Source organism: Suillus fuscotomentosus (genome assembly GCF_016647785.1).
Source record: "Suillus fuscotomentosus strain FC203 chromosome Unknown F5891scaffold_71, whole genome shotgun sequence".
Classification (NCBI taxonomy): domain Eukaryota; kingdom Fungi; phylum Basidiomycota; class Agaricomycetes; order Boletales; family Suillaceae; genus Suillus; species Suillus fuscotomentosus.
Window position 1 is genome coordinate 61,197 of NW_024539583.1, and position 67,758 is coordinate 128,954.

At 47.6% G+C, this 67,758-nt stretch overlaps 16 protein-coding genes across 16 annotated transcripts; 11 read left to right on the top strand and 5 right to left on the bottom strand.

The window, feature by feature from the left end:
* Positions 1 to 628: 628 nt before the first annotated feature.
* On the top strand, positions 629 to 1,726 carry F5891DRAFT_1254089 (uncharacterized protein; the record flags this gene model as incomplete). The annotated part of the gene is made up of 3 exons (XM_041369942.1): positions 629 to 1,236; positions 1,285 to 1,550; positions 1,604 to 1,726. Exons 1-3 carry the CDS (start codon positions 1,059 to 1,061, stop codon positions 1,724 to 1,726), a joined length of 567 nt encoding a protein of 188 aa, XP_041220636.1. The 5' UTR covers positions 629 to 1,058.
* A 1,435-nt stretch (positions 1,727 to 3,161) lies between these two features.
* Positions 3,162 to 7,049, bottom strand: F5891DRAFT_1194566 (uncharacterized protein; the record flags this gene model as incomplete). Its single annotated transcript, XM_041367951.1, has 6 exons — positions 3,162 to 3,401; positions 3,454 to 3,585; positions 3,635 to 4,994; positions 5,053 to 5,152; positions 5,208 to 5,953; positions 6,004 to 7,049. The coding sequence occupies 6 exons, from the start codon at positions 7,047 to 7,049 to the stop codon at positions 3,162 to 3,164; spliced, it is 3,624 nt and encodes a 1,207-aa protein (XP_041220637.1).
* Positions 7,050 to 9,539: 2,490 nt separating this feature from the next.
* On the top strand, positions 9,540 to 10,220 carry F5891DRAFT_1060070 (uncharacterized protein). The gene is made up of 2 exons (XM_041362856.1): positions 9,540 to 9,706; positions 9,757 to 10,220. The coding sequence occupies exons 1-2, from the start codon at positions 9,620 to 9,622 to the stop codon at positions 9,988 to 9,990; spliced, it is 321 nt and encodes a 106-aa protein (XP_041220638.1). The 5' UTR covers positions 9,540 to 9,619; the 3' UTR covers positions 9,991 to 10,220.
* A 109-nt stretch (positions 10,221 to 10,329) lies between these two features.
* On the top strand, positions 10,330 to 14,451 carry F5891DRAFT_1194567 (P-loop containing nucleoside triphosphate hydrolase protein; the record flags this gene model as incomplete). Its single annotated transcript, XM_041367952.1, has 21 exons — positions 10,330 to 10,515; positions 10,556 to 10,591; positions 10,640 to 10,690; positions 10,768 to 10,961; positions 11,012 to 11,091; positions 11,141 to 11,206; positions 11,265 to 11,272; positions 11,367 to 11,402; positions 11,459 to 11,631; positions 11,685 to 11,820; positions 12,589 to 12,608; positions 12,660 to 12,930; positions 12,981 to 13,138; positions 13,191 to 13,323; positions 13,391 to 13,481; positions 13,549 to 13,667; positions 13,723 to 13,848; positions 13,902 to 13,926; positions 13,982 to 14,072; positions 14,126 to 14,183; positions 14,263 to 14,451. 21 exons carry the CDS (start codon positions 10,330 to 10,332, stop codon positions 14,449 to 14,451), a joined length of 2,247 nt encoding a protein of 748 aa, XP_041220639.1.
* A 570-nt stretch (positions 14,452 to 15,021) lies between these two features.
* F5891DRAFT_1060078 (uncharacterized protein) lies at positions 15,022 to 15,796 on the bottom strand. The gene is made up of 2 exons (XM_041362857.1): positions 15,293 to 15,796; positions 15,022 to 15,266 (listed from the first exon to the last, which is right to left on the bottom strand). Exons 1-2 carry the CDS (start codon positions 15,584 to 15,586, stop codon positions 15,198 to 15,200), a joined length of 363 nt encoding a protein of 120 aa, XP_041220640.1. The 5' UTR covers positions 15,587 to 15,796; the 3' UTR covers positions 15,022 to 15,197.
* Positions 15,797 to 17,376: 1,580 nt separating this feature from the next.
* On the bottom strand, positions 17,377 to 20,067 carry F5891DRAFT_1194569 (uncharacterized protein; the record flags this gene model as incomplete). The annotated part of the gene is made up of 11 exons (XM_041367953.1): positions 17,377 to 17,469; positions 17,546 to 17,684; positions 17,756 to 17,763; positions 17,831 to 17,947; positions 17,995 to 18,133; positions 18,182 to 18,206; positions 18,232 to 18,358; positions 18,406 to 18,514; positions 18,563 to 18,691; positions 18,741 to 18,895; positions 19,921 to 20,067. 11 exons carry the CDS (start codon positions 20,065 to 20,067, stop codon positions 17,377 to 17,379), a joined length of 1,188 nt encoding a protein of 395 aa, XP_041220641.1.
* Positions 20,068 to 30,877: 10,810 nt separating this feature from the next.
* On the top strand, positions 30,878 to 31,722 carry F5891DRAFT_960641 (uncharacterized protein; the record flags this gene model as incomplete). The annotated part of the gene is made up of 2 exons (XM_041375754.1): positions 30,878 to 31,394; positions 31,451 to 31,722. The coding sequence occupies 2 exons, from the start codon at positions 30,878 to 30,880 to the stop codon at positions 31,720 to 31,722; spliced, it is 789 nt and encodes a 262-aa protein (XP_041220642.1).
* Positions 31,723 to 31,897: 175 nt separating this feature from the next.
* Positions 31,898 to 32,713, top strand: F5891DRAFT_1194574 (uncharacterized protein; the record flags this gene model as incomplete). The annotated part of the gene is made up of 3 exons (XM_041367954.1): positions 31,898 to 32,113; positions 32,229 to 32,465; positions 32,513 to 32,713. 3 exons carry the CDS (start codon positions 31,898 to 31,900, stop codon positions 32,711 to 32,713), a joined length of 654 nt encoding a protein of 217 aa, XP_041220643.1.
* Positions 32,714 to 41,595: 8,882 nt separating this feature from the next.
* Positions 41,596 to 42,612, top strand: F5891DRAFT_984522 (uncharacterized protein; the record flags this gene model as incomplete). The annotated part of the gene is made up of 3 exons (XM_041377453.1): positions 41,596 to 41,916; positions 42,036 to 42,074; positions 42,130 to 42,612. The coding sequence occupies 3 exons, from the start codon at positions 41,596 to 41,598 to the stop codon at positions 42,610 to 42,612; spliced, it is 843 nt and encodes a 280-aa protein (XP_041220644.1).
* Positions 42,613 to 44,864: 2,252 nt separating this feature from the next.
* On the bottom strand, positions 44,865 to 45,562 carry F5891DRAFT_984523 (uncharacterized protein; the record flags this gene model as incomplete). Its single annotated transcript, XM_041377454.1, has 3 exons — positions 44,865 to 44,873; positions 44,917 to 45,149; positions 45,265 to 45,562. 3 exons carry the CDS (start codon positions 45,560 to 45,562, stop codon positions 44,865 to 44,867), a joined length of 540 nt encoding a protein of 179 aa, XP_041220645.1.
* Positions 45,563 to 45,610: 48 nt separating this feature from the next.
* On the top strand, positions 45,611 to 48,949 carry F5891DRAFT_1194579 (uncharacterized protein; the record flags this gene model as incomplete). Its single annotated transcript, XM_041367955.1, has 3 exons — positions 45,611 to 45,635; positions 46,396 to 46,754; positions 47,177 to 48,949. 3 exons carry the CDS (start codon positions 45,611 to 45,613, stop codon positions 48,947 to 48,949), a joined length of 2,157 nt encoding a protein of 718 aa, XP_041220646.1.
* Positions 48,950 to 49,974: 1,025 nt separating this feature from the next.
* F5891DRAFT_1194580 (uncharacterized protein) lies at positions 49,975 to 51,033 on the top strand (the record flags this gene model as incomplete). The annotated part of the gene is made up of 2 exons (XM_041367956.1): positions 49,975 to 50,739; positions 50,890 to 51,033. 2 exons carry the CDS (start codon positions 49,975 to 49,977, stop codon positions 51,031 to 51,033), a joined length of 909 nt encoding a protein of 302 aa, XP_041220647.1.
* A 3,381-nt stretch (positions 51,034 to 54,414) lies between these two features.
* Positions 54,415 to 55,536, bottom strand: F5891DRAFT_1194582 (uncharacterized protein; the record flags this gene model as incomplete). The annotated part of the gene is made up of 6 exons (XM_041367957.1): positions 54,415 to 54,483; positions 54,537 to 54,614; positions 54,657 to 54,895; positions 54,943 to 54,948; positions 55,337 to 55,412; positions 55,471 to 55,536. 6 exons carry the CDS (start codon positions 55,534 to 55,536, stop codon positions 54,415 to 54,417), a joined length of 534 nt encoding a protein of 177 aa, XP_041220648.1.
* A 1,114-nt stretch (positions 55,537 to 56,650) lies between these two features.
* F5891DRAFT_1254099 (uncharacterized protein) lies at positions 56,651 to 57,253 on the top strand (the record flags this gene model as incomplete). The annotated part of the gene is made up of 1 exon (XM_041369943.1): positions 56,651 to 57,253. One exon carries the CDS (start codon positions 56,651 to 56,653, stop codon positions 57,251 to 57,253), a length of 603 nt encoding a protein of 200 aa, XP_041220649.1.
* A 2,325-nt stretch (positions 57,254 to 59,578) lies between these two features.
* On the top strand, positions 59,579 to 60,839 carry F5891DRAFT_1281313 (uncharacterized protein). Its single transcript, XM_041370464.1, has 3 exons — positions 59,579 to 60,022; positions 60,076 to 60,510; positions 60,562 to 60,839. Exons 1-3 carry the CDS (start codon positions 59,606 to 59,608, stop codon positions 60,568 to 60,570), a joined length of 861 nt encoding a protein of 286 aa, XP_041220650.1. The 5' UTR covers positions 59,579 to 59,605; the 3' UTR covers positions 60,571 to 60,839.
* Positions 60,840 to 61,526: 687 nt separating this feature from the next.
* On the top strand, positions 61,527 to 63,795 carry F5891DRAFT_1194585 (uncharacterized protein; the record flags this gene model as incomplete). The annotated part of the gene is made up of 9 exons (XM_041367958.1): positions 61,527 to 61,559; positions 61,613 to 61,781; positions 61,826 to 61,860; positions 61,913 to 61,972; positions 62,025 to 62,062; positions 62,145 to 62,383; positions 62,436 to 63,077; positions 63,131 to 63,357; positions 63,412 to 63,795. 9 exons carry the CDS (start codon positions 61,527 to 61,529, stop codon positions 63,793 to 63,795), a joined length of 1,827 nt encoding a protein of 608 aa, XP_041220651.1.
* Positions 63,796 to 67,758: the final 3,963 nt, after the last annotated feature.

The following is a 67,758-nucleotide window of genomic DNA, read 5'->3' on the forward strand; positions in this document are numbered from 1 at the left end:
TTGGAACCTGGTCAATTGTCCTTGTGCGGATGCCAACATCTTTCGTTTAACATCATGATGGCAAGAGCCTCAGGCTGAGTGAGATTAAATATTTATTACTACCACACATACATGTGTGAACGTCTTTATCCAGGAACTCCTCTTACAACCCAGGACGTCTCTCTCGCCAACCCTGGTTTCTGATAGAGCCTATGGACGTCAGCACGTGCATATAAGTTTTATCCACGAAGTAGGAAAGTCGTTTTTTAGTGCATTTTCCTAATTAATCTATTTGATTATCTCAGCTATGTAGAACTGTCGCTCACCCGGTTATTTCTCGTCGTTGACTCCTTGTAACTTGTTCTGTGAGGACTGATAGCCGAGAGCAATCTGTCAGTTGTCCAGTTAAAAACTTATTAATCAAGCTCTTGATGTATGGACCGGTGACCTAAAGGTTCATTCGTTGAGTCTACCACAGTTTGCAATCGCTACAGCACGTTTCCTACCAGGTACCCGATGTTCCCGACGTGGTAGATATGTTAGTAACTGGAAGTTGACGGACGACGCGGGCCAAAGGCTTGGTACTAACATCTGGTTCCCGTACGTTCGGTTCTGTGTCTTGCTGCATTTGAATTAACGCCTCTCATAGTGTCACTGGCGCTGAGCTTCATCAGTCAGCCGATGTTGCTGACGATCATTCCATCATCCTCGATGGTCATGCCAAAGTTATTTTTGGACAATAGGTCTGTCGGTTCCCACTTTTTCACCAAGCCAACTGCACCATCGACGCATGCGCGTGCAGTTACCGCAGCTCCTTCATTCTTGTTTAGTATCATGCCACGCATAGCTTCTGTTCACCGCACCTGCTTCCACACCGACTAATACCCTCTGCCGGTATCAAGCACGGAAACCAGCAAGCTGGCACCATTCTCTTTCGCAAAATACAGTGTGCTACCTTCCTCTACACCAATACCTACAATGGCACCAGCTAACCCACCGTAGATATCACCCTGAAGCCGCAAGTTACCATCTCTGCACATACAATGAGGCAGATGGCTCGACCGTAGCTAGCGCGACTGATGTGCACTTTTGCCAAGGCACAATGGGAGGCCATGCCTCGGACGATCGCATCGCCATCTTCCTGCGTGCCAGTGCAGAGCTCGTTAGCGGCAAGTACTGTCACAAATTGGTGGCAGTTACTACGCTTGGTCAAGGGAAGTGCTTGGCAGGCTGAGATTGATGCTGTCGCTGAGGTGTGTAATGTGGGATCATCTTGGTGACAGTTGATTAATGAAACTTTCGTAGCTCTTCGACTTCTTCCAGTTGATCTCTGGGTCACCTTCAGAATTTGTCACATAGGCGATATCGCACCCCAGCTTTGCAGCATCCCACTTCACAGGCAGCAGCTTCATATTCCAAAAGCTATGGAAAGACATTGCCGCAAACCTAGACAAGTACAAAGCTATCCGAGAATCATCGGCGATACAGGAGGGAGGAACTTCCACGTCGTCCACAAACTCGCAGATATCCGAAATGCAGTTTTGCGGGCATTCGAGGCTTTGAGTATCAAGGTTCGCATATTATGAGTGATACGCAAGATTGATGGACATGTGCAGGACAACAGTGTTCCGCGTTGTCGCAGCTATACGTTTCCTCTTCGATCTGGTCATTTGGATTCAAAGACCCGCTCCTGTCTGAGGTTGCGAAGATCGAAGTCGGGCCATCATCTGACTTCAGCAACCCATAACGTGCGTTTCGTTTTTATGCTTCGGGCTGCATACTGGTTACTGACTAATGTTGCAGAGGTCGTCCAGCCTATGACACAATAATGGACCTCCTCCAGAAAGCCAAGGATGCGGGAGGGGAGGTTCTTATTGGAGACACCAGTAAGGCGAATAGCATAACCACCTGCGACTTTTCTCATGATCCAATAGGCGATGACTCGAAGGAGTCTCCATACAGCCTGCCATATGCTAATAAAAGATCCTGACTCGAGTACGATGAAAGAATATTAGATCCGGTCATCACTGGGTTCATGTAAGTTGCAAGGTCTCTGCGACATGCATTGACTGATGGCTTCCTTTCCAGCTTTACCGCAGACCGCAAAGCTCTTCCGACTGCCACAAACTAGCTAATGCTGTTGACAATGTCTATCACAGCGAGAAATGCACTGGTGCGGTGGTGGATCAACAATCTTTCGGAGGAGTACGAGCAAGTGGGATCAACGACAAAGCTGGGAATATCAGCATCTTCTACCGGTTTGTTCCGGCGAGAAGCATAAAGGATTTTATGGGGCTGGAGCTGGAGGACTTCCAATACCCGTCGAACTTGATAATTGGCATTATGATAACAATGCTAGGAATCGACGTTGTATCCATTAAAGAATCGTGTTGTTGCAGGACGAATTCTAAAGCATCCTGAGGAACAAGAACACCAGAGCAGCAAACATCTTGCCTCGTTGCGCCGTCATTGCTCTAAGCTAGTAAGCTCAGTTGTGGCGCGCACTAGATTTTTGGAACCTGGTTGTGCCATGCTCTTGACGTTTTTCAGCCGGCCATTTCAATTGAACAACTTCAGATTCGGGCTTATGCCAAGTGTCGAATTGATATAGAACAAAACTGTACATTCAGTATTGCTACAATCTGAACACCGGCAAGTACGGCTAGAAGTATTGATTTGAAAAGGGACATTCAAGGGAGGGCCAAGAACTCACGCACCTTGGCATTTCGACCAATACTCTCCATGAGCTATGCGCGATTTAAATGATTGGGCTGAGCATTGAGTACTTCCCTTGGCATTGAAGCCAGTGTGTGTATTGGATCTCTTATACAAGCACGTAGTGCCGCTTCTACAGCTTCTTTCTTTGTTCATTCTCCTAATTAAATAGAATCCAGATAGCGCAAACATTTCAAAAATGTGCGCATTTTCAATTTATTCACGTATGTCGTCCTCAACGATGTTAAGTTCAGCATGATCATGATGGTCAGCGGCTAAATCGGCATCATGTGTGGCAGAGAACATTGGTGGCTTTGAACATCAATATTTGGCTCATTCGCTGAATGGACGTTCAAGTTGTCCTTGTGTGGATGCCAACATCTTTTGTTTAATACCAGAATGGCACGAGCCTCAGGCTGAGTGAGACTAAATAATCATCACCACACATGTATAGTATGTGAACGTCTTTATCCAGGAACTCCTCTTACAACCCAGGACATCTCTCTCGACAACTCTGGTTTCTGATAGAGCCTATGGACGTCAGTGCATAGTTTCATCCACGAAGTAGGAAAGTCGTCTTTTAGTGCAGCAAGGTGTCTTTGGGCTTGTGTTGCTACTTCGTCGAAGTGAATGATGGTGCTGATGTCCATCTGTCTTGGGGAATGAAACTGGGCTCCGCATTCTACTTCTTCCACAGCTTTGACAATCTTAAGTTATTTAGGAGCATTCTTAAACAATAGTAACGATAAAGCTGCTCACCTGTACCACAGCGGTTGATACATCGGCAATCAAGTATCCTCCTCCAGAAGGACGATCAAGAATATTGGGTCTGGAACTACCAAACAACACTGCATGCATCACCCGTCGAAGCACCTCATCTCCGATAACCCCCTAGTGAACACATTAAGGAGGATGAACTTCAAACCCATAATTCGCTTACGTCTTTGAGAGTTAAGTAAGGTGCAGTCTCCAGAAGGCCAGCTATCTGGTGTGGCAAGCGACAGTGGTGTAAGTTGTACGTCTCTCTGACAAGAATCCTTGCTTCTTTGAGACCCAGATTCTCGTTCCTCAAGTCAGTCAGAAACGCTGAGTTTTGTAAGCGCTCAGCCCATTGATGATCCAGACTGCCTAACCCATAGAAGGCATGCAATGCCTGGCTGGAGGCCATGCATTTGCGAGCCTGTTCAAGTGTCATTCCAAAAGCGAAGGGAACATGATCAGACCGCCCATAATGAATGTTGCCCGTCGTCCTTGTGTGTTGGGCTTGGCGATCCACCATGGAGTCATCTGAGGGTCCGACATGGGAAAGAGCTGGGAAGAGTTGATTGTACATGGCGGATATCACGCTTCGCAGAAGTCCGCATGATAATAGAACTGGGAGAGAGGATGTATGAATCTGCAGCAACTTATTAACGTCGCTTCCATTCCAAACTCGGGGAAATTCAAGGCGAGTAGTAGGAAAGGTATGAGCAAAGATATGAGTCTTGTGATCGTTGTTGACATAATGAAGAAGGCCTGTGATGTGAACGACGCTAGGCCGTACGATTGCAAGGTAGAAAAGAATAAGTGGGGCGAGACTGGGAGGAAAGGCCCACAGCCACTCTTGCAAAACCTGGTTGGTTTGTCTAGCCGCCGGGTGACCTATAACAAGCTCGGAGCCTAGAAGATAGAGATTACGAGGGATGTCAGTCTTGCTATCTGACTGGAATTGAAAGGTCCGAAGTTGCCAGTGTAGGGGAGGTATCCCACACGTTAGGAGAAAGGCGACCAGGATTCGACCAAGAATTCGCTCGTCAAAGGCCAGCCACTTTCTGGCAGCCTCCTCAGTAATCACAGAGGGAGAAATCATGATGTGATGGTTGAGTTCTTTTGGGTCTGACAGATGTTTTAACATGGCATCCAACAATGGTTGTATAAGAATGCGGTTGGAAGGCTGAAGGAAAATGGCATCGGGACTAGTAAGGTCATCGACTAACTGACTGGAGATGCCACGAAACTGTTGAAGAAGATCTTTGCAACCATGTGGCAAGCACTGGACTATCTGATCCGATATATTTGCTATCGTGGTCTTGGCCAATGACCCAACGTCTGAAAACAGGATACTCCGGGAGATGTCGTCGCCGTCTCGCATGGTAATGGTAGTCCCGTCTTCAGTGAAGAAAAAACCGTAGTTTCGTCTCTCTTTGAATGACGTTGGCCTCGAATGGAACCAGGCAGTCTTGATTTGGTTGTAAGGTGTGGCAAACGAGGGATGGCTGGCAAGCAAGGGTTGAACGTAGTGCGAATTCTCTGCCAAAATACTATAGGTTATGAAGCTAAGTGTAATCCTAGTTGTGAAAGCAGTATACAACAGCTTACCTTAAGACCGACAAGGACCCAGGATTGCGATCTACCTGAGCTACAAAGTTTGGTGGACGTCGCTGAGCTGCCAGAGAAGACTGCGGGTTATAATATTTGTCTGAATATGTCACTCGTATTAGTGCACCGTATGTCATCCTTCATCCATGCCTCACCTAGGTTCTCTGCAGTGTCGCCGTTCAGATAGTAAGAATGAAAAGTTTCCTTTTTTTCAAAGTCCCATCCTGCTTCAGCTTCATGCTGTAGCTTATGCTCTCCCTCCTCTGCATCTATACCGTCGTCATGACCATCTAAGAACTCTTCCTCTACTTCTCGGAATTGTGCCACCATACTATCATCAGCACCTTCTCCTTCATCTGGGGCAGCGGCTGGCTCCTCCATAGGTTGAGGCGCCTCACCTGCATCTGGTACAGGATCCAGGGTGAAATTATCTAAACGAAATGGAATAAAACTTTGGTAACCATGGTCCTCAAGCCGAGCAGAATGGATGATGGTGGTATAGAAGTTATGCTGCAGCACAGCACACGTCCTGGCGGTGGTGGTAGCAAGTAGAAACCCGCCATTGTCAGCCAGTGAGCCGATACATAGGGTGTAGTCTGTTGGACATGCCATCGTTTCTAGGTTCGTAAATTTCTGCTTGACGAGGGTCACAAGCAGTTGGTGCAGAAGTTGGAGAAGCGCAGCAGGACGGAGAACCTTGGTTTGAATGAGGTAATGGTAAAGCATGTTGGTGGCGTACTCCTGGGCCAGACTCCGTCTGATGTAAAAAGCGCCGAATGGCGCCAAAGCACCGGTGCGCTCAGCATGGATCCATCTGATGAGCATGCAGACGCAGCGAGACAGAGGTCTGGAGTAGGTGTAGTAAGAAACTCGGCTCAATGATCTGAAGTGCGCCTTGGTGCTGAGTAATAGACTATGAGCTATGCACAGACAAAGATGGAGAGTACTCACTTCATTGTTACTGCTTGACGAAACTGCGGGTCATTTTTGGAAGATATATAGGTTTGGACGTCCACAATATATGACCTGTAGAGCTTCCGAATGATAATAAGACCGAGCTCAAGCTGCTTTTCTATTCCCTCCAAGGATAGTGCCTCTTTCTTTGTTTTAAGCCTAACCAGCCCACGAAGAACGCCTGGTTGCAGGCCCAGGCTAGCAATAAATTTCTGCCACCCAAGGTCTGTCAAGTATTGACTGTGGACAGAAACCGTATATTGGATGCGAGAGGACCTCACTGAAATAACATCTTGTGCCAAGGATGCAGGAATGTAGTCTTTGATAAAAGGCCAGACTACTGAGAACAGCCGGTCTTCACTATGAACAGTTTTGCGAAAGGGGCGGTAGATCCATCTCATTTCAGGGACCTTAGCCAGATAAATCTTGGCATTTTCGGGATGGGCTTCAGCGATGTGTTTTCTAGTGCCTGCCTGCTGACCCTTGATAGAAGATTTCCCTGCAGGTACAGCATACCAATGACGACAGCCTAGGTGTGGACAATGAGATGACCACTCCGGTTGAAGACCCTGGATGGACTCGGACAAATCACTCGGGGGGCTGGGACAGGGTGTCGTTGCCGTGAGATAGTGGCTGTTGAGTAGGTGGGTAACTAGAACCGATTTAATTGTTGAAGGTGTCCGATTTCTTAACTTCTGTCTGTGGTGGAGGTGCTCCATGTGAACTGACAGGTGAGCAGTAGGCACAAGACTAGATGTAATGTCACAGACAAAACCATACTGCCCAAACGACATTCCCACTGCAGCTAATAAGGGACAGGTGGTGGTAGGGAGTGAGAAGAATGTACTTGACTCAGAGTGCACCGGAGTATGCAATCGTTCGCAGCACACAGCGGACTGCCCACTGGACAACCAGATTTCAAGTGGACCATCGAAGTCCTCCGAGTCTGAGTCAGAGCTAGAATTGGTGTGTGCCTCCAGATGAGCCCGCTTAGAGGCCCTAGTATCACGACGGTAGGTATCTTGCCGCCGTTTGCGCGTCATACTAGTGGATTCCTAAATAAATTCACCTGTAAAAAGTTGAAAAATGTGCGACGACTTACTATTTGATACTGTAAGACAGCAAATTTTGAAAGTTTCGGCAGGGTCAAGGTTCGATGAATTAATCTATTAGTCAAGTATGCGCACTGATATTATAGCATCCAACTTGAAAATGTCCATCAGAAAACCGACTTCGATAAGTCCTTTAGGGTGCGTTACGTTGATTGCGGGGCCTTTACGTTGTAATGTTGCTTTTAGCGACGAAAATAAAGGACATGCTCTGCATATGTTATCAGGTAATGGACATGTGAAAGCAGTCAGCAGACTTGCAAATATTGTTGCAATGCTCTACATTACATTGCTTTACACGCGCTCTGTCCACCTTTGGACGGTTGTCCATTGATTTATGAAATTCTGACAACAGATGTCTGACATCGTCTGTACACTAGTACGCTAGCCGTCGTCACTTCATTTCCTTCTCGAAAAAGCGCTTAAATGTCTCTACAACCTCATACTCTTGACGGCGCAGCGTACAGCTGTCCTGAATCCGTGCGTAAGTCGAGCACTACTTTCTTTAATGTCAAGTCTTGACTTCTGTTGAACGTTGTTGCAACCTGCGAGGCAGTTCTTGAGCGATATATATATGGACATAATTATATCGGCTTCGCTGCAAAGTTCGTCGGAGGGCGGGAAGCAAGCTTATCAGAGGGACAGTAGTAGGCCAAGGAAATGTGAGAGATATTTCGAGGTCACCAAGTCCGAGTCGAGCCGCAGTTGTCTCCCCGCCTTTTTCGTCACAACCTTCATGCGAAGTACAACCGTTGAACCTGCTCTTGGCCTCAAGATATATTTTATTTTTACATCAATTTTATCGTCCGCTGGGGTAGAAGAACCTATGTTGGACATATGAGCCCTATTCGCAGGGGGCTTTGCAAGGACCAATTTTGGAATCCTCAGAGCTTTTCCCAATCCGTGGAAAACCACTGCAAGCGCCATTTTTCCTGCTGGTTGGTTTTAATTCCTTTGACTCATCCGTAGCCCCATGCCATTTGTTTTAACACCTGCGCGAAGGCACTCACGTGATGACGTGTTTGTCACTTCGACGTGCCTGTCTCCCAAGACACCTGGGGAGAGATGTCTAAGTGGCTGGTTAGCCAAAAATCTTGATATATCATCCAGTGTATCATCCATGTATAGCAGATATATCCGGTGTACCATTACCCATAGGAGGCTGTGCCCAGCGAACACCCGTAGTAAAGCAACCTGCCCACCCACCCCGTCATATAACTACCGCTAGATCTAAGGTACAACCCCTCCATCTCAGGTAATCACATTTCCTTTTCTTCATCGCTTCAGTATCGGGAAAGTGTAACTACAGTAGATATAAAATTTAGCTATGAATACATATGTATTGCAAAAAATCGCTATACAGATATGACGGTGCCATGAGGTGCCAGTCAGAAGGACGAACAAGTTCAGAAATCTGTACTGCGTTGGCGAGGTTATAGAAAGATAGTGAGGTGCTGAAGGGTGTAGTATGAGGCGGTGGTAGATGCGGTTGCGTTCACTGAGGAGGGACGTTCAGCAGACGATAGCCTGCGTTTAACGGACCCGCACAACCAGTAGCGAAGGAGGGACGTTCAGCAGACGATGGTCTGCGTTTAACGAACCCGCATAACCAGTAGCGAAGGAGGGACGTTCAGCAGACGATGGTCTGCGTTTAACGAACCCGCACAACCAGTAGCGAAGGAGGGACGTTCAGCAGACGATAGCCTGCGTTTAACGAACCCTCACAACCAGTAGCAAGGAGGGACTTTAGGCAGGGTTATGAGCGCTGTGTCAGAAGTATGGGAAGCATTATTGTCACGCTTATCAAAGTAAAATCAGGTGCCTGCAAACGCATGCGTACGAACTTGTTTCCTAATTAATCGATTTGATTATCTCAGCCGCTAGAACTCGCTCAAGCCTCACCGGTTATTTCTCGTCGTTCATATTCCTGACTCTGAGTTCTCTCCAATTAATTGCAAGCTTGTCCTCGCATTATAATCGGTGTTCTTTAAACGTATGTTAGATTCATTAAACTTTGATCTCGCCTGTTGCAGTATGGCTCGTCTTTATTGGTGAAACTCCCGTGCTGCGCTCCCCGAGTGCTTGCCGAGCATACCTGTCCTCCCGAACTTGTTCCTCATGATATGCGTATGTTGTTAGTGCTCCGCGTTGTTTGGAAAGGGTGAATACTTAATGATTTTCGACAGGTTGCTAGTATTTCAAAGCACCGGTCGCTCCTTACGTGCCATTGCACAATACAATATAGTGTCACAGCTTGTCACAAGCGGTTGTGTACTTACAATGGACGTAGTTTGACCGCTCCAAGACTTGAGCACGGACCGACCCCAGCCCGACTTTATTCATATCAGTCAATACTGCCATCGATGGTCATCGTCGCACCTTGTGGCGCCTTGTCAAGTTGTCAGGACGTTGAAGGGTGGTGCATCGTCGTATCAAAGCTTTGTGAACTTGATTTCACTCTTTGATTTGAGAAAGGCGTCATTTTAACATCTCTTCTGGCTTTAATGCTACTGTCGGCAACATGCAGAATTTGGGCCTTGAGATATCCTCCCCCTCGCGATATTTCGCGGAAAAGTCGATGGGCGAAACTGGTGCGTTGCGATAGCTTTATGTGTCTACCTCGAACCAACTTGGCGGGCAGGTTTTGTTGAGACCGGCCATTGTTGCGTCCTGCTTCAACTTCTTCATCGTCTTGTCACTCAAGAGAGCAGCATCGGTCGTGCGGCCTTACATCCTTGAACCACTCGCGCTGCTTGTGTCTTGGATACTCACCCGACTGAACCATCGTCGGACGCGATCATCATCAACCATCCTCCTACTGTTTTGGCCTTGTTACACCGTCGACCTCGCGATATGGACCAAATCGTTCGTGTAGGGCGAAGTCTCGAAGGGACTTTTCGTAGTTCTCTCAAATGGGCTGTCGAACTTTTCTCTCTCCCGGCACACGCGCTGGAGTGCGTCTCCCCTGATGATTCGGTCAAGGATAATACGGAGAGCCCAATGGTCACGGCAAATGTATACAGCATCTGGTGATTTGCTTGGTTGACACCGTTGATGCAGAAAGGTTCGAAAGAGTTCATCACGACTTGCCTGCTTTGCTTCCCCATGGCGAGTCAGAATATTGGAAACGATCTAGAGAGCGCTCTAGAGGAGCAGTGAGTGTAATTTTGATAAAAATGGTTTTCTTTGTCCGACCGAGTTGCAGTTCGTCCTTATGGCTCGCATTGTTCCTACTTATGGCGGCCCGTACGCAGGTGCTGCATTCTTGAAAATCTTACAGGATATTCTTGCATTACTGCAACATCAACTTCTCCAACGGTGCAGCCAACCTCCTCGTTGGTCCGAGCACGCTCGAGGGATACGTTGTTGCCATCATCATATTTGTGGCATCTATGCTATGGTGAGTAATAATCGTTCAACAATCGTTGACTGCGTCACAGTTTAGTCAAGTCACGTCGAACGTCGTCGAGGCCCTCGTTTCCGTCAAACGTCTATAAGGCTTCCTGCACGCTGAGGAGCTGCAGCAGAATGCCCTCGTGAAGGTGCAGAAAAGCAGTCTGGACGTCGGTGACGAGGTTGGCAATTCTCTAACTACTTATGATTGTTTTCACATTTGTGACAGGTGCTTTCAATCAAAAATGGCGAATTTTAGTGGAACAGACAAGATACATCAGCTGCTCTGGAAGATATAAACTTGACGGTACACAAGGGGGAACTCGTGGGTGTACTTGGTAGTGTGGGCAGCGGGAAGAGTAGCTTGTTGTCAGCGATTATCGGGGACGTGCGAAAGACAGAGGGTGAGGTGGCTTTGTTCGGCAATGTAGCTTACGCTGCTCAGACTCCTTGGTGCGTCGCATATGCAGGATTTTCTAGCACGTTCACTCACAAGCGAATAGGATTCTTTCTGCGTTGGTTCAAGGTGATATACTTTTTTCACATGAGTACGATGAGGCGCTTTATAACCTTGTTATCGAAGGTGTGTACACGATTAACTGTGTTAGGTTTGGACTGACCCTTCTCTGCAGCTTGTGCTTTGAAGCCCAACTTAGATTTTCTCCTACAGGGTGATCTGACGGAGGTCGGTGAAAAGGGTGTGTTTCTGATTATCCTTTTGGCGACCCAATAATGCTTATGGCGTCCGTTCTATAGCCATTACTGTAAGTACTTCGGGATAGTAACGTATCAGCCAAAGGTAATTGATCTCTCAGCTCAGCGGTGCATCCTGCAGGGTTCTCCTTGGTGATGTTTTAGCTGCCATCTATTCCCACGTTGCCCGACACGTCTTTGGTGAGTAAGAGCATCCGGTCTCAGACTTCTTTCTTTTTAATGATACTATGTAACAGATCATGGGTCCTCAAGGCTTACTCGCAACCAAAGCGCGCGTTCTTGTCACTAACAGCATCTCGTATCTCAAGTATTTCGATCAACTTGTTTACCTGCGCCGCGGTATGATCTTGGAGAGTGGCTCGTACAGTGAGTTGATGTCGAATCCGGATAGTGAAGTGCGCAAGCTTGTGTGCGTCTATTTCCATTCACGATGTTCGACGCGGTCTAATTGAGTTATGACAGTCACGGCCATGCCACGAGCGGTTCCAATTCTGGAACCACCACACCCGGACGGTCCAGCGGCATGACTACTCCCACTACAAGCGAGGGCCACATGCAAGCCACCCTTGTTGGAGAACTCGAATCTGTATCAGAGAAGGTATCGCGTAGAGAAAGTTTCAAAAAAGCCGTCCTCGCTACGCGCCTTCCGATGGCATCGCTAAAGAGCACAGTGAACAGGGCCGCGTCAAGATGGAAGTGTCCTCGCGGTACCTCCAAGCAGCATCGAAAAAAGGGTTCCTGTTCTTTGTAATCGCTACGGTTCTGCAGCAGGTGGTATCTGTCATATCGACCGTAATACTCAGGCTGGGGCTAGCATGACCGCGAGATGGGTACCAACCCGGGATTGGCCGACAAGTATTTCCTGGGATACGGTCTGTCTAATTTGATGGCAATTTCCTTAGGCGCATCTGCTGCGCTTCTGATTTGGGTTTTCTGCTTGCTTCGGAGCTCAAAGCACCCCCATGATTCGGTTAGTGTTACGTTCCAAGTATGGACGGAATGTGTTTCATTTGTTTTTCAGATGCTGCATTCAGTCACGCGTGCGCCCCTCAACTTTTTTGAAACAACGCCGACAGGAAGATGCGTCAAATTAGTAAACCGTGAAATGATTTCTGAGTTCGAACAATCTCTTGTTGCAGTATCGTTGAACTTGTTTTCTCGTGATACATACGTTTTCGATCAAATCCTGGCGCGATTCATCCAAAATATGATACGCACAAGCGGGGTCTGCGCTTCTATTTTATTGGTTATCGGGTTCAGCTTCCCGCCCTTCTTGATCGACGTCCTCTGGCACGGTTCTACTACAAGATCACCGTGTATGAATGGCTTTGTTCTTCTTCCAGAATCATCCTAACGTCATCAATAGGTACCATCTCGTGACGTCACGTGAACTCAAGCATCTAGATGCGGCGTCCCGCTCACCCCATCTTTGTGTAGTTCTCGGAATCCTGGACTTTTCGCTATCCGGGCTTATGACCAACAAGCCGGTTTCATTGCGAACAATGCGGCGAGCATTGTTCGCAACCAGTTGTGCTACCTTCCTAGTACTTCCATCAACCGATGGCTTGCAGTAAGATTGGAGTTTGTTGGAGCAGTGATTATCCTCGTCACGGCTGTTTTGGCCGTCTCTGCCGTGGTGACCAGCGACGTTTATGCTGGGTTGATCAGTATAGTTCTGTCATACGCTTTGAACGCAACAGGTTCACTGGTGAGTGGCTTTCTCTTCGTCCCGAGGCATTGGTAACCGAGCGGCCGCAGAACTGGTTCGTCCGCTCCGCAAGTGAAGTAGAACAGAATGTCGTTAGCGTCGAGCGTATCTTCCATTACGCGAAAGACCTTGAGCCAGAAGCTCCTTATGAGATCCCTGAGAATAAGCCCACCTCTGGGTGGCCTACAGCTGGGGAAGTTGAATTCCGGTGAGTCCATGTCGCTGTACGCACGAAATTGTATTGAAATTGTCCGATATAGGGAATATTCAGCACGGTATCGGCCCGGGCTTGATCTAGTCCTCAAGGATATTTCCATGACCGTAGTCAGTTATTTCGCCGGGTTTCTCGCATATGTATGCCAACTCGAGATGCTCCAGAAACCGAAAGAGAACGTTGGAATATGTGGCCGGACTGGGGCAGGGTATGACATTCTGCTGGACTGTGACGATGCTTTTACAGCTTCTTCTTACCCTCTTCCGGATCATTGAGCCTGCATCTGGAGCTATTTTCATTGACGACGCAGACATTACCAAACTTGGCCTGCATGACTGTGCATCCTTTTTGAGTTGTCCATTTGGGAACTTGGACACCCCTTGATCTTGATCAAATCAACATAGTGCGGTCCGCGATATCCATCGTTCCTCAAAACCCAGATTCATTCGAGGGCACGTTGCGAGAGAACGTTGACCCTGTTGGCGAGCACCGGGATGTTGATATACGGACTGCTCTGGAGCACGTCCGTCTTTGAAATACGTTTGCGCTTCTGATGCTTACTAACGACACTTCTACAGGCCCATCTGAAGGCATACGTCGAATCACCTCCTGGGGCACTAGATGCTCCAGTCCAGGAGGCCGGATCGTCGCTTTCAGCAGGTCAGAGACAGCTCTTGCGTTTTGCGAGGGCGCTCTTGCGCAAGGTACGAGCGTCTCTTTTGGTTGATTATGAATTTTCATCACCGACGCTCCCTAGACTAAAATGCTCGTCCTCGATGAAGGTCTGTATGAGCGGTATCTTGTTCTTCTGCAAGGTTAATGTGCATGATTCTCTAGCAACATCTGCAGTCGATCTAGATACCGACCGAGCGATTCAAGAAACTATTCGAGGTCCAATCTTCCGCGATGTGACCATTCTAACCATCGCGTATGTGACACGTCCGACATCATCGACGATTAGTGCCAATAATGATCGTATAGGCATCGCTTGAACACGATCATGGAGTCTGATGGGATTCTGGTTCTAGATGCTGGAAGGGTAAGCACGCTCCAACGACGTTCATCCACAATTTATCTTCGATTGGCGAATTTTGATTGCAGAATTTGATAATTCAAAGAAGCGGCTGGAGAACAAGAGTTCTATTTTCCGTTCTATGGCGATGGAGGCTGGTCTAGTTCACGTCCAGCTTGATGATGCAGGAGAGAACGCGCGGGTGTGGAATATACCTATCATGCACAACATTTCTTGGGTTTGTTCAGAAATACAACATCATAGCCATGTAGACATTGCCACGTTCTTGCTCTGAATCTTATCTTTCGCTTGTCAGCTATTCAATCGTGATACTCGATAATGCAGTCGGGGTGCCCCGATACTCGCCTTGCGATTAGTACCGCAGAAGCATTGGATGAAACTAGGGCGTCTTTGCTACTACCCAATGCCTCGGAAGAAATGGAAGAGGTTGAAGGTGAAAAAGTTATTTCAGACGAATTTCCGTTCTCAATTGAAATTACTACCAGTAGGACTCCTCTCCAATAAATCACCCTGCCGAAAAATCTCAGGATCGTGTACTCAACAATTCAAGACTTGGGTTCGTACCAGTCCAAGATAATGTTACATGAAGAGATGTGCCAACACGTCTTCGAGGATCGAGCTCATGTCTCTGTTCCACGGGGAGTGACGGAATTTCTGAGAGCGCGGCATCAACTAGCCCATCGCCTTCAGCGAGTATCCCCATTCCAGCTGGAGTGTTGATCGCCATCAAATTTCCTGGGGTGGAGGTGATGCTAAAGCGATAAATTAGTCACGTGGAAATCATCGACGTTGCATTCTGACCAATCAAGTAACAAGCCGTCCGCAGACTCACGGAACTCGGGCATCCTAATCGCCCACATTGTCTGCGTCAGTAGAATAGTGACCTGTCCTCGAAGGACACGATCGTCAGGGGCGCTTTCCAAAGCAGCTTGGAGCGTCACCATAGTGGCCTGAAGATCCCCCATCTTGAATGGCGCTAACTCTGGCCCGTATTGAGATCGCAAGCGTAGAAACTGTGATTCATGCCCCTGCATCTTCAGGAAGTAGACCTAGAACGTTTTCGAAAGATGTCAGCAATCCTTCGTAGCCCTGCAGTCTAGACAAAGCCGTGCGACATTGGTGCGTGCGATGACGAATTGGCATTCGACTATGGGGTCCTCTTTCTCTTCGTACGCTGCTTCTAGGAGAGTAATTGCACAATTTATGTATTCTACATCCTGTTCAAGCTTTCCAAGGCATTCGCAAATCAGACCGAAGGTATGGAGGCCCCAGCCATCAGCTGAGAAGAGCTGGGAATGGCGTCTGAGGATGAAGAAGGCAGGTAAAAGGATATCTGTAGTGGGTGCACGGACTGTATTTGAATCATTTACAGTGACAAGAACGCGCGAGGCAAATTGCAGGTCTGCCATAGGCTTGAACCGCACGTTATACAGATATAGGGCAGCTGGCTTGTATTTACCACGTCTGCTGTCATGCTGACTGCATGCTCAAGTAATGTGCCTCGCTTCATGGCGGTTTGCTATTGCAGTCAATGTCTGGCCGATCCAAGCCAAAGTAGGATTCGGATCAAGAGGTTGCGCCTTTGTAAATGCTTGGGTGGCCCACCTAGTCAATGTCGTTATGATACAAGTATAGAAGACTGATCTTGGTTCACGCCACCATCAGTGAACCGGTGAAGAGATGAGATTGAGATATAAGGCAATATATTGTCGAACTTCGCAACAATCTGTGTAATTCTGCTGACTGCGTTCACATGGGAATGTATGGTAATGTCAAGGAAAGATCAAATTTGCTTCTTACGATTCTTCAATTGGATGGATCAAAGAAAAAATTCATGAGCACAAATTCATGAAGTTAAATATGGATCCAGCCTGAGAGGGATCATGAAGGAGGTTGCAATGTGGGGGAGTGAAAGACACTTCAGTGATGACACTTGTAGTGCCGATGTGTATCATTTGGGCTTCGTGAATATATTTTTGCTAGCTGAGGATGACTATCACATGCATGTTGTTTGCTCTAGGATAAAAAGTACGAGTCTGTGTTGCAAGAAAAAGCTGACACCAGAGTTGCATATATAACATTTTTATCTATCAACTGTCACACAGAACAATTCATTACATGGAGCGCAAAAACTGTTCCAATATATGTCAGATTGCATATGACATCTCAATGGACATCATTACTAGTCTGCCACTAACTTGGCGGTAGCGACAATGCTCACAAATATTTCGAAACTTGGTATGGCACCGTAAGTATACACTGTAGCGAGCTAAATGACAATGTCTCCCAATCTTTGGCATCTACATCAAATTATTCCGAAAATAACTAAGAGTAGCATTTCCCACACTGGTACTTAAATTGGCATCCGAGGTTGAGAATATGACCATCCACCATGCTGATGCCTACTTTTGCTCGATTGCTAAGGGACCACCATGACCTGTTCACTTACAAATTTTGGTCATACACATGGAAATTTATCGAAGAAGTTTATTAGGTAACCGAGGAGCAGCGCTGGAAGACTCGTTTGACATAACAAGTCATCGAAAAAATAAACAAAATTTCCAGAACCATCGTTGCCTGTTCCCTTACAATTTCTGATCACGCAGATAGAAAATTATTGAGGAGATCTATTGGGGGATCGAGGAGCAGTGCTGGATGGTTCGTTTGACATAACAGGTTGTCAAAAAATTAAACAAAGTTTCCAGGACCATTTGTCGCATGTTCACTCCCAAATTTTGAACACACAGATAGAAAATCATCAAGGAGATCTATTGGGGGAGGAGCAGTGCCGGGAGGCTCGTTTCACATACCAAGTCATCAAAAAATAAGTAAAGTTTCCAGGACCATCGTTATCTGTTCACTTCCGAATTTTAATCATGCAAACAGAAAATTATCGGAGAAGTCTATAACAGAATTGAGGAGCACGACCGGAAAGTTTTTGAAAACCATCAGTTGTCCCACAAATAATTGGATCTTCCCAAGTCATCTAACAGTTGTGCTTCGTCACATAAATTCAATAAGTGATAGATCACCACACATTAATACACTGTATATCAGAAAAGATGCATATTATATTCATCCTAGGTGCAGGGGACATTAACATTAACTAGTATATATCTAAGTGCAGCGGAGTAAAGAGAATAGTGATCGATGAAAAGATATAGCAGCGTGGAGTCAAGTAAGCAATCATGTCAAGTAACTAGTTGGTGAAGTATGCGGCATCCTCCATCTGCTGTCTCTGAGCAGCGAGAACATTGACAGACATTTGGATAGTAACATCCGCTGTCAAATCCTGTCAATGGTTTGTTCCGAAAACTCTGCTACACAGGAAATTAGCAATCCGCATGAGTCACTGGTAGATGACTTACTAACTGTGTCCACCACTCAAGAAGTTCCTTGACCCTGAGTCGCGCAGCTGGGCCCGGTGAGTCCTCAAAGAAGTCGACAACATTGTTCCAGAAGGTGTTATAGTCAAAATCTCCATCTACAGCGCGCCAAGAGGTGATGCTGGAAAGTGTGAATCAGATCTGCCAAATTGAATTTCAGTTTTTCAGTCGAGACAAAGTATTCAGACTTACTTGGCAAGCTGCATATGCGATCGCGCGAGGAGTTACCTTCCTCATACCTATTATGGAGGCGACACAAGTCTTCACTTTGGATTGATCCAATCTTCTCCAGGCGCGTCTATCGTTCTCAATAATATCAGCAGCATCACCATCACCATCTACTTCATTGGCAGAGGAGGGAGAGGTAAAAATAGCTTTGAATCCCTGTAATGCAATGAACCATGACTCTATCAGAAATTCAGGCCACTCACCATAACTAACAGCTTTGACTTAAATAGACCGCGCTCCAGATTTGTGGCATCCACTTTATAATTTTCATACATAAACGACGGCCAAGAATTTTCAGAAACGATGAAGGCAGTTGTGCGATCACAAATCCCAGCCCTGACACTGGACGACACCTCAGTCAACATCTGAGGACCAAGGACTGTCACTTACACTGGGTCCTCCCAGCGCCATTCCACTGGGCAAAGTAATTTACCGCAAACCTTGACCATGCTTATCGTTTGGCCTGATGAGCAAAGACGGATGACATTCAGTATTGACCCAGGAGCCCACAAGCTCCTTGAGAGTTGCTGTATCGTCACCACGAGCTGAGTCTGTGCCTCGCCTGAGCTACATCGGAAATGAGACAGAAATTTGACAGAAATGACGGGGCAGACCTTTCTAAGCATGTCCTCTGACTCTTCGAGGTCAAGACTTGCCAGCCTATCATGAAACCATGGCAGCACCTTGACAAGTTCGATATAGCCATGTTGAAGGCGATCCTGTCTATTCATCTGTTTAAACAAGCATGACAATATAAACTTAAATACTTACTCAAGAGTGCTAGAGTCGTCTCCATTCTCACAACACCAATCATTTTTGGCAACAATATCCTCTATAGGAATGAAAAGAACAACCAATCGACAAATTGCTCGTCCCTGCGAGACATAATAAGTGGTTTTCCTATAATGAGGTATGAAAACCGCTGTCAAGAGGTCAACAACGTGCACACCTTTGCTTGGTTGCTTTGTCCTGCTTCAAGATTTCGACCTCCTCCATGAGTGCAGCAATTCTTCGTTTTGCCCTAGCTTGAGGAGACGTATTGACAGAGAGTGATATGTGAGGAGCGGGAGGGCCACCCTCCTGGTCGTTCTCAGGTGTTGACATCTTGAAGATAAGGTAGAAAGAACTGCGGAGAATATGAGGAGGCGTGAAAGGGATGTGGACCCAAGGTGAAAGATCCGGCGAGATCATCTTATATACTCTCCATCTACGGCAGAATTAATTAGTCTCCAATAAGAAACAATGAATCTGCCATACTTGGTAACCTTTGGTAGCCTAAAATCAGGAAATTGTCTCGAACCTATTTTGGTGATCCACTTACAACCAAAAGTTCTAGTCCAAACATTTCTCCTTTGGGTTAGTTTAAGGAATGGTGAAAATTAGAAGATGTACTAAGTCGTGAAGTGTGGAAGCTTTGGTACTCGTAACTTAGGCGAGCCCGTGAGGCTGCGGCTGTCACAGGCTGCCAGTGAATCAAGCGATCGAACATCGAGTCACTGCTTCAAATCTCTTCACCGGTTCACTGATGTACTAGTAGTAGCTGCAGTAGTCAGACTTGGAGAAGTTCAGACTTGTTGATGAGTCCGAGTCAGCACCTTTTGAACAACCGGTGTCACGGTGTCATGGACTCATGGTTGTCCTGTTGTCATGGACTCACGGTTGTCCCGTATTGCTTGCTTGGTACCTCTCGGTACCACGCTCACTAGTACTAGCGGCATCAAACAATGGAAAGCGTCACTATGGTGCACTGCCCTGAGTCAGTCAGAGACTCACTGGCTGTGCAAGGCGCTCAATGGCAGGCTTGAGTGATTGGGACATGTATTACTTGACTAGTAGTAGGGCTGCCACGTGCGATCAACTCGGATGAAGTACATTATAGCTCACCTGCAATGATCATAGTGATGGAGCCAGCGGCCGCAACCTCAGACTATATAGAAACAAGTTGGGTGGTTGTCACTGTGTACGATCACGATGAAAGATCAGTGTTATGGTGTCGTTTCGGTCCGTCTCAGGCCGAGTGAGTTGTACATACTACATTGACTCGGACTCGGACATATAGGATGATACGATACATATCAAATACACTCTCAGGCTGTAACTCAAAATGAGAGATCATGAGATTCATCAACTTCCTCCTCAAGGTCATCAAGCCCATCTTTGGACTCTTCCTCACCCTCAAACATTTCATCTTCTTCATCCTCTGAATCTTCTTTGCGAAAGTCGACGACTATCCGTTGTTTGTTGTCGTGGTCCTCGCCGCCTTCGTCGACATCCATAGCCTCCCTCGAGCCCCTTCAGTGACAAATTCCATATTATACGGGCCACCCGACCTCCATAATATCCCATATGAGACGGGCCAGCTGATCATGGGCCCATGTTGTGTATATTCTCGATGATGACGGATGGGCCGGGACTCATATTATTTCTGATGGAGACGGGTGGGCCCATGTATGCCAATGATATATATATCCTTAATGTTGACGGATGGGCCGGGGGAATATGATCATTCATGGAGATGGGTGGGCCCATCTGGGTAATATGTAGAGTAGGATATTATAGACAGCTGGGCTGAAGAGAGATGTAAGGCAAATATTGTTATATAGACGGGTGGGCCGACGTGGGTGTATTACATATATGGGTGGGCCGAGGTAGGGGAATATTACATAGACGGGTGGGCTGATGTAGGGTGTATTACATATACAGGTGGGCCGACGTGGAATGTATTACATATACGGGTGGGCCCACGAAAGGGATATCAAATAGACCGGTGGGCCGAGGGTGCTATAAAATATTTATTACATAGACAGGTGGGCCGAGGTGGGGTATAATTATATAGATGGGTGGGCCGATGTAGGATGTATTATATAGACGGGTGGGCCGATGTAGGATGTATTATATAGACGGGTGGGCCAACATAGGATGTATCACATAGACGGGTCGGCCGACATGGGGGATAATACATAGACGGGCGGGCCGACAGGGGTGTATTACATATATGGGTGAGCCTAGATATGTTCCATCAAGACATACAGCTGATGTAGCCACCAGCGAATCAAACACATCGGATACATGTACACTATCAGTGCATATACCTACCATCAACCACCAAATCTAAACCCCTAAGCACAAAAACATGAATCTATCATGTGTGGCATTGACCAATAATCCAGGACTGAAGTGGAAAAACCCCACACCTGAACCCTGGTGTGCAACAAATCCTATTTTTAAGCATGGACACCAGAAGCACAACACTCACAAAAATATATATGTCAAATTTTCAGTGCCAAACCCCAAACCGAGATGTACCAACCCCCGAACCCCGAAACCCGAGAGTGCCGGGTCTTGGGTATCGGGTGTCCGGAACTCGGAACTTGGGAGAATTTGGGGAGATCAATACAATTTAATTTACAATCGAGTTGATTGACAACACATTGACTTACCCATGTTTGCAATATATTTTTGTTTAGACATACCGAGTTCCGAGTTCCGGACACCCGAGACCCGAGACCCGAGACTGCCAGGTCTCGGGTTTCGGGTGTCCGGAACTCGGAACTGGGGAAAATTTGGGGAGATCAATACAATTTGATTCACAATCAAGTTGATTGACAACACATTGAATTAACTATGTTTGCAATATATTTTTGTTTAGACATACCGAGTTCCGAGTTCCGGACACCCGAGACCCGAGACCCAAGACCTGAGACTGCCGGGTTTCGGGTGTCCGGAACTCGGAACTCGGTATGTCTAAACAAAAATATATTGCAAACATAGTTAATTCAATGTGTTGTCAATCAACTTGATTGTGAATCAAATTGTATTGATCTCCCCAAATTTTCCCCAGTTCCGAGTTCCGGACACCCGAAACCCGAGACCTGGCAGTCTCGGGTCTCGGGTCTCGGGTGTCCGGAACTCGGAACTCGGTATGTCTAAACAAAAATATATTGCAAACATGGGTAAGTCAATGTGTTGTCAATCAACTCGATTGTAAATTAAATTGTATTGATCTCCCCAAATTCTCCCAAGTTCCGAGTTCCGGACACCCGATACCCAAGACCCGGCACTCTCGGGGTTCGGGGGTTGGTACATCTCGGTTTGGGGTTTGGGGGTTAGTAAAATGTTTACAGATATACATAGGTTGATTTAAACATGTCTGGAAGATGTCGTTCGTCTAAAATGTCAAATCCTGAGTTCCAGGTGTCGGGACTCGGTACCCGGCACCCGGGACTCGGGGTTCGGCACTGATAATTTGACATTCGGGTGTTCAGGTTTCGGGTGATATCTATCTCAATCTGCAGTTTCGAGTTCTGGATATCGGGAGTGATCATTGAATGATTCAATTGTGGCATAGGTAACATGCATGGAAAAACATTTATGTACATCTATCACTGAGCAATTATGTAGCCATGTCAACCTCCTCACCAGGAAGATCAACCTTTCCCTCAACATCCATCTCATCATCAGAAGAATCATATTCTGGCAGGAGGTTACCTGGTTCATTAGGGACCACAATATCGCCGGAGGATTCTGGCAGGAGGTTGCCTGGTTCATCAGGGAGAACAATTTCGCTGGAGGATTGTGGACCCTCAGGCTGAACTTGGGTGGGCTCAACCATGGGACCTACCACAGCAGATTCATGCTCAGGCGTCAAGGGTGTAGGTTGCATGACTGAAAAGTCCAAATCAATGAGGTTGGAAAGTGCGGAGGGGAGGGGTGACATGGACGGGGGGGACCTCCTTGACCAAGCAACATTATTCCATCGGCCGGTGTGTCCGGAAGTGAAAATGAAGGGTGCTGGTCGACCACTGTGCGCCGGAGGCTCTCATGGAGGCGTTGCAGGGTATCAATCTTAGCGTCCTGCTCCTGCACCCGAGCCTCAAGAATAGCGATGCGAGCTGCACCATCCCGAATCGCGATTGCCATGGAATGGAGATCCGGCATGGGAACATTGAGTGCTGCACGAGGCACTGCGACGCTGGAAGACCTGACTGCTAAGTAAAAAATTTGGTCAGCCGGTCATCAAAAGTATGGGTGACTTACCAGCTGGCGCAGGTGCAGGGACAGGTGCAGGGACAGGTGCAGGAACAGGTGCAGGTGCAGGTGCAGGTGCAGGTGCAGGTGCAGGTGTCTTCTTGGTAGTGATGGTCTTTCTGCGACCACATGACTGCACCTGGGGTGTGGTTGCAGCAGGGATGGCTGGAGTTTGGGAAGGGCCACGAGATTGACTACGAGTTTGGGCCCTTGACTGGGAGGGAGATGGAGCATTGGATGGAGCAGGGGCAGGTGTCTTGGAATGTGTCTGGCCGGTGGTAGACTTCCCTTGGGTCCATTTGGGCGGGGATCCCAGAGATGCAGGGTTGCATTTGATCTTCTTGGTGGAGCAGCGGATGCAAGACAAGCAGGGGAGGCTGGACCTCTTGTCCAATCGAGTCGCACAGGGCCAATTTTCCTTGACACAATAATGGCAGGGGTTGTTCTGTAGTATCCATTAGTAGATGGACTAAGGGGAATTTATTTGAGTACTCACTGGGCCGGGAATGGTGATATCAAATGTGGTAGTGGCCGGCGGGTCACCATCCGAAGCACTGGAAGTATCATTGGAGGACTCCTCCTCAACTTCCGGATGCCTGCCGGAGGTTGCCTGACAGATTGTTAATACACATGAGTTTCTGGAAAACTTCTAGGACTTACCCGAGCCTCCGGACGACTGATGGGAGATTTCTAATGTAATGGGAATCAGTTGGAATTATACATGGGAGGTCCGGACATGTCCAAATGACTCACCGTAACCTCTGGACGACTGCCGGCAGTCAGCTGTGGACACATGAGCATATATTCAAAGTCCAAACGAAAAATGCAAACTTACCGAAGCAGGCCCAAATGATTGCTTCTTGGGGGAACCGGGTGACCGAGGCGACTAAGGCTTCCTTACCACAATGGTGCACTGGGGAAGGACGACTTCCAGCACTCCACGTGAAATCGGCTGCAACAAATTGAGAGCATGTCAGAAATCAGCCAGAACACATACCTGAACAATTGGGTCTTCATCATCTTCCGACTCCACAAACGGCTTCGACTTGGGGAGTTGAGTTGACTTGACACACTTGCGAGCCTTCAGCGCCGACTTTGGAGGTTGGGAGGAGTGTTCCGAAATCATTGGAGACTTCCTCTTGTTGCTCCCCCCAACTTCTGGCGACAGGTCGATGGAGGTGGCCTTACCTTTTCCTTTGTCCCGGACCTCGGGGGTCGTCTTGCCGGAAGGTCCAGCAATGACCGGAGGTGAGGGAATGACGGGGGTGGGGGAAGGGACAAGTGCAGGTGAAGGGACAGGTGGAGATGGAAGGTTGAGAGTGAGTGGGCCAGTGGAAACGTTAGGGACAACAGAGAGATCACAGGAATTGTCACCCAACGCCTCCCAGGCACGGACTTGCTTGCGCCAGGTGTGTCTAGCCACCCGGGGGTCATCGTGGCCAATGCTGTGCCAGTTGGGCAATGCCCGAGGAGTCATGGAACGCACCCTCATCAGCTCCTTAGAGCAGGACACCACAATTCCAGGGATGTACTCCCCTTTCTCATGGACCCGGATGATGTCAGCCTACCCGGACATTACAAACATTAATGTTACACTAATTTAATAAGTTCAACATACCAAAAGAGTGGTGACCTGCTTTGTTAGAACAAGGTGGACGTCTACAGAGCCGGCCGGGATGTGCCGGGCGCCGGCAATGATGCCCACAAGTTGAGCAGTGGATGCCTTGAGGTTGGCCAATGAAGATTGAACTTGAGTAGACATTTGGATGGAGTTGACAGATGTGAGAATGTTGAAAGCAGGGTGAAATCTGTTATCAATAGAATGAAGTTTCAAAGAAACAATACAATTGAAGGACGAGGTTGAAAATTCGTTGATTGTTTGTGTTTGTTTGGTCATCGTTCAACTTTCGGCAATCGCCGGCCATCTGTTGAACTTCGACGTTATCAGTTATCAATCAGTTCATCAGTGCATCAGCTCATCAGATATCATGAGCTCTCAACCTGGGGTCAGATTTCATGACCCTCCGGTCACTGAATTTACTTCAATGGATGTGGATGAGTCCTCCCAGTCCCGGATGTCCCTTGGTATGTTTTGTTTTTTCTGATTTCAGTCAATTGATCTGACATGGTTCAGATCCATTAGATGATATATACCTTGGGCCGGATGATGAGTTAGACTCTGATTCTGGATCGTCCAGTGGTTTGGATGTGTTGAATGTAATTCCCAGTATGTTTTCCAATTCAAATGTACATATTTTACATGTGCAAATTCATCACATATCTCCAGATCCATCATCTCCGGCTCTGGCAGATGGACTGGCCCTGTACAATGACCCGGACTTGTATCTTGGTCCGGAGGATACCTTGATTTCATCTGATGATGCTCTGGTTATACCCGATTTTCCTATGGCTGGTGAGATTACTCTTTCAATCCCATGGTCACCTTTCATGGCATTTCCCCAGTGAATGAATCAACTCCGGAGCCCGATCCGGCCACTCCGGGTGTACCAGGTGCACCCATACCTTGTAGGTATATTCATATCATTTCATGTGCTTTACTCATGCTATCTCCTAAGCTATGTCAGAAGCTCCCGAACGTCAATCGCCCGAGCCGGAACTCAACAATGAAGCCCTGCGTGCCATGGTTCAGGAGTTCATGCCAATCGGATCTTATGATCAAGCTGAAAGTAAGTATACAACAGTTGATTATTTATCTCTGCTAATATCCTGCAAGTTCAATCAATTGTAGATCGCCTGGGAGATTACGAACAGTGTCATGGAAATCTTCCTGCCCCTACAGTAGCCCAAATTCTTGAGGCTGACAGACCATTCAGGATGGCATGGGCTGAAACATGCGACAAGCTGCGGAAAGCAGATGCGGACCTCCGGAGGATGCAAAGGGTAAGGGAGTCAACCTCCGAAATGCTGAAGGTATTGGATACCCTCATTGAGGCCTTTGAGGACTCAAGTAACATGTAAATATTGATCAATGTCTGATAGTAGACACATTGCAGTACTACTCAGTAGGTAGTCCTTGGTACTTGTATATTCTACCTACCCAGTACTTGCTGCCAGGTTTTCTGTGCTCGGTACTTGGGGCTCGGTACTCAGGGCTCGGTAGTTGGGGCTCAGCAGTCGGGGCTCGGTAGTCGGTGCTTGGTACTCGGGGCTCGGAACTCGGGGCTCGGGGCTTGGTACTCGGTGACTGGCGTTCAGGCTTCGGTATTCAGGGTTCGGTACTCGGGCCTTGGTACTCGAGATTTGGCATTTGGCAATTACAATTTGTTTGTTAGTACTTTGACATATACATAATAGCACTTATGACATTACACATGAGGGCAGGAAGATATATGTACATTAAGTGCATCCCCGTGCTCTGGTTACTCTAGGTGTACTGTCTACTGGCATTTGCAACTTACTCCGGGTCGTCCTCGTGGATGGTTCAACAGTGACTCGAGTGCCCCTCCTCCTTTTCTGTGCCGGCGGTGTGATACTCTCTTCCATTTCGACATCATCTCTAACCTCGCCTGTCGCATTGTCAGTTAACCCAGTGAGGAGGTCTCCCAATCGTGATGTCAGTAATGCACCTTTTTTGGCTGGCTTGGCCGGGCGAGGCTTTGGAATTGAACGTGGGACTGCCGGCCCTCTGGGTGTAGGACCTCCCGTCCTGGGCTTCTTCAGCGGAGGTCTCCCGTCAGCCAGGTCATCATCCACATTATGCTCCGTATGATGAGTGGCACTCTCCTTATCACTCTCGGCTTCTGTCGATGACTCCCGAGGCCTTCGGATGGTAACCCTCTGTTGCCTTCTCACTATACGAGTCTGAGGAGAGGGCGAGTTGCCAGATATGACAGATGGTACCATGTCCCCATCTTTGTTCTTCCATGCTTTGAACAGAAATGTGGGCCCTTCGCCTGTTTCTTGCCGAGCGAGCCAAAACTGGAGCAAGGTAGTGGTGTCCCAAATTTGCAGCTTCAAAGGTTCCTTCAAGTCAACATCCGCCGGAAGATACGTCCGGGCCACGAAGTCATCCTGACTTTGTACAATGGCACTCCATGGCACAACCGCCTTGTCCTTCCTGGAGCATATCCCTTTGTCCATGCATTGAACAATTTGTCAGGTGATGCGACGACAAACTCATGATAGTGCGATGTAAGAAAGGCCCTTACTATGGCCTTCTTCTCCTCAAGTTTGGTGTCGGTGATGTCCGGAAGGAGTGGCATACCCTCCCCGTCCATTTCGAGTTCGAAGGCTGGTTTTCGAATTCGTTTTCGACCTCCCTTGACCTGACGTCCTCCATCCCGTGCCCCGGCGCCTATCATTGTGATGCTCAATATGTTCAATCTGGTATACATGGTTCACACACTCACCGAACTGTTCCTGCGCGTACTCCTGCCACACTGGCTCAATGTCCTCCCAGTCCTTCGTCTTCATGAAGCTGTCCCCATCTCCTAAGGCCTCATTATCATCATGCCTGCATGAATATTTTGAGACGAAAAATCTCTGTCAATGGATAAATGTACTCACATCCCGAACAGCACCTCGCCCTTTTCATTCTTCCAAGCTGACATCACAAACACTCTCATCCCACATTGCCTCCACATCTCGTTTGAAAAGTGCTCCATATATGCCGGACCCTTCTTACGAGCGACTTGTGCTTGTATCTCCAGAGGCGGACAGTTGTTGGACCACTCTTCGGCTGTTTCTTTAGCCTTCTCCAACTCGTCGTCATCCAATTCAGCCATGACTCTCTTCACCACTGCCTGATAATGTTTGAACATACCAGGATCTCCTGGCTTTACCCCGGACTCATCCTCAATCCTCTTCAGCACCTCTTCGCGTTTTTGCTGGTAGACCACCATCCTGGGAGTCCATTTCCTCCCATACTTGATCATGTCCTTCCTTTCCTTCTTTTTCTTGTTGTTGAACAACCAAGTCTTGTACACCTAAGAGTTGATGAAAGAATGTGATGTTAAAAATTTAGTTTTTCAACACAACAAAGAAGCCTCACCTGCTTCCTCTTTTTCCATTGTTTTTGGTCCAACTTCGGAGCAAACAACCTGGCCGCCCTTGCTATGGCAGTGAAAATCGCTTGCTTCTCACTCCTTTTGGCAGCAGTCCACTCAGGAAGGTAGTTCTTCAACTCCAAAATCTCCTTGTCCGTGAGCTTCTGAGACTGTGGTTGACGCATCCTGTGTCTTCCGGAAGTCGTGTTGGTGGAATGACCTGTTCTTGCCATAGTGAATCAGAATGCAGAAATGGCTAAGGATTTCCAAGGTGAAAGTATTAATGAATTGTGCGAAGTTGAACTTTGAGCAAAGCCTAATGATAGGTTAATCGGCCCATATTGGACCCTGAGCCATTAATGGAAATGAATTTGTAATAAGCCAACAGGACTGCACCACATCATATTGCAATAACAATTCATTACACCTGAGCTGATGCCTTGCTTGCAACATTAATAAACAAGATGAAGATAGGTAGATGCACCCCAGTGCAAAAATCTCACAGGGTGGAAGCAAGGGGCAGCAAAGGTAGGAAGACTTGGGTCAAGGTCCCACTTGCAAGCACGAGGCGACATGCCTACAGGTCCATGCCTAACTCTCTCCCGGAATCACCAACAATTCAGCCTGTTGAGGCACCGCCTCCTTGGGAAGACTTTCCTGACAATACTTATGAGCAGGACCAAGGCTCATTTGAGCCTTTGCAACTCCCAAAAACCATGGCAAGTTCATGTACAATGTTGGAGTGTCATTCAAACTATGGCTAAGCATTCAAAATACAGAGTCAAAATGACTACCTCAGGCAATGGCTGCCAAGGCAGGAATCATATCTACATCACCTCCTCGATCGAGAAGCTCCACCCGAAGACAGGAGATGCATCATCTGCCAACAGGATGGGGTGTACAAATGTCAAGATTGTCTTGGCGAGCCACTTTATTGCACGGGCTGTTGCAGGAGTCAACATCGTAGCAATCCTTTCCACTGGATCAGTCAATGGAATGGGCGATTCTTCGAGCGGAGTTGTCTAGCTCATGTGGGACTCATTATATACCTTGGCCATGATGGCAAACAATGTCCGGCAGTCACCGATCGGTGGAATTTGTTTGAAGAAGATGAACCCGAAGACCTGCTCGAGCCTGAAGATCTGCCATTTGTGTCCGGACCCGAGTTCCAGCCAAAGGAAAACACCATGGTCATCGTGGACAAGTCCGGAGTTCATCGCCTGGAGGTTCGATGCTGTGAATGTCCGAATGCCATGAGTCCGGACATTCAAATGTTTCGACACAGATTTTTCCCTGCATCTTTTAACAGGCCAAAGACTGTGTTCACCTTCAGAGTGCTCAATGATTTTCTACTGGACAGCCTTGAATGCGGCACCTCGGCAATGAACTATTACAGCAAGCTCCGGCGAATGACCTCCAGCATGTTTCCACACCTTGTTCCGGTAATGCCTTACCCTCATGATCTACTGGACATCATATTGACAAAGCACATTGCAAGGACCGATACAGAGAGCTCATGAAGGTCGCTTGACAGTGGAGGCAGTTGAAGACAATGAAATGGCATGGCTTTGGCTATCGTTCTGATAACCCGAGCACAGGAGAACTTGCATTATTTTGCCCGGCATGTCCTCAGCCTGGGATTAATGTGCTGTTGTCAGAGGATGAATCTCTTGATGAGTGAGTCCTATTCTCAACCTATGTGGCCTCCATAATAATACTAGGGATCCAAGCTGGAAATACACCTGGTCATTTGTGATGGACGGAAATTTCAAAGCCGAACATCTGCATCCCATTAAGCCATTCAATGAAGTTTGGCTGTCCGATGGGCTTGGATTCATGGTAGGAAAGGACAGGTATAAAATGCACCTGGCAGAGGCTGCTGACACAGTGGAAAAATCAAGCTGCAACAATCACCGGGCAGTAAATAAAGCTAATGCTGCTCGGCACAAGCTGGAGTCCACTGGTATCAGGGGAGTTGCCTGTGCCAGACACGGTTGCTTTGTCCCTCACTCCATGGTGGATTTTCAGAAAGGCGAAAGGCAAGCCACATCCACCATTCCCCATTCACGAGTTAACCATGGGTCACTTGCAGACAAATTAACATGGACTATGCCCTTTGCGAGGCTTCCCGGCACAACATGGAAGGCATTACCAGGGCTGTCACCTTCTATGATATTAATTGTCAATACAACAAACACTTTCGGGTTCGGGTGGATCGAAGTTGATTTCTAGAAATGGCACCACAACTAACCATCATTCCTGGAATTGGGTTATGGCACGTTCATGGCCATCAGGACAGCTGCTATGTCCGATATGCTTCTAACTTTATTGAAGGCATTGGTCGGATCGATGGAGAGATCATGGAGACGCTATGGGCACGGCTCAATTTGATCTCCCCTGCTGCTCGGGGAATGTCATCTCCCCACCGAAAGGAATGCCTTGGTTATCAGATGAATGACTCCAATTTCTGCAAGATGATTCGCATGAAAAGGACTCTATGCCGGAAATACAAACTGGCTAGGAATGGTATCTTAGAAAGTGGAAAGGCATTCGACAGACTCGATGAAGCAGCACCCTTACATTTGAAGACAGAATGGTTAGCCAGGGAGAGGATAGCTCAGTCAAGCAGATTGAATGATCCTTCAGCCATGGATGAATATGAGATCAATATCAAAAAGGGTACATTGAGTTCCATTGTCTCCGTCGAGGTCTGAATTAATATTGCACTCAGCACCTAGCAAAAAGGAGATCGAGCTTAGATTGTTAGAGGAGGGTAACGCCCGCAATGCAGCACCCTCTCGCAGATCTGTGGCGACATGGATATCAACAGGGTTAGCAATTGAAGAGGCTCAGATTGCATTGCTCATCGAGGTCTGAAGGATCGGAAGAAGATCCACCGAGACACAGAGATTAGACATCGCCCGTCAAAGAGATCGGCTCCAAGGCCAGATAGATGGATTTGCTCGGTCTGCTCTAACACATCTCAGGGAGGGATTTGATGCAGATGATGAACCTGAAGACTTGGACGTAGACATTCTAGATGATCTCGATGATGACCCGGCGGATTTCACAGAGACATCTCACACATGGACAAACTCTCCCGAAGCTAACTGTAATCCCATTGCCATCAAACCTGGGGGTTGATAGATGCAGACGATGCATGGCAGAGGATCTGATTCCCCTGGAGATGTCGCTTCGTGAAGGGCAGGCCAATGATGCCCTTCACAATCTCTACATTTACCTTTGCAACAAGGCCATCCTGTTCCGAACAACCGTTAGGCAGGCCAATTCCCAGGCCCTGAAAACTCGAGCTTGGTCCCAGGTGACGTCAGTGCAGCAGGCAGTCTCCCTCCATGCCAGCATATATACAAAGACAAGGAAGCAAATGATGAAACTTGAGCCGGGGCAAGACCAGCTTCAGAAATACAAACCCCTGCTTCACGAGCAACTCAAAATCAGCACTGCAGTGGGCGACCCAAATGCCCGAGGTCAACGAAATGAATCTTTGGCTTGGTTTTGGTCTGTTGAAGTCGACCTCGGGGGTCCTGATCAATCGTGGAATGAAGAATGTGAGTTCCCGCTTGCATGTCATATCCCGCGGTTACCTGACTGGACCCATGCCAAGTTTACCGAGTCCATTGGCTGAGGGCAAAGGCACTACGGGATCGATGGAGGGAAGAAATGCTATTGGTCACATTGGAGATGGATTGGACATGTAAGTTCTTTTTGTGGAAAACAACCATATGGGGCGAGCACATGCAGGAATCATTGGAGAAACGACTTCCGGGTCACGGATGCTACGCCAGGAAGGCAATCCCACATGTATTCATTGCTGGCACAGGATGCGCAGGCAGCTTTTCAAGACCTACAAAACGTGTTGATAGAGGCTGGAGATGAATGAACATTGTTTTCTCATGAAGTCCCTTTTTCCACATACATAATTGACGCCCGGGAATTGTCCGGGTCAGCCCATGTCGGAGTTTGAATTTCGTATCCATCCATCAGTGATTCTTATCTTCACATCTTGACCATCTTTCACTTGTATTGCCAGCGCCATAGTCCTGTATTAGCCATGTCTGCATCTCATGCATCCACTTCTGGCACTCTGAATCCCGGAAGCCATTACCGACCTCTGAAGCTGAGCCTTGCAACTATTTCCTGCACATTGGCAATGGCTGGATCGCGCGTCCGTGCAATCATCTCTCAATATCGGACGGAAGCTGCCAACAATGGTCTATCTGCTGACCGGATCAAGTATTTTAAAGCCGGGCTGCAATGGGAGATGAATGTATGTCACCACTGCCCTGATGACTTTGTTGGTCAATGCTAAGAATTTGAGCAGACATTTGTCACACCACTCCTGCAGTACTCCGCTTCACAGAATATCGTGTCGGTTCTTCCAGGTCCCTGTCGCTTATATCCTTAAGTTGTATCCCATGCTGACCTGGAACACTGTTCCGGACGACGTCTTTTCATTCCACCTCCTTTCATTTCATGATGAGCCAATTGCAGGACATCCGTCCCGGATTGTGTTCGCATATACATGTCCATGGTGGATGGGAAACACCACAATCCCTGATCAACCATGGCAGTGGGATGAAATAATGGCTTCCTGCGTCTCTCACTACCAGTATTGGGCGGTAAGATGTCAGCTGAATTACCTTGATTGATGACTTATCTGTTTCAGCTTAATGTTGAGGATGATGCTTTGGTACTTCCAGAGAAGTTGAAAAACACTTCGACTCCACCACTCATGGGACTGAGATTCATCAAAGAACGCATGGAAGCATTGCTGGAGGAGCAAGATCAGGGCATCGAAGCTAAGATGGGAGAGGTGAAGATGTACACTGACATGTTAGAGAAATTGAGGAAAGGCAAAGGAGTGTAGTCCCATTCACTCTTCATTGTATACAAGATGTAACATATTCTATGCATTCAAAAATCTCACATTCGAGTCCCGGACGCCCAGGTCCCGAGTCCCGAATTTCGGAGGTCGGGGCTCGGAGACCCGGAGCTCGGCAACTGTGTTGGGTGTCAGGGTATCCAGACCATTGGAGATAGCATGTGTCAGTATTTTGCGTTTCATGGTTTATGTTGGGTGAATATGGAATCGGGGATCAGGGACTCGGTATTCAGAACAGTGTCAAGTCCCAGGTCACGAGCTCCGAGTCCCGAGTGCCGAACCCCGAGTCCCGAGTCCCGACTTTCGGAGGTCGGGGTTCGGCGACCCGGAGCTCGGCAACTGCTGGGTGTGGGTTTCGGGACTCGGGACTCGGAGCTCATGACCTGGGACTCAACACTGTTCTGAATACCGAGTCCCTGACACCTGATTCCATAATCACGAAACATAAACCATGAAACTTAAAATACTGACAAATGCTATCTCCAATGCTCCGAGTACCCTGACACCCAACACAGTTGCCGAGCTCCGGGTCGCCGAACCCCGACCTCCGAAATTCAGGACTCGGGACTCGGGGTTCGGCACTCGGGACTCGGAGCTCGTGACCTGGGACTTGACACTGTTCTGAATACCGAGTCCCTGATCCCCAATTCCATATTCACCCAACATAAACCATGAAACGCAAAATACTGACACATGCTATCTCCAATGGTCTGGATACCCTGACACCCAACACAGTTGCCGAGCTCCGGGTCTCCGAACCCCGACCTCCGAAATTCGGGACTCGGGACCTGGGCGTCCGGAACTCGGTATTCAGAACAGTGTCGAGTCCGGAGTCCACAATGTCGGGGTTCAGGGTTTTGTTAAATGTGTATGGCAATAACAAATGTTAATTCGAGCGTATTTATACATCTTCCCCCAGTCTCAAATATCATGTGCTGAGGTCCGGGTGTCGGGACTAAGTACCCCGGCACTCAGGACTCCCATATGTCAAGTCCCGAGTTCCAATTATCGAATACCGAGGCTTGCATCCAAATTATTTAGTCCCACATATCACTTGGGAAATGCTCAAAATTGAGTATTGAGGTCCGGATCACAATTGGTACATGGTATTCATTTGTTGGAATGTATATAGGTCACAATGCTTGCTCTTTGTTTGATCTTTCACACACTGTATGGACCATCCACACTAGCCCATCCACATGATGGAACACCAGCATAAATATGAACAGCATCCCTCATATACCATGCCCAAGCAATCCGATCCCCTTCCACATCATACACTCCATGTCTCACAATCTTTCCGGAAAACGCAATCATACAGCCGGAATTGTACTTGAACTCCAGCTGAAGGTTTGGCATTGTCATCCGAGCATTAGAATAGTCCCCCACGGTGGTGAGAATGTCGAAGCATTCAGCAATGGACATGTGGTCTCGATGATGGGGGGTTTCCCGATTGGAAATGATGGAGAGGGTGTTAAACACGGATGCCCAGTACTGCAGGGCCTCCGGCATCTGTGGCAGATCCTTGCTTACTGCTATATTTCCAAGGTTTGACAAGGTTCTCAACCCTGCCCAGTACTGCTCAGGATGCATGACTCTGAGTGCTGCGGACGCGATGGCTGCTGGCCTTGCAATGGCTTTGAGGATATTCTCGCAGGAAGGTCCCTTCAATGATGCAGATACCTCCGGATCGGACACATTCTTTGGGATTGGTAAGTATGACTGCCGGAATCACCATCTCATCAGATCCTACCTCGTGTCCCTGTTGAAACCATGCCGGAGATAGATTGATGCATCCGGGAGTTGCTCCAACATCTTCCGAGCCCCGGTTGAACAACCTTTGATTAGTTCGCCAATTGCCATCAGCCCTTACACTTTTTTCGAGGCTTGGAGAGAGCAAATAGGTGGCCTCCCTGATTTCCTTCTGTAGGTTCCATTAATATTCGATATCCATCGAGTAACAATGTATATTACACACCTGGGTGGTGTCTGTCAGGGCGTCTGGGAGATACCATGCAATGATGGCACCGGATGCATCAAGAATTATTGCAGGTTCATCGACCAACCTTTTGCCTTCATGGCCAGGAGGACACCTCTCAAGCAACCTTGCCTCTTTATGTTCATTATGCCCGGTGTCCTTCGGGGAGATCAATTTGCTATATCTTGCAATATCCATCTGCATCTGAACTGTCATGCAGGAATTTGAATGATAAATAGAATTTTCCGAATCTGCAGGAAGACCCACTGGGATTTTTAGATGCCTTTATGAGTACATCAGCCAAGCGAATCGCACACCATCACCAGATCAGTGTCTAGGTTGGGGGAAGGTATGACTGGGCCTCCTCCAGTCTTCTCTGCCTTGAATTTCTGTTCAGTATATTCCCCTGCTTCATAAGTCACAGTCAGGGCCCAAGTGCGCCAGATGTTTATGCTATCAGGAGGGGAAGGGGAAGAACCGTTCATGCTGGATGTTAATCTTGGGAAATCAGACGCTGAATGCTGGATGTCCGGACTTTGGTGTTATAGGGGGTGGAGATAGAGAGGATCAGATAAGGGAGCCATGGATAATTTTGGCTGCTGTCAAAGATGTATTATTATCCATTGCTCAATGAAATACTACCTGATTGGAAGTGTGCTGGTCATCAGATATTCATTTGTCGACTCCCGGGTCCCGGTACTCGGAAGTCGGTACGGTTGACCCATATTTCGGTGGTCGGAATTTGGCGTCTCGTAGGGCAACACAAGCTTCGTACTGCCATATCAGGAGATCACCTGCTGCTCCGGGAACTCGGTAACTGTGATTTATTACCTCCTCTGAGTAAGGTTGACTCGCTGGTCATCAGATATTCATTTGTCGACTCCCGGGTCCCGGAACTCGGAGGTCGGTACGGTTGACCCATATTTGGGTGGTCGGAATTTGGAGTCTCGTAGGGCAACACAAGCTTCACACAGCCATGTCAGGAGATCACCTGCTGCTCCGGGAACTCGGTAACTTTGATTTATTACCTCCTCTGAGTACGGTTGACTCACATTTTGGTGGTCGGAACTTGGCTTCTCGTAGGGCAACACAAGCTTCGCACCGCGGATTCCACATTCTGCAAGACAACCTAAGCACCATCAGAGGCCATGTCAAGAGAGCACCTGCTGCTCTCTTCAGAAACATCTCAACTTCGGTTGGCCATTTAACACGGAAAGTATTAACTAAATTATGTGTTGAGTTCCGGGTCCCGGAACTCGGTACAGTTGACTCCAATTCTGGTGGTCGGAACTTGGCTTCTCGTAGGGCAACACAAGCTTCGCACCCCGGATTCCACATTCTGCAAGACAACCTGTGCACCATCAAAAAGTATTAACCAACTTATGTGGTGAGTTCCGGGTCCCGGAACTCGGAACTCGGTACAGTTGACTCAAATTCTGGTGGCCGGAACTTGGCGTCTCATTGGGCAACACAAGCTTCGCACTGCCATGTCAGGAGATCACCTGATGCTCCGGGAACTTGGTAACTTTGATTTATTACCTCCTCTGATTTGGTCGATGTACAACTACCTCAGCTCCATCATGTCTACAATTATGATACACATGGGCCCACCCATCTATATTGTATACTACCCTCGGCCCACCCGTCTAATACAACATCCCATACAACACCCTCGGCCCACTGGTCTAATTAATATGCGTCTGGGCCCACCCGTATAATACAATATTTTATAATACCCTCGGCCCACCCGTCTAATTTAATATGTGTCTGGGCCCACCCGTGAATGTGATAACAAGTACCTACCCATCTATCTCATACACATCTACCTTAATACACCCATCTGCATAATATCCAGCTACCTCGGCCCACCCGTCTACCTAATATTCATTTACATCGGCCCACTCATCTACTCTATATATTCCCTGCATGGGCCCACCCGCCTCCATCGGGATTAATTTGCCTCCCGGCCCATCCGTCATAGTCGAGAATATCTTTATCATGGGCCCATGGTCCGCTGGCCCGTATCATACGGGATATTATGCACGTCCATTCCCTCGTATTATACGGAGATAGGTCACTGTAGTATGTGCTCCCCCGGTGCTGCCGGGTGGAGGCCAAAACAGTCTCTGACAATCTTCCGTAAAGCAACCGGGTGTCCTATGCCCAGGTCAGTATAACACAAAAACATATCTCGATTGACGAAACTAGTTCTGATAGGTGAGTCATTCAACCACAAAAAGACACATAAGACTCACATCCCGACATAATACACTTCCCAGTTGTCAAGTTCCCCTTTGGGATGTCCTAACAAATTTCCATAGCGAAGTGAACTGGCACCGCACCCTGAAGCAAATGCTGGAATCAGATGCGCTCCCCGAATCACCTGTCCTGGATCAAGGAATCCGAATGCATCATAGTCTGACTCCTTGACAAACACCACTTTGGGAAGGCGAGCATGCTGCATACCAGACTGATGCGACATTAATGGTGCGAGCCATCTGACATAAAGGACCTCAAGGTGCTGTTTCTCGGTTTCATTACCCCCTTGGAGCCAGGTGTCGATGTGATGAATACCCATTACACGCACATATCAGTAAGGGTGACTGGGAGTGCTTTCTCCAGAAAACACCATCACATCGGCATAGGTTTTAGGGTTGATGACGTAGTATTCACACCTTATGTCATAAGTGGTGTAATGTATATGCATCATTTGAACCAAGTAGACCATACTGTTGGGGATGATGACCACATTGCGTTCCTTGGCCATGAACATATGGTCACAATGATCTATGTCCAGCTTTTTCAGCCTATACAGTATATGATCTTTTAGTTTCGGGATGAAGTGCTGAAACTTGTCCTTAGCATTCAACTATGCCGAAAGTGCAATACCATTTTACCTTGATAGCCGGGTCGCCTTCATTCTCCTGGAGGAATGAGAACAACGGGATTGGATTGTTTTGGCTGCTTGCGATATAATGATGGTCCTCAGGCGAACACGGAGTAGGAGGGTCGGTGGGAGGATCGTTATTTGAGGAGATACTACCTGCTGCTTCCACGACTTGCTGTAACACATGGCGCCTGCGCTCGTGCTTTGCTAGCTGTGCTGGAGTGTCCAGCTTACTAGTTAGCGGATAGAACATTTTCAAGGCTCTGTGTGCCAGCTCTCCCTAGCCAATAACAAAATTTCAGAAAAATCCTCGAGGGCTAGGAAAGGGAGATGAAGCTCACGATCTGAGTGGTGAAACAATCCGTAGTCCCGAACAGCTTGATAGTTTGCACGTAATTGCCCATCACATAAAACTTGTAAGTGTTTAGATTCAACTTTTTACCCTTGGTCCATTTGATTCTGGAGAAGTATCGGGTCCAGAACATTGCGTGAGCCTCTGTTGGCGAGCCGCTTTCTCTTTTCCTAACTCCACCGTCTCAAAGGCAGTGCAGGTAAAGTCGCGGAACTTCCGCAGCTGCCTCGAGAGAACCTTGAACATTCTGTCGAGAAAATCTAAGGTTGACTTGGAATGTACTCTTAGCTTGGCGAGCACATGCCACTGTGCGAATCTGTATAACAGAGATTGCACGATCTTGTCATGATGAGGGGGAAACAACCCTTCAAACATGGGTATTGCACACAAGATAAAGGGCGTCAGGGAGCCACATAGATAATAGTGAATAAAGGGATGAAAAACCTGCAGGATGTCCTCAAAGTCCTGAGTGGCTAGTCTCTTCATCTTGGACGTATTGTTGGCAAAAGTTCAGATTACCCTGCTACTGAAGGTTGGAACCTGGCGAAATCTGGGTGCGATAGAATTCACTATTAATTATGTGGTGTGATATCATTCAAATCTTACTTGCCTGGAATCCAAGGTTGCAACTAATTGGTCCCCGCCTGGTAGTGCATAGAGAATCCTGACGAGGTGAGTAAACAGTGCCTTCCAAGTACCTAGCTCGCACTCATGCATGAAGTCCATGATGAGCATACGAAATGGGTTAAGGCCAAGTCCTCCCAGTTTCTCGGCGAATTTATTCTGTGGGTCGCTCGTCTGAGCCAGTACGACACAGCGGCGAATAAATCACACTTACTAGCACAGGTACCCATGAGCCCTCTCCAAGCGCCTCTTGAACCTTCATACCATCCACAGTATTTCCAAACTTGTAAATATATTCTTGTGCCTTGATGATGTTGGCCTCAACATAGACCCGAAGATCAGTCATATGGCTCTTCATATCCTTGAGGAGGCCGAGAAAAGCAAACATGCTTTTCGGCGTGAGGCAATGAGGACAGGGGCAAGAGCCCATGTCTTTGATAGTGGCAATTAAAACCCTAATATTTGTTCAGTAATGCACCGATCCTTAAAGACAGGACGCACTTTTCAGGATAATCAGCTGAATATGTAAATATGCAAGGAAATATTCTGCAAAGCACCCCGTCGGCACATTTTAATACAATACCATGGCGGTATGTGTGCAGGAAATCTTGGTCTAACAAGATATCCCAGCATCCATGAAACAACTCATGCCAACAGTGGGTGCGAAGGGCAGCCATGCCGCTTTTTGATATGCGAGCCAAATTGCTTAGAACATCCTTGATCTTATCAGGCAACTGGCATGCAAAATATCAAAATAACGGTTAAAGGTGAAGTGGAGAAACTCACAAATGGTAAAAACCCCACAAGGTGACATGCACCGGACTTCGGTGCAGCATGAGCGTACTTTGTCAAATTACCGAAGTACAAATAGAGGGGCCAGGCTTTTGCCGTTCCAAAACTCACAAGATGCGTGGCATCGGAAAAAACATGAGACCAGCGACGATGCGTTCTAGCATACATCCGGGCTCCCTCAGGAGCTTCTGCACCTCGTCTTGGGCATCCAGCCAAGAGTCAGACATGTACAATTCGTCAAATATCCGCTCTTGATGGTTGTCTAACGGATCCTTCCATAAACATTTGAAAGGTGTAAGATGGAATGCACTCGCTTGAATATCCTTGAAAGCTGACTGGATTACTTCGACGAGGGGGCAAAAGTGGAACCCAGAGACGGAAAAAAGTCTACCTTCGTCCTCTTTCGATTTCGAAGGAACCGTAATGGTGATGTTGGCCTGCTTCCAGTCATCTGGAAAATCGATTTTGCTTCTACCTAGGTCAGTGTCCATTTCCCATAAACTCTTCCTCATGAAGAAGTCCTCCAAGTGTTTAACGTTAAAATCCTCCGCTAGAATGACTTCCTTGACAAGACAGGAAATTTCAATCTCGGATTTCTGACTACTACTGGAATTCATCCAAGAGATGAGTCAATAAATTGACATGTTAGCAAAAGGATAGGGAGGTGGAAGGACGGTAGATGGTTCAGTATCTTGCGTGCCTGTTGGACTCGTACTTGACAGCAGCGAGGACGGAACAAATTTATCTGGCTTGAAAGATGGGCGACGAGGGTACAGTCGACAAAGTCCGATAGAATTGAAGTTGGTCTGAAGTGAATCTCGTAATTTGAGTATAACCCTTCGCAATCTAGATTGAGGTTGGTCTGCGTTTCGAGCGGGTGAAGCAGCAATGCTATCCAAATAATTGGTGTCCTCGTCAGAAAGAGGAACATCATCAAAAGGTCTAGGAATTTGTCTCTGAGGGTGTGAAGGTTTTTCTGAAGAGTGAAGAACAGGACAGGTGACAGGTTGTCATGGTCAGCCAATTTGGGAGCCTAACCGTAGACTCAGACATACCCAAAGCATCGGTCTGCGACCTGTTGTCGACACTATCATGAGTATCAAACTGAAGCTGCTGCTCAGGGAGTTGCTGAAAATCCTCGAGACCTGCTGCGCTGGGAGATATGCTAGCCCTGGTTGTGTAGTGGTTCCTGTCTAACAGTTTGCACAGGAAAATGTGCCTGTGGCGGTTACTGTCTCCGTGCTGGATGGGTCGTATTTGCTAGAGGCACACAAATAGTTCAGCACTCATTGTATGAAAGGCTTGGACTTGCTCACTGAAGAACTGGCTGAGCCTGCCAGTGTTTCGGACATCCATACCGATTTCCGCAGCAGGCAAGTCGTCGGAGTTTGAGTTGCCTGTTTTGCTCTCTCTTGTCTTTTCTGACTGGCTAAGACTTTGGATTTGCGATAGAACCGACACATTGCACGATGTCTACTAAGCCCTTGAGCATCGGCAGTTACTTTCTCCCAAGAGCAGCCTGGAGCATTGCAGAATGTGACCATCAGATAATGAATGAAGAATAGCAGCAGAATAAGCCATAAAAGTTTTCTGTGCATTCTGAGGTGAGTCTCCACCAACGACTTCTCGCTCGGAGTAGTAGGGTAGAAAGTTTGTCTCTTTCGAAAGGGTAAGTCAACAGATCTCTCAACTCCAATTTATTTCAAAATGGTAGGATGGTCACGGTATTGTGAAAGAGATAAGAGATTAGTAACTATGACCAGATATGACATAAAGAATTCATACATTTTAGGAATTTGACAACCTGCCGCACTCAGCAGTGTGCACAGCTGCTGTCAAGTTGCGTCACAACTTCAAGTCCATGCTTCCGTTCAAAACATAAATATAATGATATGGGCTAAGGTCAGTTCTAGTAGTGTTACTGCCGCGTGTCCTGTTAATATGACTATAGCCTGACTCGAGGGCCCAGAACTATAGAAGGTTTATTATCATGAGCATGAGGCCAGTTTAGCAACGTCGCGGCCCACTCGAGACACAAAAGTAGCCACGGTGACGGTGCAATCATGATACCAAAACTAGGACTCGTCACTAATACTGATATTGGTGTCCTTTTCTTCGTGCGAGTGAGAAGTGCTGCCGTCGGAGCCATTAAAACTCTGATAACTCACACACACTAATACCATTGACTGCTGTGAGTCTTAACAGAACTGAACACAAAGGACACTCAGGCCAGCATGCTATCATCATCCCCTGTTCTTTCCGCTTATTACATTGCCAATAACCTTGGTCCTGACTCAGGTCATTGTGACCTGATGATGTTGGAGGCATCTCAGGCTGATGGTCAATCTCATCTTCTTACCAAACCGCGATCTATGCCTCAGGACAATATTACTTCAAGTCATGCTAATCACCATTACATGGATCGTAAAAGAATGGTAACGGAACCCATGGACCCTAATCAACATTTATTTGAAGGCCCTCTCCAAAATGAAAGTCCTCTCCACAATGACACAAATGATATCGATTCATCAAGCCTTCCGCCAGGGCTTCCTCCAGTAATTGGACATCTGTCATGTTATGCAAATCGTGCTAGCACAAAGTTCATGCCAAAGCTGTCTGGTGGGGATAAGCCCACTGCACTAGAGCATCATTTTTGACGAAGAACATTCTAAAGCGAGACAAGGCTGATATCAGTCTAATGGACATCCAGCAGGTTTGTTTGCCTTCCCTATACTGCATATCACATGAATTGACGAGTATTGTACTAGGGTGAAGAGATCTTCAAATGTGGCATACAGAGTATGCCAGACACGACTGTCCGATCAGCTGTTGCGGCAAAGCGAGCTGATACCGAAAGCAAGCGTTTACGTGCACTCGCAGCAGCGTGGGAACTCGAGGCAGCTGAAAAACACGCAGTACTTCTTCAAACAATTCTAAGGGATTATTCTCGACAGTATGTCAAGAGTAGGGAAGAGGCTTGCTTTTTCGAAAGGCTGATGATGGTCGGACGCAACAGGCATCAGCTCGAAGATGACACAGACTTCACCATTGCTGCATATTCCCATGATCTTGTGGCATTCAATATTGCAGCCGTGCAACTCAATTATCTGGAGATGACTGTTGCTGAGCAGGACTTATCCTTGGAGGATTATGACCCAGGAGATGCTGAATACTGCTTCAGGGAATGCATAGACAGCGTAGTGAGGGAATCAAGATGCAGTGCATCACCCATGTCTGAGGCTCTGGCCTGAGGTGAGGTGATCAGTAATCTGTCTCGTCATACTTATTATTGATCGTGGTGTATAGATACATAGGTCATATAAGTCATGCATTCCTTTCTAGTCCGTGCCTGTTCGACATATGTATGTAATCATTCCAATTCACCTGAGGCTGATATAAGGAGAGAATGAGACTCACCAATTTGGGTGTTAGTTAGATCCTGGACTACTAGGGCCAGACTCGTCAAGGTTGCCCCAGTAAAGAAGAAATGATGTATGTACGTGTTACTAATATTGGCATTACAATACTGGTACTACTTCATAGTAGTCTTGGACCTGGATTTCAATGATACTCTGTTGGCAGAAGTCAAGATGATCGATGTAAGAATCTGGCTGAATGTGAATTATGCACTTGGTGATTACAGTGATGCCATACGCTAATAGAGACCTTGAATATTCTCTTTATCTGCATGATATCATCAGCTCATGCCTTCTTTTTCCCTTTAGCCTTTCTTCTCGCCTTCCTTCGTTCATCCTTCATGTGAGCTTTGCAAATGCCAGTGTGAAACATAAATGCAGCTCCCTCCGACATGCCAACCTTCTCCACATAAAACTGACTATTAGAGTGCGCTGGGGTCGACAGATAAAAAATACCGCGCTCTTTCAGCGTATTCACATATTTCGGAAAGTTCATAGCAGGGTAGCAAGAATTGATGCTCGTAAGGACTGCGTCAATATCTTGCAGCGGTTCATCATCAGTTTCTTCATCACTCTCCATGAAGAGCGCAAATGTCCTCTTGAGTGGTTGAGGAGTCAGAGCCTTAGGGCCCTCCACATCGTTAGAAGACCATATGCCTGAGTTGTTAGTGGCAGATGAGATATGGACATGGTTATGGATGACAGGAGATATGCGCTCGGTGGGCACACACTGAAGTGATGATCTTTCCTTATGTGTCTTGCGAACATCGTCGAAGTGAGGTGTGTTGGGTAAAGTAGCACAGGCATTGTACAAATCTCAAGTGTCATACTAACATTTATCAGTATCATGTGCTAGTAGTGCGCTTGGAGGCATGAGTGTGCGTGTACCAAATGTTTAGCCCACTCCTGCAGGTCTTGGGTACATAGCGGATAGTGTGGAGTGTTTAGCTGCGACGCATCCACCCAAGAGAATGTTGCGGTGTTCTCCAACTCAGAGTCTCCAAGTTGATGCTCAAAGCAGGGCAACTTGCTTTTGACATGTTCAAGTTCCTTGGTATATGGTAGACATGACAGCTCGGTGTGACGCTTGGACCCACGCTGGGCAGGAACGAGTGTCTTTTCATACTTGTGTCAGGAGATATAGGAAGTTACCCACTGACATCCTTCCTTATGCCTCTAACAACGAAGCCTTCCTCGGTCGCACTTAATCCGATGGTCTTCCGTTCTCGGGTCCGATTTTCCGTTCCGTCCGTCCATGTCCTTCCATGTCCGTCGAGTTCCGCTGGTGCGTGTCTATTCCTATCCAGGTTGACTAATAATGTGGTATGGCTTATTACATGTATCCGTGTGTTTCGTTCCGCGCGCGTTCACATTACATATTACTTATCTGCCTTGTTTCATCGCTACAAGTCTCGCCTACGGATTCCGGACACTCACGCAGTAGGATAAAATCTCGCGCGTTACATACAGTAAAGTACTTCCCTTCGCTCAGATGCTATCCCTTTGTTTCGCGAAGTCACTTAGACGTTCTTAGTATTTTTGACCAATTGACAATCTTTGACTCTCATTTACTCGAACCCGCGCATTCTCGACCGCTCTGAGAACGCGCATCTAAGTTCCTTACCTAGGCTCTGCACAAATCTGTTCCGTACGCGGGTTCAGACTTAGCATTCCATACCTAGTTATACCTCGGCTATAACCCTCGTCCATACCTACCTCCTACCCGCGGAACTGCGCATTACCTAGTAACCTCTCACTCTCGCTCATTTTTCATCGCGCCTTCATTGGGTTCACGCTCTCGCCTTCGCTCCTACCGTCGGCTTCGCTTTCCGTCCATCGCGTTCATTCTTCCGTGTTCCACATCTACTCCCTTCGCATTATACTTGAAGGAAGTGCTTCATAGCAATTTTCTTGGGTCGATATAGCACACCCACACTCAGTAGGATTTTATTAGTGCTCTAGCTTACTTGCTAGCCAGTCACTATTACTTCTTCACATCGGACACCTTGAGGTTCTGCTTGCTTGTAGAACATCTTCCTGCTTGTGGTTTTGTTGACTTTCCTTCAAGCGCAGGCATCTACGGCAAGTTACCGTGACTATCATATCATATAGGCAAGCTGAGATCAGAATGGCACTTACGGTATTGACGATATCAATCACAACTTTCTTCTTCTGTCCAGACCTCTGCTCCGTCCTCGCAGCCTTGAAGGCACTCGAGATATCTAGAGAAGTCAAAAGTTGATGTGGCACGTCTGTGCGGCGGGCTGTGGACAAGCACCATCCCAAATGCTCGTATGTTTTTGGGAGGTCCATTACAGCCCTTGTGGAGTTGAGTATATCCAAGGGATGGTCCGATTCAGCAAAAAAATGACCTATGTATGTCGTCAATTTGTTCCTATCTGCAGTGTTCAATGGAATTCAAAATTCGACTAGCAGTATGATGTGAGTATGATATTGTAAGGAAATTAAGGCAGCTGTCAGATATACCTTTCTCAAGATGCTCGGGCTGCTTGGGCCCTTGGTAGCAGGTGGGGTGTGGTTCTGACGGTTGTTCATCTGATGATTCAGACGAGTACCACGACTGAACAGCACGGATGCGGTTGGTCTCTGAGTCGTGGACCAGATCAGGTAGGTCTTGACGGGCACCAAGGAGATATGCCACCGTTTTAAGACGGGAGCACTGGCGAGTAGATGGAATAGATTCGATCTGAGTATGCAAGAGAACATTCTGATCATCCGAGGAGTCACCATAGGGACAAATTGAAGTGGGCGGAGTGACGGACATCTGATACACTGATGGTCAGACTTAGGACCTCACCCTCGGTGAACCTTTATGACGACCTCTGGTGGTACTGTACGTATGCAACTCACCAAAGCAGGATCATGGTGACTGCCTAAAGGGGAAGACTTAGAATGCTAAGAATTAGTAACTGATATCATAGTAGCTCAATTTCTGCATTTAGACACTCACTTCAGCTAATGGGCCTTCATGTCATATCCCGTATTCCGGACCTATATCCAATAATATTCCCATGCCTCATCCAGACCTTCGGATGTCCTATCCATGTCTCCAGTCCTCTACCCATCCAGATCCCTGCACCTCTGCACATCCACATCCGCATGTCCACGTCCAGATCCCTTTTCCTTCGCAGCTAGCCTGCATTAGTCATCCTTGTCCCATCGCCCTAATGTTATATCTCGCATATCCATGCATCTCGTCCAGACCATATCCGATCTGATCTGATCCTATTCGATGTATAGATACATTTCTGATCTGATATACGATAAGCTTCTTGATTTATTTCCTGTGCATATAACGTTAACACAGCCTATCCGGTACTCCTTGTTTCCAGTACCTTGGTTATATCCATTACCGGTATGCTTACTGATCTGTTAACCTATGCTTCATTTCCGACTCGTGTTTGATAACTTTGCTTATGCTTCGTACATAGCCTCGGACCTTTGCTTATTGATCTTTCTGATAGTCACTTAGTATATAAACTCTTGTATATGTCCTATAGTTCCTCAGTCAGAATATCATATTAGTCCTCACACTAGTCTTCACTCTAAGTCCTCATATCAGTTCTAGTCTTCCAACTTAGTTGATATCCATCTCAGGCCTAGGGAGTTTCTCCCTAGGCCAGAGCTACGCTCCTCCACTCCTCTGTTCCTCTGTTCCTCTGCTCCTCTGTTCCTCTGCTCCTCTGCTCCTCTGCTCCTCTGCTCCTCTGCTCCTCTGCTCCTCTGCTCCTCTGCTCCTCTGCTCCTCTGCTCCTCTGCTCCTCTGCTCCTCTGCTCCTCCGATCCTCCACTCATCCGAAGTTCCGGAAGTTCCTCCAGAACTTTCCTGCACTCATCCGGAAGTTACTTGCACCCGTCCGGAAAGTCCTTCTGAAGTTTTCTGTGCCTTCGGACATCCTTCAGACATCTTCAGACTTTCTTCAGACACCAATCTGAAATTAAGGGCACATACTTGGGTAAGGGGCACAGTGCACGAGCTGAAGCCAAGCCCCTCAGAATCAGTCCTACCCTTTGTGCATGGTCTTAACACTTCACCAGCCAATGAAAGCACAATGTGATGGTTAGGTTTGGCCGATGGTCCTTTGGCCTGGGTTTTGGAGCGGGCTGGTGTCAGTAGAGTTCTGAGTGAGCGAGGTTTAGGGCAGGCAGGCTGGGAGATAGCAGTAGAGTGGGTTTTCGTGTTGATGGACTGGCCTAGGACAGGCTTGTGTCAGCAAGGGACGTGAGGCCTAGGTACAGAAAGGCTCGGAGGCAGTAGAAGCAGCGGCAGGAAGCAGCCGATCAGAGTCACTGGAGGTTGCCGAGAGTGTTTTTAGAGTGTAGTCACATGTCTTGTTGTCTTGGGCTTGTTTTGATCCATTTTTCTGTAGAGTGTTAGGTGTGTTTTTGTGTCTCAGTGGTCACCGTTCCACCTGGTGACTGGAGTGAGCACGCCACGACGGCGATCACGCTAGATGACCTCTGTCGCCTTTGCAGGCTTCCGACGTCTCGATTATATTTGTCTCCTCAGCTCAGAAGGGTCGCATCAGAACTCCAGATTTCACCACCGAAAGAAGATTCCAAGACTAATCTACAGCATGTCGCATTTTATCGGGATACCTTGGCTCTTGATATTGAGCCAAAACCCCCACACGACGCCACACTCAACAGACTAAAGACAAATCTCAGGTTTATTCAACATCGAGCTACAACCAACTTCCAGAAACCATTCTCGGTTCCAACGCACAGCAAATTACCACTTCCCATACACGTTGTAACAGCACCTACTCCTAACACAGGAACAATGACGACAATCGTGCCACTTCCGAGTTTCTACAGCGATTACGAGAAAGAAGAAGAGCCTACAACGTGGTTCCGTCAATACCAACTTTCAGTAACAGTCGCGAACCTCAGCTTTCAGGACAAGATCGATCGTTTCGAGCTCCAATGTGCTGCAGGGAGTATGGCAGAAGTATGGGTGCGCAGCCTCACAGCAGCTGATAAGGCATCGTGGTCTACATTCGCCGCAGCATTTGCAAGAAGGTGGCCTCCGCCAACACACATCACATTTACGTTAGCGCAGCAGAAGGATCGAATTAAAGCAATAACGTTGAAAGAAGAAGACATCGGAAGGATGATTGAAAAGGAGCGAGGACGAGAATGGGGACATGTTAAGTGGGCAAAGGAAATAGAACGCACGGCACAAGGTTTCAGGGACACGGGATGCTTACTGATGGACGTTGTGTTAGAAAACACACCGGCGATACTCAGAGACCTGTTAACAGAGCAGTACACGTCATGGCCAGACTTCGTCACGGACGTCAACCGAATCTCACTATCCCAATTGCAGCGCACCAAGCAGCGCATTGAGGCAGAACAGAAACTGTGGGAAGATGTGGACTGGCTACAGGCACAAGCCATGGGGATGAAGAAGACACCAGCGCAATCCATGCAGGCAACAGAACAGCCTGCTGCACCAGCATGGCAACAGTATCGCCCGTTCCCACCTAGATATGCCCCACCATCAGTACAGCAGCAGCAGCAGCAGCAACAGACTCCCCAGTTCGCACCCACCGCACAGTTAGCTCCAACATTACCACCGCAACCTCAGACACCCCAAACTCAGATGCCTCGCAACCCATTTTCAACAGGCAGGGCTGCAGCAGTAGGGGAGCATCCTGCAGTCCCAATGAATGATAGATCAAGCGTTGAGCAATCAACAACGATAGATTCCACCGGAACAGATGATCAATCATCCCCAGCCTCCACCGAAGATTCAGCCACGGACCTTTCTTTCTCAATAACGACATCGTCAGCGCTCGATCTCATGTCTATACCAACATCGCCTGGAACGTCCGAATTCGAAAACCTGTCAATACCAGAAGATGCCAACGAAGAATTGGTGGTACCTATGTTAGATATTCTAGAAATCATGTCTCCCTCGGCAGCTTCCATGCTGCGTTCTGACCCCAACATGCTTGCTACTTTTGAACCTGACTTATTAACAACCCCTTCCGTTACTGCTTCATCTTTAGATTCTATGGACAATAGTACTACCGACTCAGATCCGACCACAGAATCATCTATCCTTACATCCGCTGACGTACATACCGAAGAATCGCTGAGTGTTATATCTACTTCATCTGCAATGCAATGCACTGACTTGTACTAGAGGGAAATTAATCAAAACATAACCGACGTCCACACAATCGACAACACATCCGAAACGCCAGTTGAGAGTAAGCCTTTCATCACGCAAGTTATCTGTTACAAGTAACATCGGCTACATGGCCCCCCTATCATTTTTCCCCTTCGTCCTCGCCCTCGTATGCCTCTGGCTCGTACTTCTCTACCGACTATCCGTTGACCGGATCCTCGGGACCATTCCCGTCCCTCGTCCCCCTCCTATCGCACCAACATGCGCATGTGCCTTCGGGCTATGACTCGTTCTGACTCGTGCCACCAATGTGGCTTTCCTTATCTTGTCTTATCTTTCCTTTGACTCGTGCATGCTGCACATTGTATCATTTACCGTTGGCTCGTTCCAACGTTTCTCGGTCTCATTCCGCATTCGACCTTACATCACTAATCAGGCTCTGCTACCAGCGTACCTATACCCTTTCCATTTCCCCTTTGCCCTTACCTACAGTACGGTAGCCTTGCCCTTAACCCTTTCCACTTAGTATAAGTAGTCGGTCACTCTGTACTAGATTCCCTAACTTGAATCTACTCAATCTTCCCTCGAACATACTTCCCTCTGAAGCCCCCTCAGCTTCAGTCTCTAGTATCTTTTCTTAGGTGCTCATCGCACCTAAGTCTACCTTGATCGACTACCTCATCGTTCGGACAAGACTGTCCTTACTTTGAGAACGTCAGTGACTTTGAAGACATCCGTCTTAGAAGTCACGTGACACTGCGCATCTCTGATATCTGCCGACTCAACGTCGCCAGTCTCAGTCGCTACACCGGACCCTTCCGGTTACGTCACGAACGTTAGCGGACGACGCCCCTCTTAGGGCTCCGCATAACAGATCTATTTGAGTGCGTAACATTATCCTCACCGGAACCAAAGGTCGAACATCATGTTTTCAAGCAAACGTCGATGATGGGGCAATGGTAAATGTGATCGATACGAAGTCATTCAATCGCACGTCGGGGCAACTAAGAAAACTCGTTCAGTCAAACCGATGGCTCCGGATGGCAGATGGCTCTCTAGTCCAATCTCAGGGCATCTGGAAAAGCACGATCAAATGGGGATCCACTGCTGTATACACGTCATTCGAGGTTTTTGATAGCGGAGGCATGTGGAAAATGCTAATTGGTAAACCGTTGCTCGAACAGTTGTGTGCTGTCCACGACTACGCGCAAGATATAATTTCTATTCCTTCATATCCCAAGCCAAGTATTGTTACTAACTTATATAATTCCCCTTCAGCGCCAATGAAAGGAATGCCAGCACCGCCACCCAAACAAAGCATGCCAATACCTGTCGACCGCGCAAACGCACCTATGTTCCTTATCGCCACCATACCTGCAGATGTTATGGATACACAAGCTGTATCAGCTGAAGAACAACATGTGTTCGAGTTGTCATCACACCTCACACAGAGCCGAATAGACGAATATACTGCAACTCTGGCAAAGATGGGCGCACATATAGTGGTAGCAAGTAACCGGCCGAAGATATCCATGGTGACCGAGTCTTCAACGTTCACCCCATGCTCACCTAGTATTGCAACAGTGAGTCCTTCCGTGAGAGACGACACCAGCAAGGAGAACAACATCTGGCCAATACACATGGACGCAAGCGAGCACCTGGGGGAAATCCCCAACTTTCCTAAGACGACACAGAAGAATAATGTATATACTCGTAATTCGGACCCATTCAACAAAGACCACATAGCCGAGGTACTCAAGTCTATCATGATAGGGGAGGATCTATCCACGGAACAGAGACAACAGGTGCGTAATCTCTGCGAAGAGTTTGCTGATACGTTTGCATTGGCAGTTAGTGAAGTATATCCGGTAATGTTCAAAAGCTTCAAACTCACATTTCCAGAAGGCACCACCTTTTCGACAAAAGTGAACCAATGACCTCTAAACCCCCCGCAGCGCGCATATCTTTACGAACGTCTCAACGAACTTGAGTCAGCGGGCATAATACGTCGTATCGCACCAGAGGAAGTCAAGGCTGCAAGTCCAACGGTGCTGGCCCAGAAAGCACACGGGTCTGAAGGTCTACCGTTTGAAGAGTGACTTCATAGGGTAAACAAACAATGCAAGCAACATGGACTCCCTACAAGGGACGACCTACCAGCCAGACCAAGGATGACAGCAGACAGCATGGCAAAGGAGCAGACACCATCTAAGTGGAGGATATGTCAAAACTTTGCGGAAATCAACCGCGCCTCACAGATTCCACCAGTGCCCCAAGGAGACATAAGAGCGAAACAGCAATGATTGTGCGGCCACCGCTGGGTTAGTATCATCGACTTTGCTGCCGGATTCTATGCGATACCAGTAGACGAAGATACGCAACCTTACCTGGTGTTCTATACCGAAGGACGAGGATATGATTGCTACTGTCGCATGCCGTTTGGACTAATGGGAGCACCAACGACATTCGGAGATATGGCAGCCATTAGCCTTAAGGATCAAATAGGTTTGCTATACGAACTTTATGTAGATGACTCAGGCATGGCAGGTAGTGATTTCGACGAAAAACTCACTCCACTGTGGAAGTTCTTCGAACACGTCTGGAAGATGCGATTATTCTTGTCGCCATCGAAAACACAGCTCTTTATGAGCGAGGTCGTATTTGCCAGAGCACGAGTGGGAACAGAGGGCATCAAACCAGACCACACGAAGCTCACAGCAGTAGTCCAATGGGACATTCCCAGCACAGTTCACAATTTAATGCAATTCCTAGGACTAACTGGATATTTTAGATCATTAATCAAGGATTACGCGCGTATCGCAGCACCATTAACGGACCTCATTCGAAAGCTAGGCATACCACCCGGGGGGCCACAGGTAGGCAAGAGGAAGTATCAACAACACCTATGGGACACGAAGCTCCATCAGCACTGGGGACCACGACATACCAAGGTGTTCATGCAGCTCAAACAAATGCTGGTATCGGAACCCGTCCTCAAAGGGCCAAGGTTCGACGGGACCCCGTTCATAGTCACAACAGACGGGTGCAAGGATGGCTTTGGAGCAGTTCTAGCACAAAAGCAGACGTTCACCTCGCCAACAGGAAGAACCACCACAGCAACCTATCCTATAGCATACGCATTGAAGCGAACCTCACCAACCGAAGCTAAGTACAAACCTTTCATTCTAGAATTTGCTGTGCTAAAGTTCGCCCTAGACCAGTTTTCAGATACAATCTGGGGAGCACCGGTCGAAATCGAAACGGATTGCCAAGTGCTCAGAGACACGTTACTAAGTCCGAAATTAGGCGTAGCGCACGCGCGATGGCGCAACGGAATATTAATGTACCATATTGTCGATGTCCGGCACAAACCCGAACGAGTAACACAGCTGCTGACGGACTTAGTCGAAGCTTCAGCACGACCGAACCTACGGAGGATGACGGAAGCGCGTGGACTGTTAGTGAGGATTGGGAAGCATCTAGAGGTATAGTTCAGGACATCATGGGAGTAAGTACAACGGACGTAAGCCAAGGATCGCTAGTGGCCCTAGCAGACACACTCGCACTAATACAGCGATTCGACCAAGAACCCTTCTTCACTGACATTTTAGAGGCTCTGACAGACCAGGATCAAGGCAAATCAGTACGAGAAAAGAGATGCGCAAGACACCGAGCGCAACACTTTTTCGTCATGGACGGTAAGCTATGGAGGACAGCCAGTAGTTTCGCTAACTGAGTACACAACTGTCTCGAATGCGTCACGCAGGAGGAGGCACGTGAAATGGCATACCAAGAACATATGACGAACGGACATTGGGGACGGGACCTCATCAAACTCAGGCTCATGGATAAGATATTCTGTCCCCGCTTAGATCAAATAGTCACTAACGCCATCCTGGATTGTGGACAGTGTAAAAACTTTGGAGCAACTCAGTTGCACTCGCTGTTGCAGCCAATCGTGCGACGGCACCCGTTCGAGCTGTTTGTTGCGGACTACTTAGCGATGCCCAAAGGTAAGGGAGGATACCATAATATCTTGCTAATCATAGATGTATACTCCCAATACACATGGGGATTCAAGCTCAAAACGCACGGAACAGCCAAAACGACCATTGGAGCACTCGACAGAATCCGCCAAGAGTTCACGTTACCAGAAAAACTCATGACTGACGGGGGCAAACATTTCGACAACAATGAAATGGATGAGTGGTGCAAGACGCATAGTGTAGAACGCCATGTCACTCCGGCATACGCCCTGTGGGTCAATGGGCTAGTTGAAGGAGCTAACAGAATTTTATTAGGACGTCTCAAACGTGCTTGTGCCCCCAACCTAGGGGAGGAGGAATCATCCAACGAGTCCACAGAATCAGTACCAAATGGATGGCCAGACAAGTTCGAGACTGCCATAGCACAACTCAATGAACGTGTCCTACCAGCGCTCAAGTTCTCACCGAAGGAGTTGATATTTGGACTTGTCATTGACACGCCTCGCACACCAGTCAATCATCTCGCCGAATCTATTACTGACGCAAATGTACAGGTACACTCAGCCTATGTGGCACAGCAGGGCGTAGACGCCCTAGCCAATAACGTCGCAAACACCTTACGGTGTAAGGCTACATTCGATCGACGCGTGCTAGCTTCAAACGCCGGCAAAGTCACGTTTGAAAACGGACAATTGGTCCAAGTCTACGCTAGCGACATTGACGGGAACTACTCCTCCTCGTGCAAAATCTTACCTCGGTGGTCGGCTCCTCGCCGAATTGTTCACAAATGGGGCAATTCGTACCAACTCGCAACACTGGGAGACTTTCCCATTGCCGGATGGGTACATGCGAGGCGACTACGACTATTCTTACCACGCACAGGATCATTGCTAGATGAGGTGGAGAAAGAAAGGCTGCAAAATGAGGAGGGAGATCCGTTAGAACGAGAGACAGAAATACCATGGGTCGCGGAGACGCTAGACGATGAAGACTTTGACACCGATGATTAGGACAAATGTCGTGGGACGCCACTAAAGCCTGGTGTGCGACCCCAGAGTGTCGCATGTTTTGGGGGGGTATTTGTGACAGTTAGGTTTGGCCGATGGTCCTTTGGCCTGGGTTTTGGAGCGGGTTGGTGTCAGTAGAGTTCTGAGTGAGCGAGGTTTAGGGCAGGCAGGCTGGGAGATAGCAGTAGAGTGGGTTTTCGTGTTGATGGACTGGCCTAGGACAGGCTTGTGTCAGCAAGGGACGTGAGGCCTAGGTACAGAAAGGCTCGGAGGCAGTAGAAGCAGCGGCAGGAAGCAGCCGATCGGAGTCACTGGAGGTTGCCGAGAGTGTTTTTAGAGTGTATCACATGTCTTGTTGTCTTGGGCTTGTTTTGATCCATTTTTCTGTAGAGTGTTAGGTGTGTTTTCATGTCTCAGTGGTCACCGTTCCAACAACTTGACTACCGGTGAAAAAGTAGTCCCAGGCTAGAGTGCCAAGGACCCTAAGCTAATTCTGACAAGACGACGGGAGAAGGTCAGAATGAGGCGATAAAACCATTGCCTTAAAAGGATTATTCTGTTCAAGGAATTATCAAGTACTGAAATTGACTAATAATATGTGACACTCACGTTGATGAACACAGGCGGCTCTTGACCATCCTCATCAAGAGACATCCATGGGAGGTGTGGGGTAACCCATCTGATATGCTGTTCAGTGAACCAACAAGTCAGCTCAATAATTGCACTCACAAATCTTCGCCTGTGCGGAAGTTCAGGGGACATTGATGACCGCCTAGTACCAGCGTGGGAATACCTGGGATGCTTAAGTTCATACAAAGGAGTGAAGCAATGGTCCAGCATGCTCCCGCTGCGTGTCAATCCAGCTTGTGCATCACTCCACCATTTCACCTTGGCTGTCGCACCAAGAGTGCCCAAGGGCGCTACAATGGGGGCGGAAGATAACAGAGCAATGTTGATATTTTCTCCGCCTGCTAGTAGATGAGTATGTTAGTTTCAGACAACATGGCATGCTTACTTTTATCTGAGAGGTACAAGGTGTAGGCAGGTCAATAAACAGCCCTCGAAGGATGCGACGGACCATAAATTATTTTGACATAACGACAACAGCTATAGTACATGACAGATCAGTAACTTCGTAATGTATCATACCAAGTAAAGCAAGTATCAATGAATCAAAGCAGAGCTATTCGTAAAAAGTCATACAAGGGCTGCAAAACGCGCTGGAGTGAGAGCTGCTAGCTGTAAAACATATGATTCGTAGTGATGTCTATTTGCATCTCAAATAAACACACTGTCGACATATCTACTGGTTATGTATTCCTGGAATACTCACAAGCACTGAGTGGCGATCATCGCAAGTAATGGGAAGTAATCGTCTCCAGTGATATATTGATGATACCGAAACTCACTGTCATATAACAAGTACCTCGCCAATGTTATGATGGTGGGGTTGGCAAAAGCGATGTCCATGTCAATTCCCTCGACCTAAAAGAAGAGTCGTGATTCAGTCATAATAAAGGTCAAGTCCGCGCACTGTACTCACAGATATGGTACTGTAAATGAATGCATTGTTCGCTACTAAACCTTCCACCCAGTTTGCGTGCTCCATAATGTGTGCGTCCATCACCATCAAATCATGGCTGAAATCGAGGTCATACTTGAGGAATACAAATACCCTCACTATGACTGTCATTCAGCCAGATATTTACATGAGCACTGGCCCAAGCTTTGATCTCGCAAGGCTGGGGTTGTCTTCTAGTTGTTCTAGGGACCACGCCCTCAGTAACCCTATTCCCAATTGATCAGTCAATGTGGCCGCCATGTTTCGCGAAATGCTTAACATCTGTTTCAGGGCTATTGGCCTCGGTTGTCCACACAGAATTAGCCATATCAGTAAGAGAGCGAACTGAGGGTAATAATGAGTCTTTGAAGGCCCATTGTTTCATTCTCTCAATACATCAAAATATAAATCATTTGAGCCCGAATGGGACGATACCCTTTGTTGAAGACCAAATGATAGCATGCATTGAAGATGGCCCTGCGGCTGCTGTGACACATTTGGCGCCCTGAGTGGACAAGTGAGTCGTTGACTCATAGCCGCTGTTGAGGAGTATCATGAAGATTGGTGCGTGTGAGGGTGTGGCTTGGGCCAACATTGGAAAGTTATCGGATAGAGATGATGGCAGCAATGTGGGCTGCCGCTGGAACGGTGCACTCTGGCACCAGCAGGAGGACAGCAGACACGAGGCTAAAACCTCCGAGACGTGAGAACAGCAAAGACCAGAACAGCAAAGGCCTAGGCAAGCACAGGCAATGCCAAGCAAAAGCCTCACAAAGCTATCACACAGCAAAAGCTGGTGGAAAGTGGTGTATCTCCTAACCCTAAAACATGAACTATATATGGCTACCTAAGACCTCGAAGACCTCTGCAGGACCCCTGGCACCCATCGCTGCCAAACCCAACTGTTACACCGCGACTCGCGACTCAGCCCAGTCTGCTGAATCACCTCAGTCAGCTGGGGAGCCAAGTTCAATGAGGCTGCAAGGATCACAGCCGCATGAGCTTTTTGAGTCAGGGTTGGGCTTGGTGGAAACGCCCAGGTCGCAATAAAATTGTGAGCAACACTAGGCCGGGAATGAGCCAATCCTAAGTGAGGTTGCCTCTGTGAGGCTGAATACTGTGACGGTTGATGATGATAGACTGCGGCTGTGTCTGACCCATGATGACTGTCCTGCGATGGCCCATTCAGGCAGCGAACCCCGACTGGAATCCATCTGATCCCTCCGGCTCCCTGTATCTCAGCCGCATCGCCAACCTCAGTGCACGGCACAGACTTTCCACTTCGAAGACAGCATTAGACAATACCATCCTACTAAACAACGGCAACAAGGACCCTGCAGAGTGTGCTCACGAATACGACCGCACTCTTTGGCAGAGTCAGCATGCTGCCCTCCGGCGAAGACTCCAGCTAGGTGGGGGCAACATCATCGCAGGTGGAGGCGGTACCGCTTCTTTGACTATATGGCAGTCAGCCATTGGCTCGAATTCAGCTATGGGTATGGCACAGACCGCGATACTGGGCAACTCTCAGGGAAGTATTGCGCCTCTGCCGCCGCCGATACTGGATGAGGACAGAGATTTAGATGGTGGTGTTGGCAGTGGACTGGGCGATTCATACATTGATGGGGACACTCAGGGCAAGAAGCCGTACGAGTCACAGGAGGAAGGTATCAACGACGAAGAGGAGTTAGAGGATGGTGGGGTGCTTGGGCTACTGGCGCAGATATATGCTGCGAAGGGCCCTAAACATGTCCCTGTCATCTGAGGGCTGTGTACATGATTTCTATTAAACCACATTAATGGTTATCATATCTTATGATATCTTGCACATTTGTAAATGCTCGCACATATGATTTCTATCCTGCATTTTTGTAATGTCGACTTCGCGTGAGTCCAGGTAGACTGCAAAACTTCCTTTGAACAGAGATCTACAATGATAGAAAGCTGCGCGGATATGATCTTTCTCCGGGGGGTCTTGTGAAATGATGTCACGGTGGCGTCAAATATGAAATTACGTGGTATGTCATCGAAAACATGAAAAACCATACACTATTCAAGCAACGAAGACTCAAGATGCACATCAGTGAACCGGTGAAGAGATGAGATTGATATATAAGGCAATATGCACAGTGACTTGTGAGTCATTGCCAGAACTAATGGTATCATCTGTCTGAGTTGAAAAGGCACAGGGTGGCGGCTCTCGTCTGCCGGGTTCCGGTTAGGGCCGTTGTCCTGCGGGAAAGTCTTGGATAACATTAAAATTGAGCCAATATTTGATGGAAACTAAGAACAATCAGCGACGTCAATGCTAGCAAGCTTCCATCCCTTACTGAGTGCGAAGGAAGCGTGTTACGATTGTGTTCCTAACCATCAGGCCAATCTCTATCTGCTGTCAAGGGCTAAAGCCGTTGTATTGCAGAAGGTCTTGGATAGCATTGAAATCAGACCAATATTTGATGGAAACTGAGAACAACCAGCGACGTCAACGCTAGTGAGCTTCCGTCCCTCACCGGCTGCGAAGGCAGCATCTCACAATTTTGTTATGAATAATCAGGCCAATCTCTACCTGCTGTCAAGGGTCGGAGCCGTTGTCCTGTGGAAAGTCTTGAATAAACTTTTAATATGAGATATAAATGCTTGCAAGTGGGAATGCTCAATAACACGGACACCATTATGCTTACGTCCATTGCTATCTGTGAAGGCAGCTTGTTATGACTTTGTCGCGGACTCCTTTAGTGAGTCTATATTGGTGATCATCCATAGCTAAGTACGATCAAGTAGGATTTGTTGTGGCATACATAGTCATGTTTGGTGACAGCCGAATTACATCATCCTACAGTTGCAATGGCTACAATTTCAAGGACTCATGCGTTCACTGATGACCGCATTCTAAAGCGAGGTTGTAAGGGATATGTATCCTACCGACCTTGGTGTCAACTTTGATCACCTTAATATATGCATGCTGTGACAGCTTTGGCTGAACTGTAAGGCTACGTAGCACAGAACATCAGTTTTTCTCCCTCAGATCTCAGTAATCATGATGTAGCCTGAGCCTAAGAGTGGGTACTATTAGTAACGATCGATAAGACCCAAATATGAACAAACATATAATCTAAGCATAATATTACATAATATAACTTGACCAACTATCTCAGTTGCGAAATGGAGGGAATTCAGTCAAAAAGATGGGAAGCTACTGATTCACCGGTCGTACCAAGTTCCAACTCAGATTTAGATGTGGTATCCTTTTTCGATACACGTTAAAATAGGCAGTTACCTTATCAATCAACTTCCGATTTCAGTGTACATCAAAATCGGCAGGTATCTAGTGATCGATCTCAAGCCGCACTCTCATGCTCTTGTTCATGCAGTTTTCTCATGAGCTGTATTCTGATTCAAGGTTACTAGTATAGCTTAAGCACCTTGTCCATAGTTTGTTCAAGGGCCCGGGAGTACTGTAGTCTTATCAGGGAAAAACCCAAAACCCATTTTTGTAAACCGTGTTCATAAAAAGCACCTCATGCACACCGGCGGTTTTGGAGTTTTGCACTATGCAAGATTTGTTTTGAAATGTTAGTGATAAAGTTGGCATTCTTACTATACATTTTGACGCAGTAAAAATGAAAAAATTGGATGAGTGGCCAAATCCTGGGCAAAATTCTACATTTTATGAATCATTTTGATGTTGTAAAAGAAAGACATTTAACCGACAGCAAGATCTGAAGACAAATGATCGAACATTTTGATTCAAATCTTACATGGGGTGAGGTTTGAGAAAATTTTGAAATAAAAATTTTAAAACACATTTTACCTGTTGGAAAGGAGTTTTACCCCCATGTAAGATTTGAATCAAAATGTTCGATCATTTTTCTTCAGATCTTGCTGTCGGTTAAATGTCTTTCTTTTACAACGTTAAAATGATTCATAAAATGTAGAATTTTGCCCAGGATTTGGCCACTCATCCAATTTTTTCATTTTTACTGCGTCAAAATGTATAGTAAGAATGCCAACTTTATCACTAACATTTCAAAACAAATCTTGCATAGTGCAAAACTCCAAAACCGCCGGTGTGTCAGTATTTCAAACTCAACCTCACTGTCTCCAGAGTCCACAAGGTATGGCCGCTGTTCAAGTTCCTCCTCAGAGCATCTTCAGACACTATCGTCCTGACTATGAAGGCCCAAGCAAGGGCAGAGCGAATGGCCTTTTGAATGGCCGTGAACAAGATTTCCATCGCTCTTTGGCTATTGCCAATAGCACGACTCATCGTACGCGTCGTACTGCCACTACACCAACCAAACGCCGTGCAAGATCACTTTACTTATCTGACACCGGTCCCTATGATTCATCCGATGAAGACATAGATGCACCTGTAACTCCTCCTCCCATAATCCGGAGTCTGTCTCGTTATGTGCGTTCTGCGAAAGCACGACCCAAGCCCTACGAGAGGCGTGACCCCAGCACAGTACAGCGCCGCTACGCTGCAAGCCAACTTTCCCCCACTGATTCTGGAACTTTACCGGACACTCAGAAGGTATGTTAACCGATGCATACCCGCAACTTCTTGATAATCCAACAGCATGCCAGGGCAAAGTTTTACTCGAAAATCGATTGCAATCCCTGTCTCCCGAGGCAATTGCGCAAGCCGTCATCACGAAACGAACTGATGTCGAATGGAGGCGCATGCGTGCTCTGACAACAGCTTGGGAAATCCAAGCTATCGAAGAACAGAAAAGATTTCTTCAGATGGTTCTTGAAGACGACGGTGACACATATGTCAATGCTGCGTCAGAACCTCGGGACACCTCGCTCCAAGGGATCTCTAGAGGAAACGTGGATGAGCTCGATGAGCGCCTCCACTTTTGCGTGGCTGTATACAAGCCTGACATAACGTCGCTCGCCGTTGGAGACAAACAGCTTGATCTCGTTGAGGGTATGGCCCACTCCCTTGTCAACGATTGCGTCGATGGAGACAGTAGCAGAATGTCGCAAGATTCCGTCAAGTCCGATGACACACCTGATGTAATTATTGTATCAATCACCGTCACTTATAATACTGATCTTGCATAACAGGCTGGCTAGTAAAGCACAGGTTGTACCATATTGTGATGCCCTCTGTTCGTCAATATACTTTTTATTGGACGTTTTCCTCGTAGACCCGCTTTCAAGTCGATCGTTATTCGCATCGTGTGTTTCCTCCCTCTCTTTGTAGTAGTCTGTAGCCCTCATTGATTGAATTCCGCGTCATGATCTTCATTACGAAATAAAGCGTCTTGCATACACCATGCGAAAGCGAGACGTTGACATCGAAAGCTCCAATGTACTATATAGTGGTAACGCACAACCTGGGCGCAGAAGCTAGGTACAAGTGTGATAGCAATTGATCGATGAACGTAAAGGAAGTTGATTGGGTAAAAGCCCGTAGGGCTTTTCGGCCCAGCGCATGCGCACGGACCTAAGATTTCAAGGCTAGATGTTAGCCGGAGCAAGGTGCGTTGCGTCACTTTGTTTACTTAAATTTCTGTGCTAGCCTCGTGCCTCGGCTAGCACAGACAACCAATATGGGAGGGTGCACTCCTGCCATAGCGTGATCCCACGTGGAATCAATCGGCGCCGACTTACCTTATGTAGCACGCGACTTTTAGGGAAAAAAACGATGATTTGTGTTTGCAAGTCGAATAAGTACAACATTCGATTTATTCGATCTATTTTATTCATCAGGGTCTTCTCTGAGCCGGCTAAGAGTAATATTATTATAATAATTTACTGGTCGGACCTGACTCATCTTATCAGCATCGTGCCGCCTCTAGGCTACCCTCGTGTTAGGGGCCTCCTGAGTCCTGACTCTAATGTGATACCGCAATATCCAAAAGGGTAACTACGAGAGCGCAACCTCGATTTATCCGGAGTCGGTCCGACGGCGTGTACGGTGGCAATTGACACTTCGGCTAACTTTGCGATGGGCGCAGTCGAGACACCATCACGCCTTTTTACGTGCCGACCCAACTCAGACGACTTCCAATATTAATGACGCTACTATGGACCACGGGTTTTTCGATGTAAGCATCGAAGTTCGTCCACACTGCCTGGAAATGGACGCTGTTCTGAAAATTATCTTGTTCAGTATGTTGTACCCCTCATGGAGAGCGTATGGTCCTATTACATATCGCGTTGTGGGAATGACATTGCAGAGCGCTGGTCAATTTCGGAGCTTGATCGCGGCGCTATTTGGGAACCATTCAAGAGCCTCGCGTATTCTAGTCCATTTTGGATCACTCCCAAAACGCCTCTAGGTAGTAAGCGACATGAATTTCAAAGCAATCTTTTCAAACTCTAGCTGCTGCGATGCATTGGGGCAGGAAGTTGGGTGAGGTAAGTGAAATCGGACGCGAGGCAGGAAACGACCAGAGATTCAGTATGGTAGTCTTTACCAACCTTAGCCGGCTTCAGCCTGCAATCATTATCCATCACTATTTGGTACACGGTAATTATCATCACAATATAAACCTTAGACGTCTTTTTTCACTCTGTTATAGCCGCGACCTCCAGTGACCTCGCACGTTTACACCGAAAGGTATGTACAGCTACTTTTAACATCATCAGATGGATTTAAATCCTCGATACTACTACTAGTGTTGGTACTCACGTTCCATCAGGTCAACAATCGAGTTCATGGCAGACCCGGTATGGCCCGCCGGGCAATGGCAGGATCCCCATTATAGGGATCACCTTGCAAATACGCTCTTCCACCAATTAAGTACAGCTAACGTGGATGAGTCCAAGCTAGTAGAAGGTATACTACGATTACCGTCGCAGTACCAGGAGCAAGGGGCATTCGAACTTGGTGGAACAAGCGCGAGGACTGGCCCGATCGTTCGTCTGAGTCCGAGTCAAGGTAAGATTAAGTTTCATGACTCAACCCGAACTCTTTCAACTCCTCAATCCAGCGTTCGGTACCAACGATGAAGTGTTCTGGCCACAGCCCGAGCTGGCCGTGCCAGGTAGCAGCCAGTTGCTACAACCATTCGAGTCATTCCCAGCTTCTCAGGCTACGCAAGACCAGATTTTATCTTTGGCTAGTGACCCAGGCCAAGCTACCCCTTTAGGCTCGGGGGCCCAGACCCTACCAGTAATCGTGCAGTCGCTACGGTACCAGGCGCCCGTGGGTCAAAACCATCCGGGTGCCGTGACGAACCCAAGGCTACAGTCCAGTCAGGGTAATTGCAGCATCCCACACGCCCTGTCACAGCGCCAGTTATCATTAGGCTCTTTTGGCTTGACGTTGCCTTTGCCTGTTAATAATGATGCAACTAAGATGCTGCAACACACCAGGATCCAACGCCCCAGTTCCAAGCAACAGACTTCTAGCAACACTGCGCCTAGGGACGTTCCCCGTGCAAGAAGGTCCAAGGCAACGACGTCGAACTCGATCGACATTGTATCGCAGTCTTTACTCATACAAGTAAACGAAGAAGCTGCCACGAAGATGATGAGCTTGAACTTTGAGGAGGGGTTTTTCCCTACCACAGATGAGCTTACAGCGAGGGCCGAGGAAGCTCTGGACGACGTCGTCGCCCGTCATGCAGACGGTATGTCTTCCGTACCGTATCTTCATTTCACAACCCATCGATGAAAAACGTAGAGGGAATCAAAAACTGGAGGTCAACGGATGGCGAAGCCCTTATCAACAAATTGAAGGGCACCATCACAGTGCTCCACCGCGAATTTGCGGAGCGAATTGGCAACGCTCTTACAGGCTTCCAATTAACCTTTGATACAAGCGAGAGCAAGGAAGAGATGGACCTGCGGCGCCACGCCGTTGTCACTACCATGCTGCTGGACGACTCGTTTCTAGATGGGCACTTAGAGGTAGGTGGATTGTATTCGCGTGCCTCTCACGCTGATGTTTCGGGCTCTGATTAGTTCCAGATTAACGCAAACGAATCCCGAACATTCTGCGTTCCATTTGCGCATCTAACAATCATTGATTTTATGGAACACATGTTGCTGCGCCAGCACTATTCCCGCTTTATCCCCTTCCATCAAGACGGGAAGTGGCAAACATGCATTAGAAATACCATCTGCTTTATTGCAGCTCTATGTCGTTCGAAGATGAGGCAGGCTGTGAGCATAGATGTTACTCCCTTCCCTAGCCAGCAAGATAAGGATTGGTACGCAGCTGCCATAAAGGACACCCGCTCGTTTACTGGAGATAAAGAGACAGGGTTCAACTATTTCATCCGGGCTGTGCCCAGTATGCTAGGGGTTTCGAACTACGGAGTACTGGCTCAGAATTCGGTCGAGTAGTGATTATTCTGTCTCACTTTCGTTCGCATCATAAAACTTCGTGAGAGAATCGATGACACTAGCGTACTCTACAAAACTGCGTTTGTCGAAGTTGCCGTTTGAATTACAAAGATAGTCAGCGGACAATAACCCACGTTTAACGAATCTAGCATAACGTGCGACGTTCAAAAATCTCTTCACCAAAAGCATGGCACGCCCGGGTTCCAAAGTCCTAGTGCGTGCCACAGCTGAGCTTACTAGCTTAGAGCATTGACGGCACAATGAGGCTAGATTTTTGCTGCTCTGGTGTTTTTCCTCGTTCCTCAGGGTGCTTTAAAGTTCGTCCTGTAACGACGCAATTCTTTAATCGGTACAGCGTTGTGTTTTTCCTCGTTCCTCAGGGTGCTTTAAAGTTCGTCCTGTAACGACGCAATTCTTTAATCGGTACAGCGTTAATTCCTAGCGTTGTTATTCTAATGCCAATTATCTCAAATCAAGTTCAGGTTTCTCCTTCGTGCTTCTCGCCGAAACCAACCGGTAGAAGGGGCTGATCTTCCCAGCTTTGTCGTTGGTCTCACTTGCTCGTACTCCTCCGAGGGGTTGTCGATCCACCACCGTGCTGTAGCGTGGGACCATGCGTATCGGGTGCATTGCAGCGTTGCTGCGCCGTTGGTTTCAGATCTTATGTCTCCTGTTTTACGGCCAATGAACGGATCACCGCGGTCATCGTCTGTATGGGTCGTAATCACGATACATACGGACTTGTAATGGTCCTGTTCGACGACGTCCTTGGCAAGCTCCATGCATTGTTCGTTGTAACCTTTAACTTTCAAAGAAGTGCCTAGATCAAAGACTACGTCGAGCTTGCGGAGACCACCATATGGAAAATACGGCGCCAAAAATTGGTGGACGATGTCAACCGGGCTCCCAGTAGTCACGTGGTCAACCAGTTTAAAGTGGATAATAAAGATGTGCGAGAGGCCAATGAACGGATCACCGCTGTCATCGTCTGTATGGGTCGTAATCACGATACATACGGACTTGTAATAGTCCTGTTCGACGACGTCCTTGGCGAGCGCGTCCGCAGCTGGTTCTTCAAGGTTGACAGCTTCCCGAACGGAGTTAGAAATATTCTCTAGTGCTGTGTAATGTGAATGAATTGCGGTGAATTCAACGAAAAAATTATATACCTTTACGCAGAACGGGTTTCTTCGATCAACGTCACGCCCAAGGTCCTGTAGGCCAGATCTTGACGCTCTGGCCGACGTGTTGAACAGCATTGGCAAGGATGACTTTGCATCGCCGTCGTTCTATAACACATACCGGCGACAGCGCAGGGAGTACCGCGGTTCACGTACGTGTAACCTTCCGAACCGACCATCATCGCTTTTGGAACGCCTTTGGCAACCTGCTTTGTAAGCTCCCTTGCAGCAACCGTAAGGCCAGCGCATTCTTCCGAACGTGCAGCCGCAATACGATGTTTAGGATTTGACTTGATGAGCGAGTCAAACGACGTACGAGCAAGCTTGATGTCGCCTACTTCAGCTCCAACCTTGGTAACGACTTAGTGGTGTGAGGTAGCCCTTTAGATCGACGGAGGTAGCAGGGCCGGAGGCAGTGACTGTCCCAGAAATCCACGACGCAATGGGTGTGGTACGACGAGGACTACGAAAAGCAGACTTACTTGGTCGAGCTTTCCAGTGCCGAGTGTATAAGAAGGTAAGTGGTGTAGTAAGTTACTGTAACTGCCGCTTAGATCATATATTTGTTCATATTTTCTTGGTTCTTATCGATCGTTAGCACCAACTTTCTACATTGTCTAAAGCCCATCCTTTCCATCGCTACTCACTGCGTCCCGTCTGGGTAAAATAGACTTGAGGTAGGAAAAATCACAGTGCGGTGGTCTTTACCAACCTTAGCCGGCTTCAACCTGCGATCGTGATCAATAACTACACCATTTGGCACACGGTGATTGTCGTCGTACCATCAACCTCAGACATCTTTCTTTTTCACTCTATCATCGCCGCGACCTCCAGTGACCTCGCAGGTCTACATCGAAAGTTATGTACAGCTACTTTTAACATCATCGGATGGATTTAAATCCTCGATACTACTACTAGTGTTGGTACTCACGTTCCATCAGGTCAACAATCGAGTTCATGGCAGACCCGGTATGGCTCGCAGGTCTACATCGAAAGTTATGTACAGCTACTTTTAACATCATCGGATGGAATTAAATCCTTGCCTCTACTAGTATTGGTACTCACACGAAGAAGCTGACGCGAAGATGATAAGCTTGACCTTTGAGGAGGGGTTTTTTCCTACCGCAAAGGAGCTTACAGCGAGGGCGGCGAAAGCTCTGGACGACGTCGTCGCCCGTCATGCAAACGATACATTTTCCGTACCGTATCTTCATTTCACAACCCATCTATGAAAAACATAGAGGGAATTAACGACTGGAGGTCGACGGACAGCAAAGTCCCTACTAGCAAATTGAAGGGCATCATCACAGCGCTCCACCGCGACTTTGAGGAGCGAATTGGCAGCGTTATTACAGGGTTCCAATTAGCCTTTGATATAATCAAGAGCAGGGCAGAGATAGATTTGCAGCGCCACACTGTTGTCACTACCATACTGCCGGACGACTCATTTCTAGATGGGCACTTAAAGGTATGTGGATTGTATTCGAATGCCCCTCACTCTGATGTTTCGGGTTCTGATTAGAGGTGGATGAACGAGAACGAGCGCCATAAAGGGTGCTGACTCGTTTACTGGAGATAAAGAGAGAACGTCCAACTATCTCATCCAAGCTATGCACCATATCTAGGGTTTTGAACTACGGAGTAATAGCTCAGAATTCGGTCGAGTAATGACAGTTTCGTCACACTTTCGCTCGCATCATACAACCTAGATGCTAATCGCTTCACCGTACGCGGGACGCAGGCTACAAGACCAAGTGCCAGCGTTGCTACCAAAACTATTAGCTTAAGGCCAGGCGGTCGCATCGCAGCAGGAGCCTTCGCGACTGATCCAAGGCTCGTTGTACCTCGTTAATGCGAACCCTGATCGCTCGTGGTCAGCGGGTGCAGCAAACAGTTCATTCACAGGATTTATGACCTTTGTTTCGATTATGGTTGCCGTACCGTTTCAAGCAAGTTCTCTCAATATCTACTGTATCTCACAAATTCTGATACTAGCCCACTCTGCGAAGAATTCTCTAGGAGATGGCGGATTGTATTCGGCGTGGGCTGGCATCTTGAATTACTGGTTATACTGGTACTGCGCAAGGGAGAACCATGTCGCAGGTACCACCGATGATACCAGGTCAGGCGATCGTCTCGAAGCCACGTTCTCGCCTTAGAACCTGCAACCGCCGAAGCAAGGACCGATGCTCATACTAGAAACCAAGAATTGAATGCAAGACTACTATTTTCACGACCTGGTACGTAACTTTCACTAGCCGCGGTGGATGAGCGGTTTGAAGTTGTCCAAATTGAGCAGGGGTAAATTTTCAGGCAATTATGTCTAGATTGTTAGGTGAGTTTTTCGATGGTTTGAAATCTGGTTTTTTCGCTGTGCTGCGAGCAGTTCATTTCGCAAAATTATCGGTAGTGAAGACCCGCTGTCTTTGGTGGTCTGGCCTTTTACAAAGACTATGCTCCTGCATCCTCAGCGCAAGCTGTTGTGGTGGTGAGGTCCTCTCCCACGTGCATAGTCAATACCTGACAGACCTTGGGCGGCAGAAATTTATTGCTAGGTCGGGCCTCCGCTCTCCGTGGGCTGATAAAGCTTATGACTAAGAAGGAAGCACAATCCTTGAGGGGAGCAAAAAGGCAGCTTTAGCTCGGCCTCATCACCGTTCGAAAGCTTTACAGGTCATATCTAGTTGACATCCGGATCTATCTATCTTCCAAAGGGGATGTGTAGGTTGCATGAAGCCGAAGGCGAATGGGACTTTGAAAAAGAAGAAACTTTTCATTCTTA

Excerpts from the sequence above, each read along its gene's own strand:
- F5891DRAFT_1281313 (XM_041370464.1), top strand. The coding sequence starts at position 59,606 with ATGGCCGCTGTTCAAGTTCCTCCTCAGAGCATCTTCAGACACTATCGT. Across the intron at positions 60,023-60,075 it reads CTTTACCGGACACTCAGAAG|GGCAAAGTTTTACTCGAAAA; the intron begins GTATGTTAACCG and ends ACAGCATGCCAG.
- F5891DRAFT_1060070 (XM_041362856.1), top strand. The coding sequence starts at position 9,620 with ATGCTACTGTCGGCAACATGCAGAATTTGGGCCTTGAGATATCCTCCC. Across the intron at positions 9,707-9,756 it reads AAAGTCGATGGGCGAAACTG|GTTTTGTTGAGACCGGCCAT; the intron begins GTGCGTTGCGAT and ends CTTGGCGGGCAG.
- F5891DRAFT_1060078 (XM_041362857.1), bottom strand. The coding sequence starts at position 15,586 with ATGGCAGACCTGCAATTTGCCTCGCGCGTTCTTGTCACTGTAAATGAT. Across the intron at positions 15,267-15,292 it reads TCGTCATCGCACGCACCAAT|GGCTACGAAGGATTGCTGAC; the intron begins GTCGCACGGCTT and ends TCTAGACTGCAG.